This window comes from Taudactylus pleione, unplaced genomic scaffold (genome assembly GCF_031769625.1).
Source record: "Taudactylus pleione unplaced genomic scaffold, aTauple2 ptg000019l, whole genome shotgun sequence".
Classification (NCBI taxonomy): domain Eukaryota; kingdom Metazoa; phylum Chordata; class Amphibia; order Anura; family Myobatrachidae; genus Taudactylus; species Taudactylus pleione.
In genome coordinates this window covers 28,112,309-28,184,397 of record NW_028284421.1, presented here as the reverse complement: position 1 = coordinate 28,184,397, position 72,089 = coordinate 28,112,309, and the positions used below count along the sequence as shown (strand labels likewise).

The window sequence follows — 72,089 nt, the reverse complement described above, 5'->3', positions numbered from 1 at the left end:
CATGGCCATGTTTTCCATGTCTGTCCTATTTATTCATTGTACTCATATCTGCATGGCCATGTTTTCCATGTCTGTCCTATTTATTCATTGTACTCATATCTGCATGGCCATGTTTTCCATGTCTGTCCTATTTATTCATTGTACTCATATCTGCATGGCCATGTTTTCCATGTCTGTCCTATTTATTCATTGTACTCATATCTGCATGGCCATGTTTTTCATGACTGTCCTATTTATTCATTGTACTCATATCTGCATGGCCATGTTTTTCATGTCTGTCCTATTTATTCATTGTACTCATATCTGCATGGCCATGTTTTCCATGTCTGTCCTATTTATTCATTGTACTCATATCTGCATGGCCATGTTTTTCATGACTGTCCTATTTATTCATTGTACTCATATCTGCATGGCCATGTTTTCATGTCTGTCCTATTCATTGTACTCATATCTGCATGGCCATGTTTTCATGTATGTCATATTTATTCATTGTACTCATATCTGCATGGCCATGTTTTGTTTTTTTTTGGTCAGAAAATAGTGTTTTTCTCGGTTTTGGGTTGAAACTAACAACAATTTGTTTCACATCTTTTAGGGGCACAGCGAAGACTACGCCGTCATCGTCATCCCAGACGGCGCTCACGCCCACTCTCCCCAACCCCCCACAACCCCAAATTCCCCTATTTCCCACTCCTCCCCAGCCTTCCAAGACCCTTTGGCTGAAATTTCGGGGCTCCTTCCCCTCCGTCCCAATTCCCCCTCTCCTCCAACCACCCCTCTTCGAATTACCCCCTCCCCGGATTCTGAAATTACCCCGCCCAGATCGTTGGGGAATGGAGGCACCTCCGAGGAGAACGAGGGAGGGCCTTCTGGAGCGGCCGTTTTTTCTAACGGTATGTTTGTGTTTTTGTTTCTTTTTCGCCACAAACTGTATGTAATCATGTGTCGTTCCCTTTTTTTGAGTTTTTGGGTAGACTTTTGGTGATTTAGCAGATTGCCTTTACCTGTTACTGCTGATTTCAACATACACATATCACACCTGTCGGAATTTGTTTTTTGGACTTGTATTTTTGGGCTACACCATTTTGGGGGGATGGGTTTTAATGGTGTAATTATGCTTTGTTTCAAAATATTGTTATTGTTGGTTTGTTTGTATTTGCTTGTTTTTTAATGTGGTTTCATTATTGTTGTATTAATCCCCACACTTTTCTCACCCACAGAGGAACAGAGGCGTAGGGCTGAATTAGCCGCCTGTGTGGCCCGTATGCGGGACAATATAATCGGTCTGCTGGTGGTCCTTGACCATATGTCGGTCCTCCATAGGGACTAGTTTTTTTTTTTTTTTCCCTATATTTAAATAAATTAATATTTTCAAAGTTACGTTCTGTCTCATTTGTTATTTCAAAATCAGAGATTGTTTACCCTGACATAAGTAGACTCTTCCTGCAAGGATTTGCAATTTTGGACACTAAGATTGTGTGTTGTATTTTTATGTAAAACAGGCACAAGAAACACCTAACAGTAACAATCTCATTTCCCTTTTTTGGTGTAGTCACAATTATATATTACTACATTTTACAGGTTCCTAGTTGGGGTGCAAGCTGCTTAGGCCGATATTACGAAGCCAACTGATTGTACAGGATTCCTTTGGGTGTTGGTTTGGACCCTGAAAACATATTACATTTTAGCTCAACTTGCGTCATTACTGGATTACCCCTTAGGCAAATGTAACGTGTGTGAACCTGGTTACACTTGCTTGTAACGTGCAAAAAAAGGTACAAAATTTCACTCTCAAGACATTTATTCACAACATAACTCAAAAATCAAAGTGGTCACTCACAAACAAAACACACAGTGATAATCACAAATACAACACATACCAACAAAACATAAAAAAAACACAACAAATCAAGAACTGGTTGACGAAGGACCATGCCAACATGATTCCACAAATATGGCGTTGCAATATGGGTTCCATAATATATCCCCAAAATTTCCACATACAGGTTTTTTAAGGGTAGCAGGAAGTAGTCATCGTTGGAGTGCCAAAGATTATGGAAAAAAACAGAAGATGGAGAAAATAATAAAAATTAATTAGATGTTCTCAAACAAACCATACCACATTGGGTATAAACACTGTTTTTGTGACAATAATTACCTAAAATATCTGGCCACCACATTATCGCGTATGGCCCTCCCACATACTGACCTCCGACCAACCTCGGGGGGGCCATCCTCAGGTAAGGCATCCTCTGGCTGCATTGGGACACCACTCCTTATGGCGATGTTGTGAAAAATCCCACACAGGACCACAATTTTCGAAACCATATCCGGCAAATACATGAGCTCGCCACCAGAGTGGTGGAGGCATCTGAATCGGCCTTTTAAATGGCCGATACAGCGCTCCACCACTTGCCTGGTGGCTGTAACTGCGGCATTAAACTCACTTTGTGGCCCTGGTGTGGGAGCCAAATAAGGAGTGAGCAGCCAGGGCGTGCAAGGGTAGCCACTGTCTCCTGTGAAAAAGAATAGACAACATCAGGATCACTCTGTATGAAGCTTACCATTGTTATGTACTAAAGATCTCCACTTACCCAGAAGCCACGCATCACCAGCTGGTAGGTTGGTTAATTTGTGCCATATCCCTGATTGCCGGATGACGAAGGAGTCATGTGCACTTCCTGGTAATTTTGCATTCAGGGACAGGATCTGGAGGGAGGCATCACATACCACCATTACATTGAGGGAGTGATAGTGTTTCTGGCTTCTAAATATTGCCTCCAGCCGTGCTGGAGGCTGAAGTGGTATGTGAGTACCATCCACAACCCCTATGATGTGTGGGAAGCCAGCTATTTGGTAAAAATTGGCCTTGGCCACACTAAGGGCACCCATATCCAAAGGCATTTGAATAAAATGATGGAGGTGCTTGAAAAGTGCCTCCATCACTGCCCTCAGGATCCGGGAAAAGGAGGATTGTGAGCTGCCCGCCACTATTCCCACCGTTGTTTGAAACGATCCTGAGGCACAGAAATGTAACACCGCCATAAATTGCGTAAGTGGTGGTATTGCTGTAGGACTGTTAATTTGCAGCTCAAGATCACTCTCTATTAATGAGAGAGTGTCTATGATGATTTTGGGAGGAAGACGGTAGCGTCTTAAAACCTCATCATCTGGCATTCCAAAAAGGGTGACACGTGTTCTGTATATCTGGGGCCTTGCACGCCTACGATGCCTACGCCTGGGACGAGATTGAGGTTGGTCAGCTTCCGGGAGCAGGGCCAGAACAATCCGACCCAGATCAACCTGAAATGGCAAGATTTGAATGTAAGGCTTTTTAACCCCCCCAAAAAACAAAAATATAACTTAGCTTGATGATACCATCCATTGATGCTTACATGCCGGGGTATTGTCATGATACATGCAAACTGGAAATAATCACAACATAAATATACATCATTTGATGCTGGCCATTTCTGTTTTCAAATTTTGTGCAAGACAAAACATAAAAGGGGATAAACACACATTTGGCCAAAGAGCAAAACGACATTGCGCACACTACGTCAAATTGTGGCCAAATGTAAGCAACAAATGCAAAAGCGAAAACACAAACAATTTTACGGGATGAATAAGCATTTAAAAATGCGCAAATTAGTTTGCAAATCCAAGTCACAATAGAAACTACTAAAAATGCGCTAATTAGTTTGCAAATCCAAGTCACAATACAAACTAATAAAAATGCGCTAATTAGTTTGCAAAACCAAGTTAAAAAATACGCAGCTACAAAAAAAAAGCATTTTGAAAACATTTCAGAGTTAGAAAAACAAAGGTTACAAGTGTAAGGCCACCCAAAGTGGCGTAAAGACAAACATGAACATTTACAAAACAATTAAACAAATGAACTTACCAAGAGATAATATATAAGATTCCGGATCAAAAGGTCTTTGGGGCACAGCCCAAAAAAAACCTAAGAGAGATGAAATGACGACAAAAAAACGTTTGAAAATTCAAAAACAGAAGGAGACACAAATTTAAGCAAAGTTAGACTTCCAAAAACTTACCAAAACAAGAAACGCCAAAAAGAGATAAAAAAAGCAAATATTTCAAAAATAAAGTACTTCCACCCACGCCCACTCCAAAACCCGCCAACAATCAACTCCAACCAACGTAACCTCCAACAATCCAAAAACGCCACCTTGACTCGAGACGCCCCAAGCCATAAATAGTGTTTAGTTTCCCGCACAAATTAAGGAGGGATCATAGGAACGCACAATCAATGATGCGGTCGAAAAATAAGGACGCATGTATAAATACGTCACGAGCTAAACCAAACATTCTGGTGTATTTCTTGTTTGGAGCTCAGACATGGCTACAGACCAGGGAAACAATGGACAACAGTCTTGCGGTAAGTATTTCAGGCATTTTGACTCAATGATTAATTAGAAACATAATATTGTGAAAGTTGTGAAGTTGACAATTCTCCAAATTTACACAAATAGGTGAGGAGGATGACATGGAAGAGGCTGCCGGGCCCAGTATTCCGGGCAAAGCTGCCAAAAAGAAAAGGCAGCCACAATTCACAAGAAAGGAGATGGAGGTTTTGATTCAGAAGTGTGTGGACATCCTGCCACAGGCAGACAGGAATATGAGTGCAAGCCAGAAGTGGAGAATGTGGGAAGAGATAGCCATTGATGTCAATAGGGTGGGTGATTATGTCCGTCTAGCCCGGGATGTCAAACGGCGGTAAGTAAACACTTGCCCCCCCTAAAACCAAAACCCATTTTAAACAAAAGGATAATGGTTCCAATTTCACCCACAGATGGGCCGACTTCAAATATCGCCTGAAGCAAAAACTGGCGGACAGGGCTAGGCATGCAAGGGGGACAGGTGGGGGTCCCACCCCTGTGTCATTGGAGTTGAATGATTTAGAAGAGCTGGCACAGGGGTGTGTGCAGCCTGTGGAGGTGTTTGGCGTGTCCAACATGGATACGGACATGCCAGACTTTGCGGCTCCTCATGTTGTCCCAGGTAATTATTGTGATGTCACCAACTCTGAAATGTTATTGTGCCAATATATAGATTCTAATGTGAGTCTTTTCTCATTTTTCCAACAGAGACACAGGCGGATGAGTCTGCTCCAGAGGGGAGCCTTGGCCGCAGAATTTCTGCTGGCTCGGCAGGGGAGGAACCAGTACATCCGGCTGAGGACCCTGCAGAAGCCAGTCCAGGGCAATCCCCCTCGCAGACAGTGTCCCTCCTCACAGAACTCAATTTTAAATTGGATTTCCATACAGAGATTCTGCAGAGGATGGATGCCAGTCTGGTATGGGTGGCTGAGGCCCTGGAGCAAAATGCTGCGGCCAACGTGACCATTGGTCAGGCCCTGGCGGAAAATACCAGGGCCAACATCCGCATCGCCAATGCCCTGGAGCAGCTCGTTCGCCAGCACATGGTGGAGTCGACCTCCCTTCCTGCCGGAACATCAGGATCCTCCACCTCTGGCACAACATCAGCAAATCCTCCAAATGTGCCTAGCCCTGTGCCTAGTCCAGAGGCCACAACATCTGCCTCTGGACAGGCCAGCCCGATGACATCCCGGACCCGGTCTGGCGCCCTCCCTCCCCCAGCCAAACGGGCGAAAAAACGGTGACAGCATTGGCTACTTTTCCCACACTCCTTCTGTGCTTGCCTCATATTCCTTTCTGGCCAAAACTTACCTCTCCTTTCTTGTGAATTGTTTTTAATTTTTGATTTACGTTTACCAAAAATGTATTGTTTGCACAATTAATAAATATTGTGGAATGAACACTGCAAAAAATGTTTGTGTAAAATATGTGCATTATTTTTTTTTGGAATAGCAATAAATTTACATCAAATGTACGACTTTGTATTGTGACATTATTGTCAAAATGGGTTACATTTAATCCGGGCCCACAAGGCAACAACGTTTAAAAAAAACATTTTACATTTGAAAAAAAGGGCTCTTTAAGGAACGTTTAAAACATTACCTAAGGATGCAAAATCACCTTGCAAAAACAAAATGAGACAAAAAACCTAAACATGATGACATTACAACAGTCCAAAAACCACAAATTGAGGCCAAAATAAACCCCCACAAATGTACGCTAATGGATTGTGTAATCCAGACATTAGCAGCTATGATTTCCACCTGCGTTCGGTTTTGTGCTATCCAAAAAAACTGCTTTCCAAACACATACTAAGCCAGTTTTCAATCCAACACTAATTGATTTTGTGACAAGCCGTGATTAATCGATGCTACATCGTGGAGTGCCGGGACGGAGGAGAAGGCCATCGCCAATGTGGTCGAGTTATCCAGACCCTAAGCTGTGCGAGCATTTTGAAGGGAAAGTGGATCATCCAGTGACATATGAGTTGGTACGAACACATTTGACGTTCGCATTTGTTAATGTATGTACGCCCCAAAAATGCCTCGCCACGCCTGCGTTTTTCCATCTCCTCCCCCGTCAACACCCAAAAACGCCCTGTTCTATCAATCACATTTGACATGTCACTTCCTGTACGCTATTTCATGAACGACACAAAAAAAACTTGCAATCTGCCGTACGCACGTGCGCAGTGTAACACCGACACATGCGCGGTTAGTCAACATCGGAACGCAATGAGCGTACTGCTGTTAACGAACGGCTCTGAATCAGGGCCTTAATTCAAAGGTGGACGCAAATAAAACATTGGGCACAATCTACCGATGTTTCATCTGTGTATATGCATCCTGATGTTTCCCACCATCAGATGCAGATCAGAACTACATGGAGATGCATATGGGGGGGGGGTGCCTGGAGTCGACTGGTGTGTCGGCGGCATGCCGGTATAAGGGACTGCATCATAAGATGCAGCTCCACTGACACCAGCAGCCTAATAGCGTTGAACATTCTGAGGACCACAGGGTTGCTCAGAAGTCCGGTGTTGCCGCCAATGTTCGATTGATGGTGCACCTTTGTGCGCACCACTGCGCATTAGAGCTGCAGCTGGTGGGTGTCTCAAGAGAAATATAGGCATTAGCATAATTTTGCTGTAGCGGACCCAGATGACTAAGACACGTGCGCAGTACAAAAATAATCGCTCAACTCCACAAACATCAGCATTGGGTACACCTCAGAATCAGGTCCAGAGAGAGGGCGAACCCCAAGCACCATCAGAATAACAATAAATAATTAAATGTGACAGTTGCCTAATGCAAACCTGGCACATATTATATGCTGCTGGTGCAGACCCACATGCATCTTGCGACCATGGTGACGTATATGCACGCAGCTGTGGCTTTTTAAGTGAATGCATTTTACTGCTCTGCTTTGAGATGTACATTGTGGTCAGCTCTGTATCAGTCCCTATGTGTTCACATGATTTAGCATTGTATGTTCTTATCTGGTCTTTCCGCTCACATGTAAATGTGACCTTGTTTCTCTGCTTTTATGTTAGAAAAGATTTTAGGGAACGGATAGAAAAGAGATATGTGCTGGAGGAGGTCACACAGAATGGAATTTCAATAATGTGTTTAATTGAAGTTACAGAGCCAAGAGGAGGAGCTATACAGGGTCACAGATAGTCAGTGTCAGGGCTGAGGTACCAGGGGAAAGACATTCTGGCTATTGCTTATGAAATTGCTCCAATTTTCATGTAAATGTACAGTAAGAGCCTATTTAAATAAACTAGTCTGATTCTTAAGGCTCAGAATACACATCTTTATTTTACAGTACTTGGTAGCAAATGTATTAAATAGAAAATGAACATAGGGACAAATGTTTGCATTATGGCCTGATTCAGCAGGGATCGCTGTTTCTAAAGCTTACGCAGATGGGCGTGTGTACTGCGCATGCATCGCAGAGCGCAAAGGCACCACTGAGATCACACTGCGATCACGGAGACCACACAGAGCCATTGCAGAGTGGTTGACAGGCAGAGAGCGTTTGGGGGTGGTGATGGGGGGTGCTCGGAGAAACACAGGCATGCCTGACTATTTGAACGCCGCTGCATGGGCGTGCATAAATTAGCTATTGCTATTGCATACGCAGCTTGAGTACGCACTGTGTGCAAGAAAGTTAGCAATATCTAAGTAAGATCAGGGCTGCTGTAATTCTGCGTGAGGAACCGATGGTACTCGATGTTACCGATGTCTGTGATGGTTTGCAAGGTATTACAGATGTGAGATAGGAATAGTGGGAGGCAGTGGGTGTCTATGTGCTGGCAGTGCGACGACATTGCGATTGCATTCATTAGCATATTTTTGCAGCAGACCTGCGTGCGATTACGGAGCTGTGATCGCAATAGCGATCCTTAATGAATCAGGCCCTTGCCATCCAATTAAGTTGCTTTTTGTTTAAAAGGGTTTTGTTGAAATTCTTACCCAAAAAAAGGTACAGCTCACGCAAGAAGGAGTTGCAGTAACATCTGTATTATGAGCCAGGAGTATAGCATCTGCATTTTTGCAGACATGTTTCCTTTTGGGCTCTTCTGAACGAATGGCTTCATGCTTCTTTCTGTAATTATCAAAATAGTTTTTCTCACATTTACATGGAAGCACATGTCTTATCTATACTTGCCTACTCTCCCAGTACGTACGGGTGAGTCCCTAAGCTCCAGAGGCTCTCATGGATGCCCGGAAAAGTAGGCAAATCTCCCTGAGCCCAATAGTGGCCATCGGGTGCCACCCATTTCCCGAGTGAAATGTACGGTCTGGGCGGCTTGATTTGCACTGAATCGCCTCATCATGGTCCCATCCCCCGCTTTACAATGCCAGTAATCATGGCAATGATGAAAGATACTGTATATACGGAAACAGTCGGGAAGCCGATGGACGGAATACTGACTGTCGGCTTCCTGACTGTCTAATCCCGGCAAGGGTTAATGACAGGCGTCGAAATCCCGACGCCTGTCATTTTACCTACCCTGGGAGCCCGACACCCGGCTTACCGATCGAAGGTAAGCCGGGCGCCGGGCGCGGACAGCCGCTGGGGGGAGGGTTAGGTTTAGGGTTCCTGAGGGGGACTTAGGGTTAGGCACCCCCCTGAGAGTTTAGGGTTAGGCTAGGGGAAGGGGGGGTTAGGTTTAGGCACTTAGAGGGGGGATTAGGGTTAGGCACTTGGGGGGGTTAGGCACTCCTAAGGGAGGGTTAGGGGGGAGAATAGGTTAGTCAATACTTACCTCTCGACGATCGGGATTTTCACTGCTGCCGGGATGCCGCTGCCTGCAGTAAATCATACTGAATCCATATACAGAAGATAGTGAGTAGACTGCAGAAAGCTAAATTTTGTAGCATGACATTTACCCACTGGAAAAACATTGGGCCTGATTTAGACCCGCTCACGAGAGCTGAGCGCTCGCAAGCGGGTCGATGGTGCCCTAGTGCGCATGCGCACGACAGAGGGAGCTCCATCGAGCGCATGCACGAGACCCGAATAGCGACGGCCAAGCCGTCGCTATGGGTCTCGCACCAAAGGAGGCGTGCTGTCGATGTTGAGTGACAGCACGCCCCCTTTGGTGGGCGTGCCGGGGGTGTTGCTGCCGAGACGGAGGCGTTCCCATGGGAACGCTTACCGTCTGGGGACGGCCCCACTGACATCACTAGTGATGTCAGTGGGAGTACTTATGGCTCTGATAGAGCCAAAAGCACTCCTGGGCTTGCGGGAGCGAGACCCTACCGCAGGGTCTCGTCGCAAGCCCGATGGTCGCGATGGACTTGACCATCGCGACCATCTTTTTGGACGCTCGCATAAGCTGTGGGTGGTCACCCACAGCTATGCAAGCGGCCAGGAGGCCGCTCCAATAACAGGTAGGACGGCCCTGATTCAGAGCGAACGCTCTTGTCAGAGCGTCCGGCTCTGAATCAGGCCCATTGTCTGCAGTGTAACCTCCAGTATGAGACTTATAACTAGTTAGGGTTCAATAACAGAACTAAGAAAGCGAAGAGAAAGTGCAGTCTCCATTAAAAAGGATTAACTCAGAAACTAACAGCCCTATACTGGAGAACAGTTATTATTAATGCTGAAACTTAATTAACACCCGGACACACCAACTGCTAACATTTGTGCACCAACTGTTAATTTGGCCAAAGGACATAACCTTTTTTTTTGTTAGTGAGGAAAATGCAAACTAAGGGCCTGATTCAGCATGGATCGCTATTCTGCTTATACGCACGCAGCTGGGTTGCTAATATCAGCGGTGATATTTAAATGTTTGCATTCACATTGCGAACGCAGCCTGACATAAAGACACCCACTTCCCCATACTCACATCCGTATACTTGACCAACATAGTGAAATAATCGGTAACATCGAGTAACATGGGACAGATAGAGAAGCCCAGACCTTAATCAGGAATTGCTTACTTATGTGCACGCTATGATGCCTCAGGCGGCACCTGGTATCGCAGTGGATAATTTATGCACGCCCCTGCAAGGGCATTGAAGCACACTGGCACGCCTGTGTTCACCCAACCACCCCCCCCAGCGCCACCCACAAACGGCACTTCCTGTCAATCACTCTGCCAGGGGTCTGCGTAGTCACTGTGAATGCAATTCCTAACACAGCGCCTAGCACATCGACCGATTGCGTGCATATAAGCAACTGCGTTCCTTGCTGAATCAGGTCCTAAATTCTGTCATTGTTGATATTTGTTCCTGAAAGGTCTAGTAAAGTTGTAATTCTGCAGCTGTGTCATATTAGTTTATAGAGGTTACAATAATACTTTCCCATCCTGTAGTTATTATATTTGTGCTTACTACCAAAATGTATATTAATATTGAATGCAACCGATCCATAGGTATATTGCCCTCATCAATCTCTTGCTGAGATGTCTTTTCCTAAAAAATATATAATAAACATATTGGTTTACCTCATTGTGTGAACTACTGATTAAGGTGAAGAGATAACTTGTCTCTCCACTGGCAGAAAGAAGAATAAAAAATAGAGCAAATCACCTTTCATCAATGTTAAAGAACAAACACTGCGAGTGACCATATTCCTTTGATTGTTTCTGGATTATTACATTTGCAGGTGCTCACATCACCCGGAATTTCTAGCAACTTAACACAATGTTGGTGGTTGTGAGTTGCCGAAAAAATGGTCAGGACACAGCAATTTGCAGCTATCACTTCAAATTGAATGAACCCTAAAAGAATGTCAAAAGTGGAAAAAAGCCACCACGACAATTGCGTTTTGTGATGTCATTCTCCTACTTTTGATATTTCTTTTATGAAGAAACTAGGGGTGTGCACCGGCCACTTTTCGTGTTTTGTGTTTTGGTTTTGGATCTGGATCTTTCTTCGTGTTTTGGATCTGGATTGGTTTTGCCAAAACCACCCTTCCGTGTTTTGGGTTCTGGGTTTTGTGTTTTGGATCTGTATTTTTTTGAAAAAAAGCATAAAAACAGCTAAAATCACAGAATTTGTAGGTTTTTCTGCTCCTATGCTATTATTAACCTCAATAACCTTAATTTCCACTCATTTCCAGTCTATTCTGAACACCTCACACCTCACAATAGTGTTTTTATGTCCAAAAGGTTGCACCGAGGTAGCTGGATGACTATGCTAAGCGACACGAGTGGGCGGCACAAACACGTGACCCATCTAGGAGTGACACTGCAGTGGCAGGCAGGATGGCAGTTAGAAAAACTAGGCCCCAAACTGTACATAATGCAAAGAAAAAAAGAGGTGCAAGATGGAATTGTCCTTGGGACCTCCCACCCACCCTTATGTTGTATAAACAGGACATGCACACTTTAACAAATCAATCATTTCAGCGCCAGGGTCTGCCACACAACTGTGGCTGAAATGATTGGTTCGTTTGGGCCCCCACAAAACAAGCTGGCAATTAATGTGTCCCTGCACAAACTGGCTCTACGGAGGCAAGATGTCATCCTCATCCTCCTCATCCACCGATTCCTCACCCTCTTCAGTGTGTACATCCTCATCCTCACAAAGTATTAACTCGTCCCCACTTGAATCCACCACCACAGGTCCCTCTGTACCTTCTGGAGGCTGGTCTCCCTGGAAGAGCTGATAATTCATTTTGATGAACATCATCTTCTCCACATTCTGTGGAAGCAACCTCCTACGCCTTTCGCTGACAAGGTTCCCGGCTGCACTAAACACTCTTTCGGAGTACACACTGGAGGGGGGGCAACTCAGGTAAAATAGAGCCAGTTTGTACAGGGGCCTCCAAATTGCCTCTTTTTCCTGCCAGTACAGGTATGGACTGTCTGACATGCCTACTTGGATGCTGTCACCGATGTAATCCTCCACCATTCTGTCAATGGTGACAGTATCATATGCAGTGACAGTAGACATGTCAGAAATTGTTGCCAGGTCCTTCAGTCCGGACCAGATGTCCAAACTTGGTCCTGCCTGCCCTGCATCACCGCCAGCGGGTTGCTTAGGATACCTAAGTTTTTTCCTGGCAGCCCCAGTTGCGGGAGAAAATGAAGAAGGAGCCGTTGACGTGTCACGTTCCGCTTCAGCTGACAGTGTGTTCACCAGCAGGTCTTTGCACCTCTGCAGGCTTGTGTCGGCCGGAAAGAGAGACACCACATAGGCTTTAAACCTAGGATCGAGCACGGTGGCCAAAATGTAGTGGTCTGATTTCAACAGATTGACCACCCTGGAATCCTGGCAAAGCGAATGAAGGGCTTCATCCACAAGTCCCACATGCCGAGCGGAATCGCTCCGTCTTAGCTCCTCCTTCACTTTCTCCAGCTGCTTCTGCAAAAGCCTGATGAGGGGAATGACCTGACTCAAGCTGGCAGTGTCTGAACTGACTTCACGTGTGGCAAGTTCGAAGGGCTGAAGAACCTTGCACAACACGGAAATCATTCTCCACTGCGCTTGAGTCAGGTGCATACCCCCTCCTTTGCCTATGTCATAGGTGGATGTATAGGCTTGTATGGCCTTTTGCTGCTCCTCCATCCTCTGAAGCATATAGAGGGTTGAGTTCCACCGCGTCACAACCTCTTGCTTCAGGTGATGGCGGGGCAGGTTCAAGAGTGTTTGCTGGCGCTCCAGTCTTCGGCACGCAGTCGCTGAATGGCGAAAGTGGCCAGAAATTTTTCGGGCCACCCAAAGCGTCTCCTGCACGCCCCTGTCGCTTTTCAGAAAATTCTGCACCACCAAGTTTATTGTGTGAGCAAAACATGGGACGTGCTGGAATTTGCCCAGATGTAATGCCCGCACAATATTGGTGGCGTTGTCAGATATCACAAATCCCCAGGAGAGTCTAAGTGGGGTAAGCCACTGGGCGATGATTTCCCTCAGTTTCTCTAAGAGGTTGTCGGCGGTGTGCCTCTTACTGAAACCGGTGATACACAGCGTAGCCTGCCTTGTAACGAGCTGGCGTTTCTGAGATGCTGCTACTGGTGACGCTGCTGCTGTTGCTGCGTAAGGTGATACATCTACCCAGTGGGCTGTCACAGTCATATAGTCCTTAGTCTGCCCTGTTCCACTTGTCCACATGTCCGTGGTTAAGTGGACATTGTGTACAACGGCATTTTTCAGGACACTGAGGACACTTTTTCTGACGTTTCTGTACAGTCTCGGTATCGCCTGCCTAGTGAAGTGGAATCTAGACGGGATTTGGAACCGGGGACACACTACCTCCATCAATTGTCTAAATCCCACTGCACTAATGGCGGATACCGGACGCACGTCTAACACCAACATAGCAGTCAAGGCCTCAGTTATACGTTTTGCTTCAGGATGACTGCTGTCGTACTTCATCCTCCTCGCTAAGGACTGTTGGAGGGTCAATTGTTTAGTAAAAGTAGTGGTGTTCCTACTTCCTCTCTGGGATGATGAACGACTCCCAGCAGCAGCAGCAACAGCAGCAGCGGCAGCAGTAGGCGTAGCAATGCAGGATCCTCCGGAGGAATCCCGGATAGGAGAGTCAGTCATGCCAGTGATATGGCCTGCAGGACTACTTCCGATCCTGACTAAGGAGGAAATTGACGAGGAGGGAGTTGACGGTGTGGTTTGCAGGCGCTTGGATACAACAGGACAACGGGATTTAGGTGTCCCTGGACTGCTTACGGTCTGAGCCAAAGTTTCTGAACTTGACAGTAACTTTTTATGAACGCGCTGCAGGTGCCGTATAAGGGAGGATGTTCCTAGGTGGTTGACGTCCCTACCCCTACTTATTTCACCTTTACATATGGTACATATGGCAAGACAGTTGTTGTCCGGATTTGGATAGAAATATTGCCAGACCAAAGAGGTGGAATGTTTGGTCTTCTGCCCAGGCATGACCGTGATGGGCTTTTTCATCCCACGGACAACAACTGTCTCCCCCGGAGCCTGATTTAAACAAACCACATCACCATCAGAATCCTCCTCGCCAACTTCCTCCTCAGCGCCAGCTACACCAGTATCCTCATCCTGTTGTACTTCAACAGTGACATCTTCAATTTGCATATCAGCAAGTGGACTGTGGGTGCTCCTTTCAGCACTTGCAGGGGGCGTGCAAATGGTGGAAAGAGCCACCTCTTCCCGTCCAGTGCTGGGAAGGTCAGGCATCGCAACCACCACCACACTTGGACTCTCTTTGGGGATTTGTGATATCTTCTTAGAAAGCACAGTTCTTCGCTGTGCTTTTGCCAGCTTAACTCTTTTGATTTTTTTAGTGGGAGGAGTGCTTCCATCGTCATGTGAAGCTGAACCACTAGTCATGAACATACTAGGGATCGACCTTAGCCGTTCCTTGCCACTCCGTGTCGTAAATGGCATATTGGCAAGTTTACGTTTCTCTTCAGCTGATTTAAATGTCTTTTTCAAGGTCATTTTCCTGAACTTTGCCATTTGGGATTGTATGTGCCCTCTACTATGACATTGGGCATCGGCCTTGGCAGACGACGTTGATGGCATGTTATCGTCTATGTCATGACTAGTGGCAGCAGCTTCAGCACTAGGAGGAAGTGGTTCTTGATCTTTCTCTATTTTATTTTTATCGGAGAAAGTTTGGTCCTCCATTTATGTTATATCGATTTGATATATACGTGCGGCTAAACACAGAAAATAAATTTTTTTTTGGTTCGGACTTTAGTGTACTTTGTGGGTTACAGCACCCTTTAACGGTCAAGCCAGCCGGCCCTTTACTTATGACACAGGCGCACTCTTGGCACTACTTTGTTGATGCACGTGCGGCTACTGCGCACACAATTCACAAACACAGAAAATAATTTTTTTTTGGTTTGGACTGGAGTGTACTTTGGGGGTTACAGCACCCTTTAACGGTCAAGCCAGCCGGCCCTTTACTTATGACACAGGCGCACGCTTGGCACTACTTTGTTGATGCACGTGCGGCTACTGCGCACACAATTCACAAACACAGAAAATAATTTTTTTTTGGTTTGGACTGGAGTGTACTTTCGGGGCTTACAGCACCCTTTAACGGTCAAGCCAGCCGGCCCTTTACTTATGACACAGGCGCACGCTTGGCACTACTTTGTTGATGCACGTGCGGCTACTGCGCACACAATTCACAAACACAGAAAATAATTTTTTTTTAGGTTTGGACTGGAGTGTACTTTCGGGGGTTACAGCACCCTTAACGGTCAAGCCAGCCGGCCCTTTACTTATGACACAGGCGCACGCTTGGCACTACTTTGTTGATGCACGTGCGGCTACTGCGCACACAATTCACAAACACAGAAAATAATTTTTTTTTTGGTTTGGACTGGAGTGTACTTTCGGGGGTTACAGCACCCTTAACGGTCAAGCCAGCCGGCCCTTTACTTATGACACAGGCGCACGCTTGGCACTACTTTGTTGATGCACGTGCGGCTACTGCGCACACAATTCACAAACACAGAAAATAATTTTTTTTTTGGTTTGGACTGGAGTGTACTTTCGGGAGTTACAGCACCCTTAACGGTCAAGCCAGCCGGCCCTTTACTTATGACACAGGCGCACGCTTGGCACTACTTTGTTGATGCACGTGCGGCTACTGCGCACACAATTCACAAACACAGAAAATAATTTTTTTTTGGTTTGGACTGGAGTGTACTTTCAGGGGTTACAGCACCCTTTAACGGTCAAGCCAGCCGGCCCTTTACTTATGACACAGGCGCACGCTTGGCACTACTTTGTTGATGCACGTGCGGCTACTGCGCACACAATTCACAAACACAGAAAATAATTTTTTTTTGGTTTGGACTGGAGTGTACTTTCGGGGGTTACAGTACCCTTTAACGGTCAAGCCAGCCGGCCCTTTACTTATGACACAGGCGCACTCTTGGCACTACTTTGTTGATGCACGTGCGGCTACTGCGCACACAATTCACAAACACAGAAAATAATTTTTTTTTAGGTTTGGACTGGAGTGTACTTTCGGGGGTTACAGCACCCTTTAACGGTCAAGCCAGCCGGCCCTTTACTTATGACACAGGCGCACGCTTGGCACTACTTTGTTGATGCACGTGCGGCTACTGCGCACACAATTCACAAACACAGAAAATAATTTTTTTTTGGTTTGGACTGGAGTGTACTTTCGGGGGTTACAGCACCCTTTAACGGTCAAGCCAGCCGGCCCTTTACTTATGACACAGGGGCACTCTTGGCACTACTTTGTTGATGCACGTGCGGCTACTGCGCACACAATTCACAAACACAGAAAATAATTTTTTTTTAGGTTTGGACTGGAGTGTACTTTCGGGGGTTACAGCACCCTTAACGGTCAAGCCAGCCGGCCCTTTACTTATGACACAGGCGCACGCTTGGCACTACTTTGTTGATGCACGTGCGGCTACTGCGCACACAATTAACAAACACAGAAAATAATTTTTTTTTGGTTTGGACTGGAGTGTACTTTCGGGGGTTACAGCACCCTTTAACGGTCAAGCCAGCCGGCCCTTTACTTATGACACAGGCGCACGCTTGGCACTACTTTGTTGATGCACGTGCGGCTACTGCGCACACAATTCACAAACACAGAAAATAATTTTTTTTTAGGTTTGGACTGGAGTGTACTTTCGGGGGTTACAGCACCCTTAACGGTCAAGCCAGCCGGCCCTTTACTTATGACACAGGCGCACGCTTGGCACTACTTTGTTGATGCACGTGCGGCTACTGCGCACACAATTCACAAACACAGAAAATAATTTTTTTTTTGGTTTGGACTGGAGTGTACTTTCGGGGGTTACAGCACCCTTAACGGTCAAGCCAGCCGGCCCTTTACTTATGACACAGGCGCACGCTTGGCACTACTTTGTTGATGCACGTGCGGCTACTGCGCACACAATTCACAAACACAGAAAATATATTATTTTTTTAGCACTTGGGGGGAGCACCCCTGATGGACAGAGCACCCCCTGGACAACACTACAGCACCCCTTTAGGACTGGGACACTGCACAGGACTTTGGAACTGACTGCACAACACAGTCCAGCCAGCCCCTATGGACTTTGAAGTAGTGGACACAGCCCCTATTAACAACAGCAGCACAGCACAACACAGCCAGCCCCTATGGACTTTGAAGTAGTGGACAACAGCAGCACTACACTACACTACACTACACAGCACTAACTCCCACCCTCCCTCTTCACTGTCCACAGCCGAGTGAGAAAATGGCGCCGACGCGGGTACCTTATATAGGATCCAAAACCCGCGAGACTCGGAAGGCGGGATGATGACGTTTTGCCTCGATGTCAGATCCGAGTCAGGCGGGAAAAGTCGAGCCTGACTCGGATCGGACTCGGATCGGGGGGGCTCGGGGGGGTTCGGATTTCAGAAATCCGAACCCGCTCACCCCTAGAAGAAACACACAATGTGCAGGCTAAGATGGTGACTTTAGCAGGTTTCAGAATGTTTAACTGATGAGAGTAGTTGTGCATCTCTGGGTTGTTCCCTCTTAAATATGAAATAAGCACAGTGCAGTACTGATTAGCTTGCTGCATCACAGCACTGAGGTACTTGGTTTCATTCCCACCGAGGCTCTATCAGTGTGGAGTTTGTATACAGATGTGTCCTTATACATCTAGTGTCTATACACCATATGGTGAAAGACACTCAATGCGAATGAACAGCTCCAAGAGGTGTAGTGTGCCAGCTTTTTCCTTTCAAATCTCCATCGTAGACGCAGTGAAACAGCACTGAAAGTGTTCTAGAGATGCTGGGCTGGGACTGTAACTGCACCGGAATTAGTGGTAAGCATGTACAAAGTCACAGATGAAGCACAAGGGAACCTGGCGTTAGAAATAGCCGGGCTGCTGCATAGTAAACAGATTCAGACACGGGTCTGGATTGTGACGTGCACTGCTGTACGCAGATTCCTATTATCAGGAATCTGCGTGTGCGCAGGACCCATTCTGCGCATATGCAGAACGGGTTCTGCATGATCGCACGTAGGCTCCCGTATCCATTGCTTGATGGACAGGCAGCTGCGTTTATGGGGCGGTGCAGGGAAGGCCTGCATAACCGGAAACGGGGGAGTGTCCCCCTCATTTTCCGGGAGTTGTAAGGCCAGGACCTGCGTCCATGGATACAGATTCCTGGCCTCACAAGCTGGCCAGCCTGCGTAATGTGAGGCTTGCTCAGCCTGCAGGCGCCATCCAACATCGTGACTGACGGTTGCAATGGTGATCCCAGGCTGCGACCTCAGTTAGACACCTCCTGCTGCATTTACATTTTTAACAAGGATGGAATTGCAAAGCTCGTTCTGTGCGGCTCCTCAATTCTGCCCTCTGCTGAATCACCCCCTCAGTCATACACAGATATGCAAATGTCGCACATCAAATTGATCAGTGCAAGGTAGAAATGCAGTTTTATGGCCTACAGTTGTTTTATTTATGCAATTAAGATGCACATTTTGAGCAAGAAAGACGCTTGGCAAGGCCTTTTCATATGAGACCTGGCGTGCCAAAAGGGGCTGTTTGTCATGACTGAAGCCACAGTGAATGAGGACCCATCTGCATTATCCCCATGCGTGGCTTTTCTCTTGATTCTTTGGTTTCCTCCCATAAATAACTTGAGATTTTGTTCTTTAAGTTGAGATTATTTTATTGCTTGCCTGCTCATATATATAATAAACTTTCAATGGGACGCACCTTGAACTTTCCAGTTGCACTCAGCTCCAGCGAGCCCGGGTGCTGGGGGGCATGGCCACAGGGGACGTTCACTACTTACTGTGGGTGTATGGTCACGGCATTGCAGAGGGCATGGTTATTCCTGCCCTGCATTCCGTGGCTCCTACAGAGACCCCTGCCTGGGTAATACATTACATGTTATTTTGTCTAAATGCATTTTTTTCTGTAATTGTTTATTTTTAATCCTGTTGTTAGGCTTTTGATACTTTCAATAACAATTTTAAAAATGTATTTTAGACTCAAGAGAGAAAAGTCACATTTGCATGATTGCCAATACGCACCCTCTTATGGCAAATTGGACAACATTTTATAGATTTATTTTTGCCTTCCATTTGATCACCTTTGTTTTGTTTTGGATGAAAAGTTAAACATGATGGGCATATATCTTTCAAACTAAAGTACTGTAACAGATACCAAAAGTTACATTCTGTGTTATTTGGAAAACTGCCAGGAAAAACTTCCAAGGAAAATATTTAAACCATGAATTCATGGGAATGAGTAAATTACACTTAAGAAAAGAAGCAATTCTCAGCCTCCATTTCAGTCACATTCCATTACAGACATCTCATAACCAATATCACGCTAGTCTTAAACCCAACTACAAATTCTACAACTTACATTATTCTGCTAACTGCTACAGTAAGGGACAAAATGGGTCCCAAATCAACAGCTGTGGCATGAATGGGCAGCTGTCTGGAGTACTGATATTGTATAGGTTTGATGTGCCCACTAACACGCTGGTGCTGGGAGGCGAGGCTGTGCATTGTTATACAGTTGAGAGTGCAGAATTGTCTCAGAGTGATATTTTTTATATCGAGGTCACCGTGATGTACTATGTACTATATGGTGGTCACGGGTGTTGTATATTATGTCAAAATGTCGGCTTTCATTAGATAGACATGACAATATACACATGGTTGTTATATCAACATGAACACATCGACATGCTGAATGTCGACACCATCAACTCTAACCCAAATGGTAACCCTAACCCTAAGGCTAACCCTAAGTATAATGCAAATGTCATTATGACAATGGGCTTGATGCAGCAGCAATCGCAACAGCGATTGTTGCGTAGTTTGCATACGTATGCATGGCAGTGCGTGTGCGCGAACACACCACTGTCATCGGGACTGCGATTGCAGGGACTATGCAGACCCATCGCAGAGTGATTGACAGGAAGCATTGTTTGGGGGTGGCGACGGGAGGGTGGTCGGAGAAATGCAGGCGTGTCAGTGCATTTGAACGCCATTACAGGGGCGTGCAGAAATTAGCCACTAAGATGCCATACACAGCTGGGGCTTGCACTGCGTGCAATGAGGTTAGCAATTTCTGAGCAAGGTCAGACCTTGTGCAAGTGTGCGTGAGGCTGCGATTGTACGTGATGTTTTCACAGTCTTGCTAAGTATTACGGATGTGTGTAAGGTAAAGGGGGGCGTCCTTATGTTAGTCTGCGTATGGCATTGCAATTGGAGACATTAGCATACCATTGCAGTGGGACTGTGTGCATAATTGCTATTGCAATCGCAGTAGTGATCCGTACTGAATCAGGCCCAATGTCAACATTCTGTCAATGTCGACATTTTAATCATGTGAACATCATGAACGTAAGCTTTATTAATGTTGACATTATCACTCTTGACTGTATTCCAGCATGCACTATGATGTTCTCTGCATTATATGGCGATCACTGTGATGTTTTCTGCAATATATAGCGGTCACTGCAATGTACTCTGCATTGTATAGTGGTCAGTGATGCTCTCTATGTTATTAAATCGCAGTTGCTGCAATGTTCTCTGCATTATATTGCACTGAAAAGCTCTCTGTATTACATCACTGTTATGTTAGTGTGGACCGTTGGCCTCAAGGGGCCATCCATCTGCCTTATGTATTTTTTTTTAATATTATTCATGTTTATTCACTGTTTTTTAAAGATGTATGTACTGCTTGTCAGGGACCAGTGTGGGATGCATACAGTGCTTCCCTTTATACCTTCCTTTGTAGGGGCCATACAGGAGTCCGCTGTCCACAGCCACGGCAGGACCTCTATACTATGGCTGCACTGTGTGGCAACAGCAACAGGAGCAGCATTGCCACCAAATAGAAGAAATGTGGCTCAGCAACAGGTGAGAAAGGTGGGAGATGAGAAATATGTATAAATGAGGAAAGGTAATTTAAAAATCAGAGGGTTAGCTTAGTTATGGTGATAGGGTTATATTATATTCTCTATTTTAAACTATTCCTCTCTCCTTCCCCTCCTTTACCTCCTAAAGCCACCATCACTAAGCGCAACATTGAGGCTATCTACACCGTTTGTTTTCTTCCCTGCTTGACTCACTTTTCTCCCCTATCCTCTCTCTCTCCTGCCCTGAACAAGCTGCTTCCCTATACCATGCCTCCCTTACTTCTGCTCTTGACTTTGGGCCTGATTCAGAGGTGGATGCTATTGCAATTTCCACGCAGACTGAGCGATTGTTTGCCATTCCGCATGCGTATGCATTGCAGTGCGCGTGCGTGAAGGCAGATGTGCGAACCCACAGCGATCGCCGTGCGAGCTCGCAGACCATGGATTCCCATTGCAGATTGATTTACAGGAAGTGACCATTTGGGGGTGTTGACGGGGGATGGTTAAGGAAACGCAGGTGTGTCTGGGCATTTGAACGCCATTATGTGCATAAATTAGCCACTGCAAGTGCATACACAGCCCTGCGTGGCAGAAATGCTCCCTAGGCTGTGGCAGGTCTGACCTGCCGCAAGGGTAAAATGGCTGCCGATGTCCTTCGATGTTACTGATATTTATGCGTGCATGCGATCGCGCATGCAAGTACGAAGGTAGCAGTGGGCGTATTTATACTTGGGTGATCTTTGCTGACATAGCATATTTTCACAGCTGCGAGCGTGGGAAAGTGCAGCTGCGTACGCATTAGCATCTACCTCCAAATCAGGCCCTTTGTTGCTCCAGCGATCATTACTCAGATCCATACCTAAACCCTGGCATTCCAAATGCACCAGATACCTGCAAAAGTGTTCACGGACCGCCAAGCGACAGTGGAGAAGATCACGCTCTAAGGCAGATTATATAAATTTCAAATTTATCCTCTCATCCTACAGTGCTGCCCTTTCCCTCTCTAAACAGTCATATTTCAAGAACCTCATCTTCTCCCAGTCCTCAAATCCACAGCATCTCTTCACCACCTTCAACTCCCTCCTCTGCCCACCCCATCCTCGTCTCCCCTCCTCGGTCTCTGCCCTTAACTTTGCTACCTGCTTTACATCTAAAATTGATTCCATACATCAGGACACCATATCCAACCAGTTCCCAAGCTCTCCACCTCCTCCTTTCCCGGATCACCGCTCCCCATCCATTTCATCGACTCTGACATCCTTCTCCCCTGTATCTGGAGAGGAAGTCATGCCCCTCATCCGGTTCTCCCCCCCTTCCACCTCCCCCATTGATCCTCCCGCATTCTCCCCTACCTCTCTCCTTCAGCCTGCTCCCATCTTGCCCACCTTCTTAATCTCTCCCTCTCATCTGGCACTGTCCCTTCTGCATTCAAGAATGCCCTTGTGTCCCCCATTCTTAATAAACCTACCTTGATTCTAAAATTCTCTCTAACTACCGACCCATCTCTCTCCTCCCTCTTGCCTCCAAATTCCTTGAGCGTATTGTTTACAAACGCCTTACCGCCTTTCTTTCCTCTCACTCCTCCTTATCCCTTTTCAGTCTGGCTTCCATTCTATCCACTCCACTGAAACTGCCCTCACAAAAGTCAGCAACGACCCCCTTGCTTCCAAATCCAAGGGCCACTACTCTCTGCTCATTCTCCTTGACCTCTTTGCTGCTTTTGATACTGTGGACCACCCACTCCTCATGAAAATCCTTCACTCCCTTGGTCTACATGACACTGCCTTCTCCTGGCTGTCCTCCTACCTCTCTGACCGATCCTTCTCTGTTTCCTCTCATGACTTCTCTTTCCCCCCACAGCCTCTTACAGTAGGTGTTCCCCAAGGTTCTGTTCTTGGACCACTCCTATTCTCCCTCTATACATCCTCTCTAGGTGAACTCATCAGCTCTTTTGACCTCCATTATCATCTTTATGCTGATGACACTCAGATCTACATTTCCTCCCCTGATCTCTACCCCTATCTACTGTCTCATATCTGCAATGGTCTCTCTGCTATCTCTTCCTGGATGTCCCAGCGATTTTTTAAAGTTAGCATGTCCAATACTGAGCTGATCGTCTTCCCACCCTCCCACATAACCTCACTTCCCACTATTTCTTTATCAATTGATGGCACAACTATCTCATCTAGCCCCAAAGTGCGCTGTCTTGGAGCTATCCTGGACGCATCCCTCTCCTTCAAACCACATATCAAGAACCTCTCGTAGTCCTATCGTTTCCATCTCAATAATGTTTCCAAGATCAGACCCTATCTCACCCAGGATTCTACTAAAATCCTCATACACTCGCTTGTCATCTCCAGATTGGACTACTGAAACCTCCTCCTATCTTGTCTCCCCAAATCCCATCTCTTTCCTCTCCAGTCTGTCCTCAATGCTGCTACTTGGTTCATCTTCCTCTCCAAACGCTATACATCTGCCTCCCCTCTCCTACAAGCCCTCCACTGGCTCCCCTTCCCTTTCAGAACCCAATTCAAGGTTCTCACACTCGCTTACAAAGCCCTTACCCAATCTTCTCCTATTTACATCTCTGATCTCATCTCCCTTCACTCTCCTGTCAGCCTGCCTTTCATGCCCACTGATTACTTCCTCCCACTCCCGCCGCCAAGATTTTGCCTGTGCTGCTCCCCTCCTTTGGAACTTTCTCCCTCTCCTTAGTAGACTCTCCACTTCTCTACAATCATTCAAACAGGCTCTCCAGACCCACTACTTCATTAAAACCTTCCAGCTCTCATCCTAACTTGCTACTACATGTTCCTTCCTCCCTGTCTGTCCCATCTGTGTCACACCTGTTTGTCTGCCCGTCGCTTTTAGAATGTAAGCTCTTACGAGCAGGGCCCTCTACCCTATTGTGCTTCTCCTTACTTTACTTTCATCAACTTTGTACTCCCCATTAGGGAACCTAGCACTTGGTTGTTTATGCTCTGCTGCTTATGTGAGTATTATGGTCGTTAATGTAGCAATGTATATTATCCATGTCCTTGTCCTGAATTGTATTGTATTATATTGTATTGTAAGTCTCTAGTCACCTATTTGTTTATGTACTTTGTAAGGCATTGTGGAAAACTTGTGGCTCCATATAAATAAATGATAATAATAATAATTATTCAGGTGAAGGTGTTAATATATGTAATGTAGTTACTTATGCGGGAGGGATTTTTGTGAGACTAAAGGAAGTTATTAGAGGATTAATGTTAATTAACTGGCTTAAATGTCAGGGTTAACTAATAATGGGGATCAAGAACTGAATTATTATAAAGGGGTTAATTATGTTGAATGGGATTATTACTATGATGTTGCAGGAGTCAATGATGATACCATATGGCGCACACAAAAATGCTCATTATGAGGCAGTCATTAGGATATTCTTATTATATTGTGATTACTGGGAAGGTGTATATATTGTATAGAGGTCACATGGATGGTATATGTATTGTATAGCAATCATTCTGATGCTCTCTGCATTGTATGGCCATCATTGGGATGGTAACATCAGTCACTGGGGTGCTTTCTGTATTGTATGGTGGTCACTGGGATGCTCTCTGCATTGTTTGGCAGTCACTGGGATAGTGTCTGTATTTTATGCTGGTGGAGAACATTGTTTTTCTTTTTATTGTAGTCGAGTAAACCCCACCCTTTTCAAGCACCTGTGAAAGACTATTAAGTTGATCTGAGCAACCACTATTTTGTGTTACTTTTCTGAGAGGCATGGATGGGACCAGCATTGGCAGTGTGTGCTGGTTCCTGTTGCGCTGTTTGGAAGTCTCTGGGGTACCTCCAGGTGAGTTGGCTCTCAACTTAATTAATGTATGTGCTATTATCATGTAGCATTACAATATGCAATTATATGACCCAAAGTGGGTGCTATTATCAGGTAGCATTAGAGACACCAATACAGAGACACCTTGATGTGACTCAGTGCTTAAACATATCTTTGCAAATATATGCAACAAAGATCTCTGGATTTCTATTATCATATAATCTTATTACTGGACTGGGGGAATATTGTTTTCTAGTCTAGAGTAAACCTCCCTTTTCAAGCACCTGTGAAAGACTATTAAGTTGATCTAAGCAACCACTATTTTGTATTACTGTACTGTATGATGGTCATTTGGATGGTGCCTGTATTGTATGGTGGCACTAGGATGGTGTATATTGTATCCTGTATTGTATGTATGACCTGGAAAGGTGCCTGTCTTATATGGTAGCATTGGCATGGTGTCTATATTGTGTGCAGTCACTGGGATGCTGCCTCTATTGTATATATGTTCCTAAAATGACTGCCATCTACCGTTTGGTGTCGAATAGGTCTTTCCTACAGGCAATGTGGCTACATTGTGTAGCCTTGCCTACATTTGTGTCGAGCCTGCCTACAGTTGATTCGGTCCCACCTATGAGGCCACTTTCAGATTTTTTTCCAGGGCCACTTTAAATTCCCAATTCACCCCTGCCTTTGAGTCTTGAGACAGAGGAGTCTGCTTGCTCAATTGAAACTAGGGATGAGTGGTTCGGTTTCTGTGAAATTTGAACCGCTCCGAACAGCGGGGATCCAAGTCCACTCAAGCCATGGCTCGGGTGTTCCCGCCTGACTCGGATCCCACTGCGAGGCCGAACATCATCCCCCTGATGTCAGATTCTCGCGAGAATTCACCTCTACATAAGGCGCCGACACCAGGTACTCAGTGCCATTTCACTACCACACTCCGCACGCTGCGCACTGCTCTGCTGAAAGTGGCTGTGTACAGAGACTCACAAGTAGCTGTACTGGCAAAGTGACTGTGTAAGGGGGCACACTGCATGCTGATGTATGCTGTGCTATACTCTGCTGATTAAGTAGCTGTGTCCAGAGACTCACAAGTGGCTGTGCTGGCAAAGTGATGTGTAAGAGGGCACACTGCACGCTGATGCATGCTGCTATACTCTGCTGATTAAGTGGCTGTGTCCAGAGACTCACAAGTGGCTGTGCTGGTAAAGTGACTGTATAGGGGGCCCACTGCACGCTGATGTATGCTGCGCTGTACTCTGCTGATTAAAGTGACAGTGTCCAGACTTACACATGACTGTGCTTACAAAGTGACTGTGTATAGGGGGCACACTGCACGCTGATGTATGCTGCGCTATACTCTGCTGATTAAAGTGGCTGTGTCGAGATTCACAAGTGGCTGTTTGTACAAAAAAAAAGTTTAAAAAAGTAAAAAAGTTTCAAGAAAGTTAAAAGTTTAAAAGGTAAAATAAAAAACCTTTTTTGGTGCTGTGCCCCACTGTGTATACAGGTACCGTGACTACTTGGGCCTTAGCCCTCTGTGTATACAAGAACCGTGACTCCTTGGGCCCTCTTTGTATACAAGCACCGCGACTCCTTGGGAAGTAACCCTCTGTGTATAAATTAAAAGCACCGTGACTACTTGGGCCTTAGCCCTCTGTGTATACAAGCACCATGACTCTTTGGGCCTTAGCCCTCTGTGTATGCAAGCACCGTTACTACTTGGGCCTTAGCCCTCTGTGTATACAAGCACTGTGACTTCACAGTAAGTGGTGATTAGTAAATAGATAATACTACTAGTAGTAGTAGTAGTAGTAAGTAGTTTTTGTACAACTTGAGTGTCTTCATCATTATGGATCATGACAACCAACCGAGAGGAGAGCAGAAGCAGCAAGCAAATGCTAGCACTGCAGCTGCTGGAACCAGTCATGATGACGATACTAATCCTTCACTATCATATAAAGCTGATGCTCAAGGGCATAGAGGCTTGAAAAAATTAGGGTATTTGAACTGAAAAAAATTAGATTTCATGGGGGTACAGACAAAAAAACCTCTAAAGATTAGTGCAGAAAATCAGAAAATTGGCAACATACCATTCATCACACGCAGTGGCAAGGAAAGGCTCAGGCCTTGGCCTTTATTTCTGAGTGGTGGTTCTGCAACTGTCAGTGAGGCATCCTCTGCCTCTCATGACAATGAAAGACCTTTTTTTAGAAGAAGTGTAAAAAAACTGAAAACCACTAAGGCATTAGATCAAACTATGCATTCAGAAACACAAATGTCAGAAATCCCTGAAGAGAGTATAAATGTCTCCACGAGTGCTATGTGTGAGAGTGACCTTTCAGAGAAGCAGCCTTCCACAGTTTCTGCTCCCTCTGTATTTGTGGGGATGAGCAGCATAAGTATTGCTGATGACATAGAAATTGAGGATGCCAACGTGGAATTGCAAGAGGATGAGGGGGATATTTCTGTAGCTGACACTGGCACTACTATGGATATTGAGGATGAGGATGTTGTTTGTGTAAGCCAGGCACCGGGGGAAGCAGCTCTTGGCCATGATAAGAAGAAGACCATTATCATGCCAATAAATCCACCTCTTATGTCTGGAATTATTTTTACCCAAATCCTGACAAAATTTGTCAAGCCATCTGTAGCCGTTGTGGAAACACACTAAGTAGAGGTAGGGACGTTAAGCATCTAAGAACCTCCACGCTATTACATCATCTGCAGTGAGCTCTTGACAAGTATTTTATAACATAAGAAACTGGTGCTAAAAAAATATAAAAAATAACAAGAAGCAGTCCAGCATCAGCTAGCTCCCTTCTCTCTACTAGATCCCAGCATCTGCAATCTCCACAGCCAACAACTTCATCTGCAATATCCACAGTAATGATCAGAGGTAGTCCGGCATCCAGTTTGCTAGGTGACTCATCCCCTTTTCAGGACTCCTCAGAAGAATCCTTGAGCGCTTGACCTGCTGTTGCTGCTGGGGGTGGATCTTCATCCCAGAAGTGGACCATAAAGATTAATAGTAGTAGTTTAACAAAACAGTTAACTGTTAAACAATCTCTTGCAAGGGGAAGCAAGTATGACAGCTCTCACCCAGTCGCACAGTGGATCACTGATACCATGACAGCTATGCTAGTATTAGATCTGCGTCCAATATCAACAATTAATGCAGTGGGGTTTACAAAGTTACAGTAATTGAGGTCCTGTGTCTCGGTACCAAATTTCATCTCATTTTACCCGAAAAGCCATTCCTCGGCTGTACCAGGACATTAAAAAGAACCTAATTATTGCCCTACAAAATACAATTGTAACAACTGTCCACTTAACCACAGATATGCGGACAAGCGGTAGTGTACAAACTAAATATTACATGACTGTGACAGCCCACTGGGTGGGTGATAATGCCACAAATATTGTGAAAGCATTACAGCTGGGTGAATTTCAACACATCCCCAGTTTTGCTCACACAATCAACTTAGTGGTGCAGGTTTTTTAAAAAAATGACGGGCGTGCAGGAGATACAGTCTGTGGGCTGAAAAATTTTGGGACATTTTCGGCATTCAGCAACAGCATGCAGGAGATTGCAGCACCTGCAAGAACAGTTTAATTTGCCCTGCCATCAACTGAAGCAAGAGGTGGTAACAAGGTGGAACTCCATCCTTTATATGCTTCAGCGGATGGAGGAACAGCAAAGAGCCATCCATAGCTATACAACAAGCCATGACATTGGGAGAGGAGGGGGAATGTACCTTAGCCCAACACAGTGGAGAATACTTTATATCTTGTGCAAGGTGCTCAAACCATTTGAAGTAGCCACATGTGAAGTGAGTGCTGAAACTGCTAGCCTGAGTAAGGTGATTCCTCTAATTAGGCTTTTGGAAAATCAGCTGGAGAAATTGAAGTAGGAGATTACACAAAGCGAATCCGCAAAGTATGCCAGACTTGTAGATCAAGTCCTTTATTTGCTTCACTAGGATCCACGGGTGGCCATGATCTTGAAATCTGATCGCTTTATTTTAGCAACCGTGCTTGATCCTAGGTTTAAGTTGTATGCTGTGTCTTTCTTTCCAACTGACCCAGATCTTAAAAGATGCAAAGAGCTACTGGTGAGCAAGTTGGCAAGAGTCACAAGCACTACAACGTCTCCTCCTTCAGTTTCTTCAGCAGAAGCCAGAAAAAAAACAGCTTTCCCAAAAGACCCAGTGGTGATGCAGATAAGTCACCCCAACATTTTGACATCTGGTCGGGTCTAAAAGAATTGCCTAACAATAGTGACACCTCTACCATAACTCCATCTGATACGATCACCATCCAAAGAATGGTGGAGGATTATTTTCATGACACCGTACAAATAGACATGTCACAGAGTCCCTTCGAGTACTGGAAGAAAAAAAAGACAATTTGGAGGCCCTTGTATGAATTGGCTTTGCATTACTTAAGCTGCTCACCCTCCAGTGTGTACTCAGAGAGAGTTTTCAGCACAGCCGGGAACCTTGTGACAGAACGGCGTATGAGGCTACTTCCTCAAAATGTTGAAAAGATTATGTTCATCAAAATGAACTGGAAATTCTATGTGGAAGACCATTCCTAGCAATTACGTCACAGTACAGAGTCTTCTGTAATGGTGGATTCCAGCGGGGATGAATTAATATTGTGTGAGGATGCTGTACACACTAATGAGAGTGAGGATGGCAATGATGGTGACATCTTGCCACTGTAGAGCTGTTGCCTTAAGCCGATTGGTCGCTTGTTTTGTGGGGGCCCAAACAAGCCAAGCACTACAGCCACAAAAGTGGCAGTCCCTGTCGCTGAAATGCTTGTTTTGTTAAAGTGTACATGTCCTTTTTAATATCCAACATAAGGGTGGGTGGGAGGGCCCAAGGACAATTCCATCTTGCACTACCTTTCATTTCTGCCACTGCTGTGTGGCAATGTTTCATAAATGTGCCTTAAACTGTGGTGTCTATGCCGCTGCCCTGTCGCTTAGTAACCAGCCAGCTCACTGCAGCCTTTGGCAAAAAATGGTGAAACAATATTGTAAGCAGTAAGGTGGTCTAAATTGACTGTAAATTACTGGAAATTAATGTTATTGAGGTTAATAATACAACAAATTATGTGATTTTAGCTTTTTTTGGCAATTTTTGTAAAAAATCCAAATCCTAATCCAAATCCAAAACCAGTCACGACAGGTTTGGCAAATCCAAGTCCAAAATCGGATAACGAATCAGAGCCAAATCAAAATCCAGTAAAAAATTTGTCCGGCACACATCCCTAATTGAAACACGAGGACACCCCAGAACCACAGAATAACTGCAGCAGGTGCCGTCATCTTAATGTAATAGGTTTTGCCCTCTGCCTACAAACATTTCAGTCTTTACAATTTTAACATCTGTATTCAAGCAAGCCAAGGCTGAGTCTATTTACTAATGAAACGAGCTGAGTCTTTGCCCTTGGCGACATAAACCTAGCTTCACCTAACAATACTCATGTGCTCTGGCCCTAGACTGTTCTACCTGTGCAAAGGTAAAGCATGATCTACAGGCATGCTTTTAAGTAATCTTTTGAACTATGTAATAGCTATTTAAAATACATGGGAATATAAATTAATTGCTTTGTTATATATCTGAACTAAGGTAAAGCTCTTCAGGTTTCTTCCTGTTCAAAAAAAAATAAATCTAGTTTTATAAGCCAGAATGCTTTTATTGTTATTGTAAATGCATTTTTAGACATAGAACTTTCATTCACAATCCCTCCTAGAAAAAGCTCTCCCCCTTCTCTGTATACAGCTATAACCCTGAAATCTCCCCCAGCTCAGGGACATGTCCCTCACTCTCCTCCTTGTGTCCTTCACGTTTTCTGCAGCTCTATAAGTGAGACCCCAGCACACTCCAACTGACAGTCAACATGTTACTTATCCGTAGGCTGTGTGTTCGTCCTTCTACCTCTGGGCTATCAAAGTATCATTCACTGATCAGTGAGGGCTCTGCAGGGGTCAGCAACAAAACTGGAGCAACTCCCTTGCCCTATGACCAGCTGCCTGGTGACTGGAAGAAAGGATGGAGAGGTTTGTATCACTTCTGGAGAAAGGACGGATTCCACAATATTCATCATCTCATGGTGGAAAATTATCAGCGTTTTGGACCTATATACAGGTATTGGAACCCTTTCTCCTGTGCGGTAGGGGTCAGCCTACGATTTATAAGCCACTACCAGAAGAATTAATTAATATTATAATTGGAGTACAGCCGGTAATCAGAAATAGAAGAGAACAAAAGTGATAGCTGGATGGATGAACGGATGTCAGTCGATTGGTCAACTATCTAAAAAAGGTCGGCATTCAGTAGGTCGACACATTCTGAATGTCGACAGTAAAAAGGGCGCATTTTGACTGCTCGCACTGGGAGCCTCAGACCCTAGAAACTGCCCTGTGTAGCAGCCACCCTATGGTTTTTTTTCATGTGTGTGTGCACGTGCGCGCTGTGGGAAAGGGTCTCCTAAACTTCTTGTACAAGGTGCGATCTCTCCTGGTAAATTATGCGATATGTAGTCTATTGGCTACAATGGCTAACACCACCTTAAGATGGCGTTAATTAACAAGTTAAAGCTCCTAAATGCTTCACATTCCGGAGCTTGGCAAATATAGCAGTCCCCATAGAAACCTATGAGGGCTGCTATTACGATCAGAAATGGGGGAACCTCAGCAGATATCTCAGATATATGCTGCAGAACCCCTGTAATACATCCAGGGGATATGTACATTTTGCAGGATTTTATGCAAAATCTGTTTCATAACTATGCCCCATAGAGAGATGAGCAGAGTGAGAGACAGTTATGTATTTTATATAGAGAGATGAGCACAGTAAGAGACTGCTATGTATTTTATAAAGAGAGATGAGCACAGTAAGAGACTGCTATGTATTTTATATAGAGAGATGAGCAGCATGAGAGACAGCTGTGTATTTTATATAGGGGCCTATTCATCATCACTTAATTGTCACAAAAGCAGGTGAAAAAGCACAGGAGCAGGTGAAAAGGAGCAGTGAAGCCGCTCGCGGGGGCAGCTGATTTCACATCAGCTGCCACCGCGCCGGAGCAATGCTGAATTGCTCCCGTGGCCGTGGCGAATTAGAATGTTAATTATCGGGGTCTGTTCGGACCCCAATAACTAACATCATGAATAGGCCCCATAGAGAGATAAACAGAGTGAGAGACAGCTATGTAATTTATATCATACCTGCCTACTTTTGAAAAAGCATTTCAGGGAGATTGTGAAAGCAACACCTATGAGCACGGCTGTAAAGTGGGCATGTACTGCTACATCTGATAGGGGTGTCACAAACCTGACTTACATCCAAATGTAAATGAGCCCAAAAGCAGTTAGTAAGATCTATTTGTTGATGAAAACACACTGATACTTTTCAGAAAATGCATGTAACCATAGGGATCATTGTGCCTTACAGGTTACAACCAATGCAGGGAAATGGTACTAATCATACCTTTTAAATGTATAGATTTTTTTATATACCAGATTCATTATGGGGATAAGGTGCAATCAGGGAGATTACTAGACTCTTCAGGGAGACAGGGAGATTGCTTCTATTTCAGGGAGTCTCCCTGACAATCAGGGAGAGTTGGCAAGTATGATTTATATAGACTAGAGAGATAAACAGAGTGAGAGACAGCTGTGTGTTGTATATAGAGAGATGAACAGAGAGAGTGAGAGACAGCTATGTATTTTATATACAGAGATGAGCAGAATGAGAGATAGCTATGTATTTTATATACAGAGATGAGCAGAGTGAGAGATAGCTGTGTATTTTATATAGAGAGATGAGCAGAATGAGAGATAGCTGTGTATTTTATATAGAGAGATGAGCAGAGTGAGAGATAGCTATGTATTTTATATAGAGAGATGAGCAGAATGAGAGATAGCTATGTATTTTATATAGAGAGATGAGCAGAATGAGAGACAGCTATGTATTTTATATAGAGAGATGAGCAGAGTGAGAGACAGCTGTGTATTTTATATAGAGAGATGAGCAGAATGAGAGACAGCTGTGTATTTTATATACAGAGATGAGCAGAATGAGAGACAGCTGTGTATTTTATATAGAGAGATGAGCAGAGTGAGAGACAGCTGTGTATTTTATATAGAGAGATGAGCAGAGTGAGAGACAGCTGTGTGTTGTATATAGAGAGATGAACAGAGTGAGAGACAGCTATGTATTTTATATAGAGAGATGAGCAGAGTGAGAGACAGCTGTGTGTTGTATATAGAGAGATGAGCAGAGTGAGAGACAGCTGTGTATTTTATATGGAGAGATGAGCAGAATGAGAGACAGCTATTTATTTTATATAAAGAGATGAGCAGAATGAGAGACAGCTGTGTATTTTATATAGAGAGATGAGCAGAGTGAGAGACAGGTATATATTTTATATAGAGACATAAGCAGAGTGAGAGACAGCTGTGTGTTGTATGTAGAGGGATGAGCAGAATGGGCTCTATTTACTACAATCCGCATTAGTAATGTGTAGTGTCGTGTGATATTACCGACTGAATTCGCATCCCTGGCAAGGACAGAGCTTGCGAGAAAACTCTGTCCCTGCGAATCCCCTCCGCACACTAGTCACGGTATTTTTGCAAAATAATACTGTGACCAGTGCCCCGCGCATGCGCCGACCAGCCACCGCTGCTACACCCCCGGCGCTAAGCCCCGCACCCATCATTAAGCCCCACCCTCTGCGATCGCGGCCCCCCCGCGACCCCCCCCTCCCTTAATTACACTTACCTGCATGATCCGGCCTCCAGTGATGTCTTCCATGTCCTCCGGTCAGCTGATCTCCCATCCTGCACCATGACCCAGTCAGCTGATGAGCGGGCCACAGTGCAGCATGGGAGACCAGCTGTCCGGAGAGGGAGTCATCACCGGAGCACCAACCACCGGTCAATGGAGTCAGGTATGTGAATTTTTTTTTTTTACTATTTTTTTTTTTTGCAGTGATCAGCTTGTGGTCTGTTTAGACCACACAGCTGATCACTGGGGCCGGTTCCCGGCTCTGCTCTGCCTTTTAGAGCAGAGTAGGAGCCCGGCAACCGGTGGAGACCCTGGATAACGCCACCTTCAGGTGGCGTTATTATCACAGGGCTTTCCCCGGTATTTTTTTACAGTTTATTTTTAGTAACTTTGATCGGATCACATTTCCCATTACAATTACGGGAAATGCAATCTGATTACTAAAAATAAGTGATACTTAGGGGTTGGAGTAGAATTTTAGGAAATTCTACTCCAATTGCCCTATAGTAACTGCCTTTTTCACTTTACTTTAGTAAATATAATGTTAATAAATAGAGCCCAATGAGAGATAGCTATGTATTTTATATAGCGAGATGAGCAGAATGAGAGACAGCTGTGTATTTTATATGGAGAGATTAGCAGAGTGAGAGACAGGTATATATTTTATATGGAGAGATGAGCAGAATGAGAGACAGCTGTGTATTTTATATGGAGAGATGAGCAGAATGAGAGACAGCTATGTATTTTATATAGAGAGATGAGCAGAGTGAGTGACAGCTGTGTGTTGTATATAGAGAGATGAACAGAGTGAGAGATAGCTATGTATTTTATATAGAGAGATGAGCAGAGTGAGAGACAGCTGTGTATTTTATATAGAGATGAGCAGAGTGAGAGACAGCTGTGTATTGTATGTAGACGAATTAGCAAAATGAGAGATAGCTATGTATTTTATATACAGAGATGAGCAGAATGAGAGACAGCTGTGTATTTTATATAGAGAGATTAGCAGAGTGAGAGACAGGTATGTATTTTATATAGAGAGATGAGCAGAGTGAGAGACAGCTGTGTGTTGTATATAGAGAGATGAGCAGAGTGAGAGACAGCTATGTATTTTATATAGAGAGAGGAATAGAATGAGAGACAGCTGTGTATTTTATATGGAGAGATGAGCAGAATGAGAGACAGCTATTTATTTTATATAGAGAGATGAGCAGAATGAGAGACAGGTATGTATTTTATATAGAGACATAAGCAGAGTGAGAGACAGCTGTGTGTTGTATGTAGAGGGATGAGCAGAATGGGCTCTATTTACTACAATCCGCATTAGTAATGTGTAGTGTCGTGTGATATTACCGACTGAATTCGCATTGCGAATTCAGGCAATATCACAGGGATGTACTACAAATCCCTTGCAGGGACATAGCTTGCGAGAAAGTTCTGTCCCTGCGAATCCCCTCCGCACACTAGTCACGGTATTTTTGCAAAATAATACTGTGACCAGTGCCCCGCGCATGCGCCGACCAGCCACCGCTGCTACACCCCCGGCGCTAAGCCCCGCACCCATCATTAAGCCCCACCCTCTGCGATCGCGAACCCCCCTCCCTTAATTACACTTACCTGCATGATCCGGCCTCCAGTGATGTCTTCCATGTCCTCCGGTCAGCTGATCTCCCATCCTGCACCATGACCCAGTCAGCTGATGAGCGGGCCACAGTGCAGCATGGGAGACCAGCTGTCCGGAGGGGAGTCATCACCGGAGCACCAACCACCGGTCAATGGAGTCAGGTATGTGAATTTTTTTTTTTTACTATTTTTTTTTTTTTGCAGTGATCAGCTTGCGGTCTGTTTAGACCACACAGCTGATCACTGGAGCCGGTTCCCGGCTCTGCTCTGCCTTTTAGAGCAGAGTAGGAGCTCGGCAACTGGGGGAGACCCTGGATAATGGCGTTATTATCACAGGGCTTTCCCCGGTATTTTTTTACAGTTTATTTTTAGTAACTTTGATCGGATCACATTTCCCATTACAATTATGGGAAATGCAATCTGATTACTAAAAATAAGTGATACTTAGGGGTTGGAGTAGAATTTTAGGAAATTCTACTCCAATTGCCCTATAGTAACTGCCTTTTTCACTTTACTTTAGTAAATATAATGTTAATAAATAGAGCCCAATGAGAGATAGCTATGTATTTTATATAGCGAGATGAGCAGAATGAGAGACAGCTGTGTATTTTATATAGAGAGATTAGCAGAGTGAGAGATAGCTATGTATTTTATATAGAGAGATGAACAGAGTGAGAGACAGGTATATATTTTATATGGAGAGATGAGCAGAATGAGAGACAGCTATGTATTTTATATAGAGAGATGAGCAGAGTGAGTGACAGCTGTGTGTTGTATATAGAGAGATGAACAGAGTGAGAGATAGCTATGTATTTTATAGAGAGAGATGAGCAGAGTGAGAGACAGCTGTGTATTTTATATAGAGAGATTAGCAGAGTGAGAGACAGCTGTGTATTTTATATAGAGAGATGAGCAGAGTGAGAGACAGCTGTGTGTTGTATGTAGAGAGATGAGCAGAATGAGAGACAGCTGTGTATTTTATATAGAGAGATTAGCAGAGTGAGAGACAGCTGTGTATGTAGAGGGATGTGCAGAATGCGAGATAGCTGTGTGTTGTATGTAGAAGGATGTGCAGAATAAGAGACAGCTGCGTGTTGTATGTAGAGGAATGTGCAGAATGAGAGATAGCTGTGCATCTTAATAGAGGCCTATTTATTAATGCAAATATTGCTTTCAATCTTCCGTAATGCATTTTATGGCATTGGGACTAGATGGGTTAGAGTGATATCTGTTTTTTTATGACGGAAAGAGAAGAATGAAAGAGATTTATGATATCATAGAGACACTTGTGAAGGTTATAAGACAATGTTTGTTTTCTTTACACAGGGAGTCTCTGGGAACATATGACAGCGTCTGCATCCAACATCCAGAGGACGCTGCCACCTTATTCCAGGTTGAAGGCATACATCCTGAGCGTCTCAGGGTCCAGCCATGGTTTGAATACCGTGATTATCGCAATAAAAAATATGGAGTGCTACTAAAGTGAGTTTTCAACACATATGGAATTGTGACTATCATTTTTAATTGTGTGCTTCTGACTATGGGCCTGATTCAGCAATGGGCACAAATGCCGCTGTGACTGCGCCTTTGTACACAGCTGATGTGTGAAAATATGCGAATGTCACAACCGCCAGGATTCATATTGAGAAGCTTACCGACGGCTTTGCAAATCCGCGCTTATGTACAATGAGGCAACCATCGGACGCACATCAGTCGATTATGGGCAATGGAACGAAGATGTCGGAGTCTTAAAAACTGAGTCTGGTATCGCAGTCGTAGGCTGGGACAAGCCCCTAGAAAAGTTGTGACATGCCTGCGTTTGAGCCCCCCACCCTGCCCCCTAGAAAAAAGCACGGTGATGGGACCATGGGGGTTCGGCCACAAGACCATGTCCCTTCCCACGTGACCACACCCCCGGTCCATGAGGCCTCGCCCACTTTTCGGCGACTCCCTCCCCGCACCGGGTGTCACTGCAGGTAGGTCACCACTGCATATTACAAGGGGCATAGTATTTATTAGGAGCACTGCAAAAATGTAAACAACATGGCTCCAGCCTCTCACTTCCCACGGCAGTGGCGGAACTCCCGGAGACAATGGAGTCATTTGCCGCCGGGCACCAGCCCTGAAGGGGGCACCTGGCTCCATTGTCCCCCGGCCGTTCCGGGCACTGCATGGAGAAGGAGCGCCGCTGGTCAGCGCTCCACCTCCATTGGCGTAACTACGGGCGGTGCAGGGGGACCCTCCATATGCCGGGCGCCCGTTGACCTCCATATGCCGGGCGCCTGCTGAGTGTGTTACAAGCAGGCGCCCGGCTCCTTTTCCCCCCCCCCCCCCCAGGCGCCAGCGGCAGCCTGAGCTCACTCCTAAGCTCTGGCTGCCGAGTCCCACAATGCACTATGGGAGTGACATCATGACGTCACTCCCATAGTTCCGAGGAGCGGGCGCCGGGGACGGACGGCAGCAGCACTGGAGCGGGGTTCAAGGTAAGTATTGTTTTTTTTTTTGTGTGTGTGTGTGTGCGCGCGCAGGGGTGCTCACTACAGGGGGCATTACTGCGGCTTACTACAGGGGGCATTACTGGGGGCACTACTGGGGCTTGCTACAGGGGGCACTACTGGGGCTTACTACAGGGGGCACTACTGGGTCTTACTAAGGGGGCATTACTGGGGCTTACTACAGGGGGCATTACCGGGGCTTACTACAGGGGGCATTACTGGGGGCACTACTGGGGCTTACTACAGGGGGCATTACTTGGAGCAACACTGGAGCTTACTACAGGGGGGCATTACTAAAGGGGGCACTACTGGGGGGCATTACTGGCATTCGGGCATTACTACAGGGGGCACTACTGTGGCTTACTACAGGGGGCATTACTGGGGGCACTACTGGGGCTTACTACTGGGGTCACTACAGGGGCTTACTACTTGGGGTACTACAGGGGGCTTACTACTGTGGGCATTACAGGGGGCTTACTACTGGGGGCACTATTGGGAGCACTGCAACTGGGGGCACTACAGGGGCCCTTACTACTGGGGCACTTCAAGGGGCATTACTATTGGGGCACTGCAGGGAGCATTATTACTGGGGGCACTACAAGGGCATTACAACTGGGGGCACTACAGGGGCCCTTGCTACCAGGGGCACTGCATAGGGGCACAACTACTGGAGGTACTGCATAGGGGGACCATTACTGGGGGGCACTACATAGGCGGGAACTGCATAGGGGGACCACTACTGGGGGAACTGATTAGGGGGCGACGGCAGCTGGGGTTGGCATAAGTGCTGGGGGGGGGGCACCAATATTTATCTTGCCTCCGGGCACCTGGGATGAAGTTCCGCCACTGTCCCACGGCAATTCTGCAGGACTGCAAGAATTGAGTGCTCTGCGACTTATGCTGCGTCTTTGTACACAGATGCTGCAACATTTTACTCAGGTGCTTGGATTTGCAAAGCCGCAGGTGGGCGTCTCAATACAGGTGGGCGGCTGTGACATTTGCTTATTTTTGCATGGCAGCTGTGTAGACATATGCAGCAGCTGTGGCATTAGCATATAACTCTGACTCAGACCCATTGGAGGCAGTAATTTTCTGTGTTGAACTAAAATTCAGTCAGTCAATTAATTCAGCCTATCTTCAGATGGAGTTAGCTGCTGTAGCTTGCCGACTAGAGTATCGCTGGAGAGGACAGATTGCTGCACATGCACAGCAGCGTAGTACAAGCAGCTTCACCACTGCATTAAGCAAGTGGTGAAAGAGCTGTCAAATGGGGCAAAGTCACTACCTGAACAGCACTGTCCTGGCATGACTTTAATGCCCAATTATGACATCTGCTATCCTTGTGAATAGTGGGGATGATGGATGTTAATTAAACTAATAATGGCTACTTTCTGACATGAGATGTGAAGTGGATTAATTTCTAATATGTATAAATAATGTTTATTATTTTTTTTGTATTGAGGATTCAAGGAAAAATTGGGGAAAGAAGGGAGGGAGGAAGTGTGGGGGGTTGGGGAGAATTGTACAATTGCTTTATTATGGAACGTACAGATCTAGGAATAACAGTTCTCAGTTCCAGTTCAAAATTGGATAATATTTATGCAGGGGCATCGGAACGATTTTATGGGGGGCGGGGCATATATAATTCTCCCTACCCCACCTACTCCCTTCCTCCCTCCAACTTACCTGTTGCTGGGCCGCAGCAGAAGACAGGACTGGAGCGGCGAGCGATCAGGGGGTGTGCTTTATAGCGATAGGCTGCACAACCCCAGCACTGCAAGGAGGAGGAGGTGTAATGTGCAGTCTTTTAACTTAAAGACTTCATATTACACATTCTCTGTGCAGCCTATTGCTATAAAGCACAGCCCCTGACCGTCCGCTACCCCCTTGCCCCCCCCCCGTTCCAATGCCTATATATGTAGGGAAGAATATTAACCAAGTAACCAAAAAACTATAAATGTAATTGTTTTTGTTAAACATTTAAAAAAAAAAAATACAATTTAAGTTGTAGCTAAAATTGAGATCAATCATACATGGGGGAGAAGTGGCATCAGCGCACATAACGTGCGCTGATGCCGCTTCGGTGGTTAATACATCTGCCCCTGTATGTGGGAATGCCCTCTTATTCGTTATTTTTGCGAATGGGTTGCTTGTTTTGCTCTCACATGCTTATTCAGTTATCACCCTCTCTCTGCAGAATGGGCAGTAGTAGGGATCACTCCGGCTAACAATCAGTTGCTGGGCGAGAGTAACATGTTGCTGTTATTAGTGTCTGCGGTAGCTCATAAACGCATATTACACATGTACATTAAAAAAAATCCTCCATCTCTACAAATTATTTTATGCACTGCGTATGGACTAGCTGGGGACTATTTTACATAAAGGGGTCAATTCAATTAAATGCGAGTGGGGCGAGTTGCTGTTGTAACAGTGTGGAAACACTGCCTACAGAAGCGCAACTAGCCACCCTTGCTGCCCAATAACACCCCCATACTCGTGGCATGTAGCTGCACTTACTCATGGATGTGAGAAAGTCACATGTAATTGAATAGAGCCTAAAGAGCCTAGGACGGCATCTTTTCTTGGCTCATGGGAAGGATGCATTGATTCCCTGCCTCTAGATTGTAAATGACAAATACGGAATCAGTATGATTTACCGCCGGCCGCATGGCCGGCAGTTCAAATCCCGACAGCAGCAGCCTGGCAGGGGTGAAAATCCAGATTGTCCAAAAGGTAAGTATTTACTAACCCTATTCTACCCCCTAACCCTCCCTTAGGGGTGCCTAACCCTAACCTCCCCCCCCCAAGTGTCTAACCCTAATCCCCCTTCTTAGTGCCTAAACCTAACCCCCCCTTCCCGCTGCCTAAATCTAAGTCCCCCGGGGGATCAGTCAGAGTTGGGGCTGTTAGGAAATGCTTTTTATGGTTCATTTTCATCTGTGCATTTGTTTGGTTCAGACATTGTTTAATGTGTTGTTATGTTTCTTTCTTTTCACTGGACGACTGACTATGTTCTCTGTATACTCTATGCTCCCATTTTATTATGTTATATACTTTCCAGTATGTGTTTGATACGTTGTATTCTTACTATTATATTGTATAAAGAAAAACGATGGGATTGCTACTTCATGTGGGAAAAGTGGGCCGATTCATAGATGTATGCTAACCCGATGGCTAGTGTACATCTCCAATGGTGAATGGTCCCACTCGCAGACCCCCCTCAAGCTGCAGCATGATTGACATACTGTGGTGTTTGGGGGGCAGAGCAGGGGTATGGTTGGCCACCTTTCTCAGAACTGGAAGCGCATGTTGCCCTGTTTTCCGGAAGGGATGATGCCAGGGTCTGCATCGGTGGATGAAGATTTCCTGGCCTCGCAGCTGCCAGGACCTGGTCAAGCTGCAGTAAGCTTCAGCTACCACAGCCTGGCCAAAAAAGCAACCATCGTGACCATCGGTCACAATGATTGCAATGGTGATCCCAGGCTGTGACCTCAGTCACAGCGCTGGGATAGTAGATGCAGCAAGGAGGTGTATGTTTCCTACAGACACCTCCTGCTGCATTGCATTTGAGATGGACAGAATTGCACAGTCGCTTGTGTGCTGCTCTGCAATTCCATCCATCTCAGAATCAGGCCCAGTGTACGCAGCACAGATTATAAATTATATTATATACAATAAAAAATACATTTTGCGCTACTATGTGGGGGAAACTAAAGGTAGGTACACACCTATACAATCGTCTGACAGATCTTCCGATTCCCGACCCATTAATGAGATATCTTAAGAGTTTGTATGCATGTTTTATTGGAAGAAAACAGATTGAATCTGAAGATCTGGTTTTATGAGCATCCTAATATTCATCAGATGTGATGGTACAATGTCAGACAAACCTGGAAGTTTGTACACTATTGACCGGTCTGTCCAATACTTCTGCTGCTGCTGCTCCTGCCGACACGACCATTTCAGCAGATGGTTTCAAAAGATGAGGATCACAGACAGAATGGTATATTCAATGTAATAGTGTGTACAAATGAATCTGCATGTTCATCTGGACTTTTAATCGTAAGTGTAATTGTGAAAAGAATCAGATCTCAAGTATGATTGTACAAGTGTGCACCTAGCTTAAGTCCTATGTGAGCCTATTTATCTATAACATTATGTTGCATTTTTCTACTGTGCATATACTGTATATTAGGTTGAGCTGGTGCAATCAAGACAGCATTCCCTTATCTCACCACTAAGTGTCGCTGCTACCTAACACTACATTTTTCTGGTTGTTCACTATAAAATAGAATGCATGGCTTTTTAAAAATATCTATCAAAACATAAACTATCAACAAGGAGATGTATTGAGGGGTATGCTGAAGCTGAAGAATATATTTTTTTGTGTTTGAATGAATGTATTCTATTTTTATTTTCATCCCCTGTGGTTTCAGGCATTGGATAGGCCAGTAGTGCTTTCATGAAGAGGTTTTTTTTATAAAGGCTTTAATAAATGTCTTTAGTGTAAGATATTACTGTATCATCTTTCCATGCATATTTTAGAACATGTTGTTTATATTAAAATTGTGGTATAATATGTTGCTATATTTCAATGTTAATAATATTGTTGACTTGTAGAGAGTATTTTTACATTTCTTTTTTTTAATTTATTATTCTATATATAACATGACACCTTTCAAAGCTTATAATCTAAAAGGGTAGTTTATAATATAATGACGTATCTTACATATAGATATCATACTTTGTACTCTGGTGTTTCAGGAGTGGAGAGGAGTGGCGCTGTCAGCGACTGATACTAAATCGCGAGGTCCTTACTGTGGCAGGGATGAATCGCTTCCTGCCACTTCTGGACAGTGTGGGACAGGATTTTGTTCGTAGAGCTTACACTCAGGTGGAAAGGAGTGATCGGGGAAAGTGGACTGCTGACTTGACCAATGAGCTCTTTCGATTCGCACTAGAGTGTAAGTACAACAAGGAAGGACACACTTATACTAGGACAGTTATTCATTAATATCAACATAACCGCACCCATCCCAGGCTTTCCCAAGTGTTTGGCTGTATGGATACAAAGGCGGGGACACTGGCGGATCTAGACTGTTCTTGTAGGGGTGGGGGGGGGGGGCGATTTAATGATTAATTATGACTCCTCCTCTTTCCTCTATTGGCACCTCCCCTTTCTTGTCCCAGCACCTCCCCTTTACAGTTTTTTATTTGTGGCCACATTGATTATAACAATGTGTATACTATGTGACTGTGAATACACAGTTTTAGTACCAGCAGCCATCTCCCTGCTCTCCCCTCCCCCAGCCATCTCCCTGCTCCCCTCTCCCCCAGCCATCTCCCTGCTCCCCCCTCCCCCAGCCATCTCCCTGCAACCCCCCTTCCTGTCCTAGCCATCCTCCCCTTTGTGCAGGGGCAGAAGCAGCCATCTCCCTGCTCCCCCAACCATCTCCCTGATCCCCCCTTCCCCAGCCATCTTCCTGCTTCCCTTCTTCCTCTGCCCGAAGACAGCAGGAGCCATCCCCCCTCCCCTCTGTGCGGCGGGCAGTATAGCAGCGGTGTAGGACGGAGGCTGTAACGTCTCTCTGCACAGTGTCAGTAGCGCACAGACAGTGCCACTGTGCAGGGATGACAGTGTACTCTCCAGTCTCTCCGGTCAGTCCTTCAGCAGCAGCAGGGTGCAGGGAGCCGGCTGTGCTCTCTCCCTCCTCAGCCTGTCACTGACACCCCCCCCCCCGGATCATGCACTGAGCTGAGCAGGCTGCCCGCGCATGACACAGACTCCGATCACAGCACAGGCTGAACACAAACACAGCTTGCTTAGCTCAGTGCATGATCCAGACTGTGCTAGGGGGACGATCGCTACAATCACCCCTCCCCCTGGATCCGCCACTGGGCAGGGAGTGGCTGTTTAGATACTGAACTACAACTCCCAACATCAAGCTGTAAGATGCCAATCCATGCATTAGGGTTGAGGCTGGATCTCTCCTCACAGATGCAAACGCTAAGTTTCTGCATACAGCGCATGTGCAGAAGCCTCTTTATTCATTTTCTCGTATGCCCATCCTATGCTGAGCCGGACGCATCTTAGACAGATCTGTCTTTCCTCCTGTCTTGTGTTTCAAGTTGTCTTTCAGACAAGTCATCCTGGATGTCCCATTGCTTTCTGAAACACAATATGTCTAAAATTGTAATCACTGTGCCCCTCCCAGGTCACCTCCCCCTTCTTCCTGCCCATTGAAGTCAATACCTTCTCCTCTGACTCTCAAGTCCACTGCCTCCCTCTCCTTCTCTCCCCATATTGAGTCCCTCTCACATTCCTGCTGATTTCAGTTCTGCAACATCTCCAAGATCCAGCCCTTTCTCTCCTTGGTATCAACTAAAACTATCATTCACTACTTCTTCTCTACTTCATTCAGTACTTCATCTCTCTCCTCAATTACAGTAACCTCCTTTCATTGTCCTTCCCAAGCCCCACCTCAATGTATACTACATCACTGCCAGCCTTCTTTCCTCTCTTGCAGCTATAACTCTGCCAATAGCTACATTGGTTCCATGTTGAAGCCATGTAAGGCCCAACAGCTTGGGCATGAGGAATTTACCAATTTTTCTTTTTTGCACTATACGGTGGAGGAGCCATCCAGGCTGGAGGTGCATTTTTTAGTTTTTGATAGTTTGCTTAATTCTTTGGGGAATCTCTCTTGTTTAATCATTTGTTTTGGGCAGAGGATCGTGTTAGGGAATTGAATTTAAAAATGCTTTGATTTTTAAATATCAGGTAAGGGGCTAGCTATATGTGAAGGCTGGGTTTTAAAGTGAAGCGTAATAGTGCTGAAAGGAGTTTATGGTATCTTTTTGGGATTGTAAATTAAGTTACCCTTGCTACAGTATTCTTAACGGAAGTTATATGATCATTTGTGGATCATCTGTCCCTCAAATTCTGTTTCCAGGTATTGAATTGCCCTTTCCTAAGTTTAGTACTGAATATTGTGCACGGGTAGTGCAGGAAGGAGGGCCTGCAGGGAGGAGAGATCTCACAGACTTATATCGCATATACACAGCACGATGTGGGTATGCGGCGATATCGTACTCGGCGGGCTCGGCGCGGGTGTCTGCGGGTGTCTGCATCGACAAGTGTATTCAGCAGCATGGCATCGCTCTCGATAACCCCAGATTGGGCTGCATGTACAGCCGACTGAGGTTATCGTAAACGACCAGCGGGAGCGTGCATCGCTGGTCATTTTTTGCATACACTCTGGCCGATAGTGTGAACGATTGAACGATAACGATTTTGTATATCGACAAGTGTGTATGCAGCATAAGGGATACCTGTCTAACTGGGAGGTGATCTGGAATTAATGAGGCAGGAGGGCCGATTGTTGAGAGCTAAGCACAGGCATGTCAAACTCAAAATACCAACCGGGCCGAATATTCAAGGTCTAAGAGTGTGTGGGCCGCAAGAAAAAAAAAAGCCTTATATGCAATTTTGAAAAGATTATTATTAATAAAAACAATGCAGTGCCCCCTGTAGTAGTGCCCCTTATGCAATGCCCTCTGTATTAGAGCCCTTATGCAATGCCACTGTAGTTGTGCCCATTATGCAGTGCCCCCTGTATAAGAGCCCCTTATGCAATGCCCCCTTTATAAGACCTCCTTATGCAATACCCCCTGTATTAGAGCTCCTTACACAGTGCCCCCAGTAGTGTCCATTATGCAGTGCCCCCAGTAGTGCCCCTTATGCAATGCCCCCTTTATAAGACCTCCTTATGCAATGCCCCCTGTATTGGAGCTCCTTACAGAGTGCCCCCAGTAGTGTCCATTATGCAGTGCCCCTTATGCAATGCCCTCAGTAATGCCCCTTATGCAGTGCCCCCAGTAATGCCCCATATTCAATGCTCCCTGTATTAGAGCCCCTTACCCAGTGCCCCTGTAGTGTGCATTATGCAGTGCCCCCATTAATGCCTCTAGTAGTGCCCCTTATGCTGTGCCCCCTCCCAGTATAGAACAGGCCCCACTCCCCTGTGCAGTACTTACCTCTCTCTTACTTACCTCTCTTCATGCTGGCCGCTGGGTATCGCTCCCGCGTAGACGCTGCCGCTGACTGGATCTAACTAAATCCAGCAGGGCAGGCCGCTCACATTGCGGGTGACGCGGGTGACATCATGACGTCACCATCGCACCAGCAAACTGCATCACTGGGAACGCTGGCCTCTGAAGCAATCAGAGGCTTCTTTAGTCTCTGATCGCTTCAGAGACCTGCGTTCCAAGTTTAAACAGAAATATTTTGTGGCCCAGTCACCCCTGCTCAGCTCCGATCGCGGCAGGAGTGATGGGCCACATAATATATGTATTTGGGCCCACACTGTTGGACCGCATAAAATGTTTCTTTGGGCCGCATTTGACATGCCTGGCAAAGCAGATGAAGAAAGCTGATAGGCTTTGGGGACAGTTGCTTTCAAAGCTAGCAGGTAGACAGTATGACAGAGTGGGGGAGTGAGTACCATAGGAGGGGTGCAGCCCAGGAGAAATCTTGGTTGCAGGAATGGGAGGGATTTACTATGTATACTTGAACTACTTTTTAGAAGTTACATAGACCTCTTTTAAACAAATTATTTATATTTAGCTCGCATTGTTAATGTAGACCATCTTTAGATGTTTATGTGTGCACGACACAACATATCATATCACAATTGAATTAGTTTGTGTGGCAGCTATATTATATCTGTTTTAATTAATTTGATCAAATAATGTTCTCACAGCTGTTTGCTATGTGCTATATGGACAGCGGCTCGGTCTCCTGCAGGATTATATCAACCCTGAATCTCAGAAGTTTATAGACTCAGTAACAGTAATGTTCCACACTACCAGCCCAATGCTTTATATTCCTCCCAGGCTGTTGAGAGTAATGAACTCATCTGTTTGGACAGACCATGTGAAGGCATGGGATTCTATCTTTAACCATGGTAAGTGTGTGCATAACTACACGTGTAAGTGCAAACCAGCTTATGACTTCAAGGGATGTTCTATTCAAGTAGTGGTCGATATGAAGACTATTTTTGTATCTATCCCTTCTATCCTAAGTCTCATATTATGTAATTCTATATTGGGGTTTTAGCATAGAATTAGTCTATAATACTATGTTTCATTTTTTGGGATTCTGTACACCTGTGTCACCTGTGTGATATTTGACTATTGGAAAACAGGGCATTTTTACCACTGTGTCTGCAATGGTGATGCCATTTGGAGGTGTATCTCTATGTTACATCAATCTGGTGCAGTTCAGTAGACAGATCTTGTATGTTTTGCTACCCAGTCTCATAAGAAATGCTCTGTAGTGGCTACAGATTGGTGGATTTGGGAATTGCCAAAAAATGCATAATTAACCTACAATGCTTAACAATCTGAACAAGTTATATACTCAGGGCCGTAGAGAGCGGGGTCGGGCCCAGGTACTGTAAGGGGCGTGGCCTAATTATGGAGGTGTGGCTATGCACCTACAAAAAATCTGAAAAATCAATATGTGCGCACAGAGCTGCACAGAGGGGGGTGCTGTGCGCCCCTCAGCCAGGGCAGTTTCAGGGGGGTCAATCAGTGCATCATGCAGGCTCCCTCCCTGGACAGCCCAGTACAAAGCAGCATGCCCTGGACTGAGCAGAGAGGCTGCTGCCGCTGACAGGTAAGCAGGAGGGTAGACCCAGACCCCTGCTCTGGGCCCCTCCAACCCCCCCCTTCCCCCCATCCTTGCGTCCCTGTATATAATATATAAACATTTTGAGTCAAGGCAAAGTTTTTGGGATGAAGTGTTAAAGTATACTTAATTAAATGTTATTACAACTGTTATTATATTCTTGAGCACAAGTATACTGTCTTTTACATAGCAGTGGGTTATACTGAGCTGATTTCTCCTAATGTAAAGAGCTTATTCTACCCTCATTAAATATTAAATAAGTCGTGACTGCAAACAGACATTGGGCCTGTGTTTTATTGATTTGTGTTTGGTTTCACTGTGCTTGATGTAACTACAAAGAAAGTTTCAATGAACTAACTGAATACTTACAAACCAAGGCCTTTTATGAAAAACTTCTGTATGCCTTGAAAATAAGTGACCTCTTTCACTTTTTGCAGCTGTTAAATTTTGCAAAGATAAAGAACTCTAACATTAGTGATCTTCGTAAGCAACAGTACAAAAATGTAAACTAGACTATGTAGGCTAATTAATAAATAGCTCTGAAAAGACATATTATCTGTCACTTCTCATCGCAGTAATTAAAAATATTATTAGAGCCTATGGGGTAAATTTACTAAAGTGAGAGTTTTTAGAAGTGAGTTTTAGAGGAGATGTGAACCATGGGCATTGCACATGGAGTCTGGTCTCGGGTATTGCTGGGTCACACATGGGCATTGCACCTGGAGTCTGGTCTTGAACATTGCTGGGTCGCACATGGGCATTGCATCTGGAGTGTGGTCTCGGGCATTGCTGGGTCGCACATGGGCACTGTACCTGGAGTCTGGTCTGGGGCATTGCTGGGTCGCACATGGGCATTGCATTTGGAGTGTGGTCTCGGGCATTGCTGGGTCACACATGGGCACTGTACCTGAAGTCTGGTCTCGGGCATTGCTGGGTCGCACATGGGCATTGCATTTGGAGTGTGGTCTCGGGCATTGCTGGGTCGCACATGGGCACTGTACATGGAGTCTGGTCTCAGGCTTTCAGGTGCAGATTCTGCAAATATTATAAAGGAAAAATAAATGTTAGATAGATATAGAAAAAATATTTTAATATAACTGTAACTAGAAAAAAAAATACTATTTTTGAATAATAAAGTATTTTTTCTCTGTACTGCATCTTTAATGACCATCCCAATAATGGCTATAACATAGAAGGCCAGCCAGCATACTGCTGCTGCTGTTCTTCTTATGCATGCAATAACAAGGTATGCATGGGGTAGCTATTGCATCAGATCCGCTGCAATGGCCACTGGATTTAGGGATCTTTCCCTTTGATAAATCGGCCCCTATATACTGAAGATATGTACTGAACCTGGCAATCAAAACATGTTGCCTCTTGAAATCCTTCTGTCTGAGGTCCCTTATCTTCTATAACATGACTGATAATTTTAATTTACTATAAATAGTGAACAATAATTATTTTATAAATATCCATATCTCTTCTACAGCTGATCGCTGTATACAAGGTATATACAGTTCCCTAAAGCAACGGTCAAATAATACATACTCTGGAGTCCTTTCTAGTCTTCTCCTTCAGGATCAGATGCCACTAGAGGACATTAAAGCTAGCATTACGGAACTGATGGCTGGAGGTGTGGATACAGTAAGTGATGGGAAAATACTAAATGTGTGTATATATATATATATATATAATATATATTTCCATTTGGGTGCATAATAAAATAAACCATTATTTCCTTCTTTAGGGAAAACAAGTATGGCTGCCAGACAAAGATGGGAGGTTACAGGTTCTCAGCGTGTTATGTGATGGCAGAGGGGGGAGAACTAGGGGTAGATGTCACAGTGTAGTCAGAGCTCACTACATCATGTGACCAGTATGGTATCCTATGACACTCCATAGAATAATAAATAAGAAAAAAAACATTCTTAGCCTGCCACAGTGATTTAAGTTAAAAAATAATTCATAAAGCTGCATACACACACAACAATTTTTTTAATGAACGATTTGAGTAAACGATTTTTTCCCTTGAAAAAATTTACTAAAATCGTTTACTAAAGTTGTTCATTTACTAAATGTCATGAACGATTTTTATGAACTACAAACGATTTTTGCATATTCCCTTAATGTAAATCGTTGAGTTGACAAGTCTGACTGAACGACAAACTACAAACGACAAACTACAAACGTGAACGCGCATGAACGATGATCGTTCATCGTTTGACTCAGAAAGTGAACGATTTTTGCCATCAATTATCGTTAAACGATATCGTTTAACGATAATCATTAAAAAAATCGTTGTGTGTGTATGCAGCTAAAGAATTATTTTCATTATTATTATAAAATTGAATTCTCACTACTGTATGAACTAAAATATATATTTTGTTTCTTAACCTATTTCTATATAATGGCATTGACCCAGCACAATGTGTCAGTTACTATGGAAGCCGTCCTGAGAATACAGAAAATCTGCTTCATTTGCTCTATCATTACTGCTCCCGCTGCTTGTCAATAGGCCCAGCTGCACACTGGGATAAATTAGTCTAATGCAAGTAGGTGAAAGGAAATGTGAAATAGTGCCAGCTCATTCCACATAGCTTGTGTTGTGCATGTATAGACATTAAGTGATAATATATTCCATTGCTATCCCATTCCTGTATTGCTGTCCTAGACATCCATGACTCTGCAGTGGGCCATGTATGAGCTAGCGCGTGCCCCAGGTGTGCAGGAGAAGCTCAGGTCAGAGGTTCTGGCTGCCAGAGCAGCTTCTGGAAGTGACCTCACAGCACTGTTAAAGATGATCCCATTGGTCAAAGCAGCTGTAAAGGAAACACTCAGGTACAACGGTAACAACTAACAATACCATTACATATTACATGTTACAGTATATACTGTGCACTGTGCAAACCATGCCATGTGTCACTGACCCTTCTTTGTGGCAGGCTGCATCCAGTGGCTATCACATTGCAACGGTACACCCAGAGGGATACAGTTCTCCGCAACTACATGATACCAAGGGGGGTAAGTACTAATAGGGCACATGGGCACATTATAGCCTCAGGAGCTAAAGAAATTATCACTGCTATTTTGCAGATAGAATATGACCCGTATGTATGTGTCCTAAGATAAATATTAAGAGACCTATTTTAGATCTTAAAATACTTATGTAGTAGATATTACGTTTCTGAATCCAGACATAGGCATTTTAAACAGTCAAAGTTTTGAACATGTTGCAAGGGATGTATTAGGATGAATCCAAAGGGTACTTCGTGCAATTTTGTGTAATTTAGTATCATTTTGCAACAACAACTCACCGTGTACTGTATGTAGGATGAGAGCAAAACCCTTCCTATGAATTACTTCTATACATCATTTTTCTCTCCCTCCCTTCAGACATTGGTACAGGTTGGGCTGTACGCAATGGGTCGCAATCCAGATGTGTTTCCTTCCCCTGAGCGATTTTCCCCTGAGCGCTGGTTAGGCGGCGAATCAACACATTTTAGAAGTCTAGGCTTTGGATTTGGCCCTCGACAGTGCATTGGTAGAAGGATAGCAGAAATGGAGATGCAGCTCTTCCTCGTACACGTATGTAGAAACATTAAGGCCAATAACTACAGAGATACTATTGTAACAAGAAAGGATGTTCCTCATGTAAATAATATTCTGCGGCATTCACAAACAATATAAACACAAACAATATAAACACAAACATATTTGCAGGTATTTTCAATTAAATGTATCCTGTAGGGCAGGGATGGGGAACCTCAGGCCCAGGGGCCTTATAAGACCCTCTGTATCATTTGGTCTGGCCCTCTGAGCTTTTTTTCTGCTAGCCTCATCTGGATAGCAGGGTTCCTACAATGGCACCCTGCAGCCAGAATCTATGCAACAGTGCCGCCTGAAGTGTCCTTAGGATGCTTCAGACGGTCACAACGCTGCCCTTACAGCTCCCCGGGGCATCTTCGGGATACTCCAGGGCAATAGATGGCAATAATCAATAATAATAATCAATATGTTTAATGCTGTTTTAATTGTAAATTAAATGCTTTTCCTTTTCAGATTTTGGAGAATTTTAAGATAGAAATAAACCGCATGGCTGATGTGGGAACTACCTTCAATCTCATTCTCTTCCCTTCCAAACCCATTCACTTAACTCTGCGCCCTCTCTCGCTGGGTCACTCTGAGCACCTTTCCTAAAGCTTCCATGCCTTATGGACTTACTGATGTAGCGTATTTTATATAGTCTCCATAGACGGGGATATCAATTTGAGAAGTGATATCATTACAGTTATAGAAACAGAAAGATAAGTGCTGTGACCACCATGTGATCTGGAGAATGTGGCTGAACTGATCATTGAATTTTCAAATGACTAATTAGCAGAAAGTGGAGCCTTTGGGTCTAATTTATGAAGTGCCTTAATTTGAGCTGCTGTGCCTGGATTTCCACCAAAGTACATTGGCTACGAATTATTACAGCATTTGCGGAGGACCAGAAGTTTGCAGCAGCCGTTGGGAAGAGATGGGCAGAACTAGTTTTATGGAACACTGAAAAAAACTATATTCATTTTGTGGTACAGAATTATTAAAAGGAGATAAAAGTTGGAAAAGACAAATTTTTAGGTCTATTCCTTCATTTGTGGAGAGTCATATAGATAAATATCCTTCACCAAAATAATTGAATGTCGCATAAACTCTGAAGCAGCTGAGATGAGTCCTGTCCTACACTTCTAATGGGACACACTTTGCACCAATGCAGCAATTCACTAGGAAACTGTGATACCACTAAGAGACAGAAGTGACTATGAGGAGGTTTAGGGGACTGGTGCAGAGTTGAATGTGAGCCTGTTTGTCTAGTGTATCTAGTGAAAATTAGTGTATGCAAGTGCTAGAATGCAGAGACACTGCGGGGTGTGACAGAGGTTATTCTCTCATAGTTCTGTAAGGACATGTTCAAGCAAATGCATCCCATGCAAACAAGCACAGAGGTACTATATACACCAGTTAGGAGGTGTATTTTTTTGTTTTGCATCTAATATATGGCAGGTGCAAGTACACATTGAGGATGATGATTAGTAGTATAACAGGAGCGTATGCAGCCGATGCAGAGATGTACGGATCACGAGATGCGAAATTACGCTACTTTTCTACTCGTTTCCCGTATTAGTAATGTACACTTGATTTACTTGCAACTCTACATCAGCCTCCTACTCGGTACCTAGAACGTCTCGAGATAATAATTAACGTATTTTGAAGTGTTACTTATATAATAATTTTTTTTTTATTACATTTTTTTGTTGTATTCAATAGAAATGCACATACAGTACCTACAAAAGTTATCGTACAACAACAGAAATTCAGAGCTTTTCTTTCTCACCATTGTGTAAGGGTTTAACAATGAAAGATACATATTAGAAAATGAATATTTGAGTTTTTAATGCAAGTTTAAACAAGATAAACAAGAAAAGAATGAAACCAAATGAAGACATGTGAGCCCATGTAGTTATAGCTAGTTATATCAACTCTCACAAGGAGAAATTACTTTGGGCCTATTTATTATCCTTTAATTTCCGCAAAAGTAGGGGAAATTAATATTTTCACCTAATTTTGTAGAAATTAGGTAACTTGACCATTTATTATAAAGTTAATGTAGAACAATAACGTGGGTATCTCCTGCTTACCTACCAGTCATTATGTGGCATGCCATTCCCATTCAATCGTAATTCATCAAGCTACAAAAATACATTTTCAGAACTTGATTATGAAACTGACGCCATCTTCAGATGTACTACAAATAGTAACTTGAATAACAATAAACCTCTACTGTACTACAAGTCTTTACCCGAACGCAGAATAATAACACAGATACAGTACAAAAACGTGTTTGTGAAGCAGCCATTGGCCCCAACAGGGTAAAAAAAAAACTATATTCAGCATAATATAATATTGATAACCGAATAGAATTATAAATAGTTTTTGCAAAAGTGTACTTCTCTGTGCTTAACAGGAATCGAATCCCACTTGAAGGCTACTGTATGTTAAGTATTGACCATACAAGTAGCCCAAAGGTAGCCACCTAGTGAGGTGATGTATACCTGCTGTGACAAAAAGTGATGTCACTGATCGTAGTGAATACATACTGTACTGTAAAGATCATTGGTTCCCCCTTCCATATTTGAAGCAGGGAGAGCACAAAACTTCTGCCTGAGCCAAAAAAACAAAGGTGTGGTCTCGCTGGAAAGGGGCGTGACCACACAATAGTACCCTCAATTAAAATGATGCCACGCAGTAATGCCCATTACCCCACAGTAGTGTCCCTTATTCATGTTACATCATAGTAGTGTATCTTATTCACGTTACGTCACAAAGTAGTGTACCTTAATCATGTTACGTCACAGTAGTGTACCTTATTCATGTTATGTCACACAGTAGTGCCCCTTATTCACGTTACATCACAGTAGTGCCTTTTATTCACATTATGTCACACAGTAGTGTATTTTGTATACTGTATACGCACATTAGGACACAGTAAACTGGATGTTAACACAGCAGAGCGTGCGCAGGCACAGGCTCTGCATTTACTTATTAGTGTCAATTACTGTGTGTGTGTGAATTTCAGTTTCTTATTGCCACAAGGTTATTGTAGAAAATGCAGTCAGTGTGTAATCCAAACAGACCTCTTTCTCTGCTGAGACTTGTAGTTGAGTGATTTCATAGAGCGCCCCTCAACCCCACTCTTCATTTCTAAGGCATGTCATCGCTGTGAGAGTGCCACACATCACTGCCAAAATTGCTAGGCACTTGCAGAACTATATGCATGGCATGGCACTTTTTAGCAGTTTACAGTAGGTTGCTGCAGAAAATGCACAGTCATCACTCTGTGAGTGCCATGGACATGCACTGAATTTAATAAACTGAATTATTATCATGTTATATCCAGCATAATATAATATAATATAGGTAACAGAATACAATTAGAAATTGTATACTGTAAAACTAAAAACCCTAGACGGGAGTAAAAAAGGGGAGTACTGTAAATGAGCATCCAAAACTTCACGCATATACAATGAAATTTTTCAGAAATGACACCTTGTGTAGGAACATAAGTATTGCAGTCTCTGGTCTCTCAGTACACTAAGCTGCGACTCAATACGCCACCCTGCGACCAGCTGCAGGCATATCAAATGCAAATACAACGGCGTAAGATGAAAGAGACACATCTGTATATTGATTAAACAGATAATATTCATATTATATCATGTGTACAAAAAATGCCATTATTTTATTTTACTAAGTGGAGAGTATCCTCCAATCTCAGGGTCTGTACAGAAGGGATCTGTAATAAACAATTTGTTGTCAGGATCAAGGGCATGCTCCAGATCCTGACAACTGTAATCAACATAACCTGCAGAGCTGAAATTAGATGAGGGTACAGGGTATGTGATTCCGGTCCCCCGTCTCCTACGGAGCTTCACTATAGACCACCTCTACCTCATCCTATTCTTCTCCCCCTTCTTCCAATGTAATGGAAACACTTCCTCTACCTTTACAGTAATAGTGGAATGGAGAAAATTTCCATGTGTACCTCTGCCCACCTCCCCATTTGTTACGCTGACCTCTCCTCCCCATGTGTGCCGCTGACCTCTCCTCCCCATGTTTGCCGCTGACCTCTCCTCCCCATGTGTGCCGCTGACCTCTCCTCCCCATGTGTGCCGCTGACCTCTCCTCCCCATGTGTGCCGCTGACCTCTCCTCTCCATGTGTGCCGCTGACCTCTCCTCCCCATGTTTGCCGCTGACCTCTCCTCCCCATGTGTGCCGCTGACCTCTCCTCCCCATGTGTGCCGCTGACCTCTCCTCCCCATGTGTGCCGCTGACCTCTCCTCCCCATGTTTACCGCTGACCTCTCCTCCCCATGTGTGCCGCTGACCTCTCCTCCCCATGTGTGCCGCTGACCTCTCCTCCCCATGTGTGCCGATGACCTCTCCTTCCCATGTGTGCCGCTGACCTCTCCTCCCGATGTGTGCCGCTGACCTCTCCTCCCCATGTGTGCCGCTTATACACAAAGAGGGCTATTACCCAAGGAGTCACGGTGCTTATACACAAAGAGGGCTATTACCCAAGGAGTCACGGTGCTTATACACAAAGAGGGCTATTGCCCAATTGAGTTACGGTGCCTGTATACACACAGTGGGGTACAGCACCAAAAAATAAGTTTTTGTTTTTTTTCTCTTTTTAAACTTTTAACTTTCTTGAAAGTTTTTTTACTTTCTTAAACTTTTTTTTTTGTTCACACAGCCACTTGTAAGTCTTGACACTTTAATCAGCAGAGTATAGCGCAGCATTCATCAGTGTGCAGTGTGCTCCCTATACACAGTCACCTTGCCAGCACAGCCATTTATGAAGGTGCCTACACACTACGCGATGTGCTAACAATGCATATTGTGAGCAAGTTCCCTTGAACTCTCCTCGGCAACTCCAGGACACGATGTGCAGCAAAGCTGCACAATGTGTCACAAGATCTATCGTGCACGATCTAAAGATTTGCCGACCTTTAGATCGTGCAGGATAGCAGACAGATGCTTGCACAGATCAGGGATATCTGTGATGCATGCATCTGTCTGTAAATAAATAAACACAAGTGCACAGAAGGGATCAGTGAGACCCCTTTTGGGGGAGGGGTCACGCCATTTTATTTTATTTTTTTACATAGGTTTATTCATTCATAGAGCTGAACTCTCACGAGAATCCAACGTCAGGAGGATGACGTTCGGCCTCGCAGTGGGATCCGAGTCAGGCAGGAACACCCGAGCCGCGTGGCTCGGGTGGACTCGGATCCCCGATGTTCGGAGCGGTTTGGAATCCACAGAATCCAAACCGCTCATCCCCCTAACCAATACAAGTTTTCATGCAGTTTGTGCTCAGGACCCGGCAAATAATGGGTCCAAAATACTAATGCATGTATGAAATATGAGCAATATTATAACAATATATTTTTTCCAATAACTTATCTTATGATGTGTAATATTTGTTTTCACAATATAGTAAGTAAAAACATACAAAATTGGTTGATCATGCCACAAACAATATGAATCGATTTGGTAACAGTGTCCCAATATACAATTTGGGTCTTTATTCTATAGTGTCTTGTTATTTTCTCCTTCACCTCCATCTTATATTGCACTTACTTCATATAGGTAGAATAAGGCTTCAAAGTCTACATGATGTTGCCCTACTTTTCTCCTCCTCATCAGTCACACAGGACTCTTAGCTCGGATGCAGGAAGTGAAATGTAGGAAGAAGCAGAAGTAAAAGCCAGCATAAGTGTCTCACGTAGCAAAGTGTAGTAGTGTGCCTACCGAAAAAAGCGGTCAACAGCAGCCAGGGGCGGATTGGGTCAAAAAACCAGCCCGGGAAATTTCTGGAAGCAGCCCTAATGGGAGTGGAGTCTATTGAGGGGCGGAGCCTGGTGACGGGGCAGGATGCTGGCCTTTCCGAATCAAGAGCTTTGCCAGAAAAGTAACTGCCGTCAGTTATATGCACATATATATATATATATATATATATATAAGCAGTAGTAAGGTGCGGCACTTGGTGTGCAATAACAGGAGAGTTGGAGTGCCGGACCTTAAACATATATATATATATAATATATATACATATATATATATATATATGACACTGCAATACTGTACTGTATATATTAATATTATATAAAGTAAATATGTGCATATAAAGTAAATATACATAACCACCATATACATAATACATATGTATATATGAAAAGCAATATATATATATATATATATATATATATATCACACATATGTATCATATATTTATATATATATATATATGCACATACACACACACACACACACACACACACACACATATATATATATATATATATATGCACATATACACACACACACACACACACACACACATATATATATATATATATATATATATATATATATATATATATATATATGATTGTCCGTCACTCAATAAAGATTATTTTAAATTACCCCGGTGTCCACTCCAATGCGGTGTCCCCGCAACAATAGTTTGACAAATAAAGATGGCACTCAGAGGATTTCCAAAAAGACGTATAAACTTGTATTAATGATACATGTTAATCCATAACGTTTCAGTGCACTCATGCATAAACAGCGTGCTACACCAACATAATGACATCTACAGCTGTACATGTCATTATGTTGGTGTAGCACGCTGTTTATGCATGTATCATCTTGAAGACGGTGCTGAGTGCACTGAAACGTTATGGATTAACATGTATCATTAATACAAGTTTATACGTCTTTTTGGAAATCCTCTGAGTGCCATCTTTATTTGTGAAACTATATATATATATATATATATATATATATAAAGCATATATACTGTATATACACACACACAGCTGGATGGGGGATGGAGGCCTCGGGGAGGGTGAGTCACTGAACGGCTGGCTGGGCGGCCACCGACCACTAAAGGGACTGGCCCATACTATGTATACAGGCTAACTCACATGAAGCTGGTCTTGGCAGAATGGAAGGATAGCAGTTCAGCACCGGGTCCTGCGTGTCATGTGTGCACTACAGGGAAGGAGCCGGAGAGGGGGCGGGCCGCTGACGAGCTGTAGGCGGAGCCATCTGTAGTAACTGACGGGCTCCGCAAGGCTTATGGGAGGAGCTGCTGCTGTGCATGCGCAGCAGCTTTCCCGTCAGACAGTTTATTTGTTTACATCAGTGCGCTGCCTGATGGGAGCTGTGCTCCGATCGCGGCAGCCCGGCCAGCTGTAGTGGAATAGGGGTGAATGAACGGTGGACTAGGTGGCAGCCCCTAAAGGGAACAATGTGGCCGGCCCAGCGGGAAACGGCCCAGCAGCCCAATCCGCTCCTGACAGCAGCATTCTCATTTGAATGGAATAAATTAATCCCTGGGCTAGATCACCACTGTCTTTGTTGCTGGATCGGTAATGAATGAATAGTGGTTCCAACTTCTTACCCCAACACTTTTTTGACCCAATGGGGTCTTTTTCAAGACAGGCCATATTGCTCAGTATAGATATATATCAGTCTTCTTACGATTTCTTATTAACATGCAAATTCTTCTAATCATTAATTGTTATTAAATTAGAAGTCTATGGGCCTGATTCAGACTCGCTCGCAAGCGCACAGCGCTCACAAGCGGGTCGATGTTTGCCCCCTGTGCATGCGCCAGCGAGCGACTGAAGTTCAGTCGCTCCAGGGCTCGCTACAAGACGGGGTGGCTGTCGATGGTGAGTAACAGCTTGCCCCATTTTGTAGGCGGGGAGGGGGGGTGGTTAGGCAAACGTAGGTGTTCCGTTAAGAATGCCTAGCGTTTGTGGGCGGACCTACTGACATCACCAGTGATGTTAGTAGTGGACTTCCTGCTCTATTAGAGCAGGAAGTCCACTCGGGTTTGCGGGAACCGAGACCCTACCACAGGGTCTCGTCGCAAGCCCACACCTTTGCGAGCGGGCTGGAGGCAGAAAAAAATAAAATATGCCCATCAGACCTGTGAGCTGCCTCCGGCAGCGAGCGGGTCTGAATCAGGCCCTATGTACTAAGCCTTGGAGAGAGATAATGTGGAGAGAAAAGTACCAATCATACAGCTCCTAACTGTCACTTTACAGGCTGTTTTTGAAAAATGACAGCTAGCAGCTGTATGAGTGGTACTTTTCTCCCCACATCATCTCTCCCCAAGGCTTCGTACATAGACTCTTTAGTTCTTTGCGGGTAATGGTGGAGAGTTCTATAGGAACATGATGATGTTTTTTTTTGGGGGGGGGCATATTTGAGTGACACCATGGGGTATATTTACTGAAGTGCAGGTTTTTAGAATTGGAGATGTTGTCCATAGCAACCGATCAGATTCTAGCTATTTTGTTGGGTGTTAGATAAATGTTAAGTAGAATCTGATTGGTTGCTATAGGCAACATCTCCCATACATCTCTTGGCAGCACAGACGGTGTGATTGTTAGCATTACTGCCTCACAGCACTGAGGTCATGGGTTTGAATCCCACCACGGCCCTACCTGTGAGTTTGTATATTCTGTGCTTGCATGGGTTTCCTCTGGGTACTCCGGTTTCCTCCCACACTCCAAAAATATACTGGTAGGTTAATTGGCTCCCAACACAAATTAACCCTAGTGTGTGTGAGCGTGTGTTAGGGAATATAGATTGTAAGCTCCACAGGGGCAGGGACAGATGTGAATGGTAAGATATTCTCTGTAAAGCACTGCGGAATATGTGTGCGCTATATAAATAACTGGTAATAATTTATAAATAAGGAATAAATCTCCACTTCTAAAAACCTGCAGTTTAGTAAATATACTCCCATATGTGGACTGTATAATGCAAGAGAGTTTGAGGGAACGCCATGGGGAAGGCACTGTGACAGACATATCAAGAAGTAGCTTTGTGTCAAATACGGGGCCATGTGCAACTGCATACACACTGTGGGACTCATGAGCAGTTGAAGAACATCGACCATTTGTGTGAATATCAGCATTGCGCGGAACTCAGAATCAGGCCCTTATTGCTTATTTTATTTATAGCATCACTTGTACATTTTATCTGACAGCAATTACATTCATTACAAATGTTTTACTTTGCAAATGTTGGGTTACAAATAACACAAATGAGTGTCCAGGTGTACCCACTGCCCAGGTGAAAAAAAAAAGGTTGAGAACCACTGGTCTACTAAATACTATTTTTCTATTAGACCATCATGGAAGCATTTATTAAAAGTGAGTTTGATCCATGAGCCTGGCAGAGATGCCAGTGCAAGCATCCTGCCTAATATCACTAGTAAGTCAGGACACCAGTTTTAGCCAATCACATTTAAGCTATCTTATTTTTTTTTTTGATTGCCAGACAAGCTGGTTTCACACACAATAGACATCAAGGACACACTATTCATTAATATACGGATGTGAGGGGAAGTGGGCGTCCTTATGTATACTGCGTTCGCAATATGAATGCACACATTTAAATATCATGGCTGATATTAGCAACTGCGGTGCATGCGTAAATGCAGAATTGCGATCCTTGCTGAATCAGGCCCTCGGTGTGCTTTATTAGATACAACAGTACACCTGCTTGCTAGTCCAAATATCTAATCGCCCATTTATGGGGCAGCAACTAAATACATACAAACATGCAGAAAGTGCAGTTGCTGTTTTGACGTAACATCATACTTGCCGACTCTCCCGCAATAGCCGAGAGTTCACGAAAATTGGGTGGTGCTCCTGGCCTCCAACAAGAGAGGGCAAGTCTCCAGAGTTGAAAGCCACCCCCCTGCAAAATCTTCCCCCGCACCTTTTACTTCACCCCACACCCTCCCACTTACCTGGTGTAATTGTAGCCCCACCACCTGCTTTACAACGCCATAAATCTTAGCATTGTATACTGGAGAGTGGGGCCGCAATGACACGATCGCGCCGCCACGCCCCCGCACCGCCCCCACCATTGTTGCCACACCCCCTGCAGTGCTGACCTGGCTGCCTCCTCACGGCGTATGCCTAACTAAAACAATGGGGAATTAATGTGATTCAAGTGACTTTGACAGTGCAACGATTACAGTGGTGGTTTAAGCATCTCAGTAACTGCAGATCTCTTGTAATTTTCAAGCACAATAGTCTGTAAAATTTATAGAGGCACTTCTCTGGGCAAAATGTCTTGTTAAAAAGAGGTATCAGGGAAGAATGATCAGACTGGCTCAAGCTGACAGAAAGGGAACAGGAATGCAAATAACCATGTAATATGCAGAACAACATCACTGAATGCACAGCACTTTGAACCGTATTGGATTGGTTACAGCAGCAGCAGAAACCACACAAGTTACTTTCCTGTCAGCTAAGAAAAGGAAACTGAGGCTAAAGTAGACACAGGCTCTTCTAAACTGGGCCCTGAAAACTGGAAAGATGTCACCTGGTCTGCCAAATCTCAATTTCTGCTGCAACATGTAGGTGGTCAAAATTTGGTGTAAAGTAAACAGCATGAATCCATGAATCCATCCTGCCTTGTGTCAACAGTTTAGATGTAATAGTATGGTGTAATAGTGTAAGGAATGTTTTCTACACTGCTATGTGCTTTCTCACTTCTGTACTAAGCTAATTTTTTTCAAATAATTGTGCCCGTCACATTCCAACATCACTATTACTCATATTTTTAGTACCCACAGGAATTATACATTGCATCTTCAGAAAATACTCTTATGTTGCATACACACGTAGCGATCGGACAGCGATAACTATATCGCTGTCTGATCGTCCTGCACCCTCCCTGGTCTGCTGGATGATTGATATCATGCATGCAATGATATCATTTGAAGCTAATTTTGTTTTGTTTTTCTTAATTCCCTCTATCGCTGTGGAGGACAGGTAGGACTCAATCTCCAAAATCTTAAGGGGATAAATGCCATTGGCTACCTGATGACTATGATGACTATGGGCCTGATTCAGAATTAAGCCAGAAGGGGGAAGAGAGAGAAAGACAGAGAAAGGTAAATAGAGAGAAAGAAAAATGGAGGAGAGACGGGATAAGACAGGAGGGGGAAGAGAGAGAAAGACAGAGAAAGGTTAATGGAGAGAAGGAAAAATGGAGGAGGAGAAACGGGATAAGACAGGAGGGGGAAGAGAGAGAAAGACAGAGAAAGGTAAATAGAAAGAAAAGAGGAGGAGAGAAAGGATAAGACAGGAGGGCGAAGAGAACGAAAGACAGAGATAGGTAAATAGAGAGAAAGAAAAAAGTAGGAGGAGAGATGGGATAAGACAGGAGGGGGAAGAGAGAGAAAGACAGAAAGGTAAATAGAGAGAAAGAAAAATGGATGAGAGACGGGATAAGACAGGAGGGGGAAGAGAGAGAAAGACAGTGAAAGGTAAATAGAAAGAAAAGAGGAGAGACAGGATAAGACAGGAGGGGGAAGAGAGAGAAAGACAGAGAAAGGTAAATAGAGAGAAAGGAAAATGGAGGAGATACGGGATAAGACAGGAGGGGGAAGAGAGAGAAAGAGAGAGAAAGGTAAATAGAGAGAAAGAAAAATGGAGGAGGAGAGACGGGATAAGACAGGAGGGGGAAGAGAGAGAAAGACAGAGATAGGTAAATGGAGAAAAAGAAAAATGGAGGAGAGATGGGATAAGACAGGAGGGGGAAGAGAGAGAAAGACAGAGAAAGGTAAATAGAAAGAAAAGAGGAGGAGAGACGGGATAAGACAGGAGGGGGAAGAGAGAGAAAGACAGAGATAGGTAAATAGAGAGAGAGAAAAAAGGAGGAGAGATAGGATAAGACAGGAGGGGGAAGAGAGAGAAAGACAGAGGAAGGTAAATAGAGAGAAAGAAAAAAGGAGGAGAGATGGGATAAGACAGGAGGGGGAAGAGGGAGAAAGACAGAGAAAGGTAAATAGAGAGAAAGAAAAAAGGAGGAGAGATGGGATAAGACAGGAGGGGGAAGAGAGAGAAAGACAGAGATAGGTAAATGGAGAATAAGAAAAATGGAGGAGAGACAGGAGAAGACAGGAGGGGGAAGAAGGAGAAAGACAGAGAAAGGTAAATGGAGAGAAAGAAAAATGGAGGAGAGACAGGATAAGACAGGAGGGGGAAGAGAGAGAAAGACAGAGATTGGTAAATGTAGAGAAAGAAAAAAGGAGGAGAGATGGGATAAGACTGGAGGGGGAAAAGGGAGAGACAGAGAAAGGTAAATAGAAAGAAAGAAAAATGGAAGAGGAGAGACAGGATAAGACAGGAGGGGGAAGAGAGAGAAAGACAGAGAAAGGTAAATAGAGAGAAAGAAAAATGGAGGAGGAGAGACGGGATAAGACAGGAGGGGGAAGAGAGAGAAAGACAGATATAGGTAAATGGAGAAAAAGAAAAAACGGAAGAGGAGAGACGGGATAAGACAGGAGGGGTAAGAGAGAGAAAGACAGAGATAGGTAAATAGAAAGAAAAGAGGAGGAGAGACGGGATAAGACAGGAGGGGTAAGAGAGAGAAAGACAGAGATAGGTAAATAGAGAGAAAGAAAAAAGGAGGAGAGATGGGATAAGACAGGAGGGGGAAAAGGGAGAGACAGAGAAAGGTAAATAGAAAGAAAGAAAAATGGAGGAGGAGAGACAGGATAAGACAGGAGGGGGAAGAGAGAGAAAGACAGAGAAAGGTAAATAGAAAGAAAAGAGGAGGAGAGAAAGGATAAGACAGGAGGGCGAAGAGAACGAAAGACAGAGATAGGTAAATAGAGAGAAAGAAAAAAGTAGGAGGAGAGATGGCATAAGACAGGAGGGGGAAGAGAGAGAAAGACAGAAAGGTAAATAGAGAGAAAGAAAAATGGATGAGAGACGGGATAAGACAGGAGGGGGAAGAGAGAGAAAGACAGTGAAAGGTAAATAGAAAGAAAAGAGGAGAGACAGGATAAGACAGGAGGGCGAAGAGAAAGAAAGACATAGATAGGTAAATAGAGAGAAAGAAAAAAGGAGGAGGAGAGAGAGGATAAGACAGGAGGGGGAAGAGAGAGAAAGACAGAGAAAGGTAAATAGAGAGAAAGGAAAATGGAGGAGATACGGGATAAGACAGGAGGGGTAAGAGAGAGAAAGAGAGAGAAAGGTAAATAGAGAGAAAGAAAAATGGAGGAGGAGAGACGGGATAAGACAGGAGGGGGAAGAGAGAGAAAGACAGAGATAGGTAAATGGAGAAAAAGAAAAATGGAGGAGAGACGGGATAAGACAGGAGGGGGAAGAGAGAGAAAGACAGAGAAAGGTAAATAGAAAGAAAAGAGGAGGAGAGACTGGATAAGACAGGAGGGGGAAGAGAGAGAAAGACAGAGATAGGTAAATAGAGAGAGAGAAAAAAGGAGGAGAGATAGGATAAGACAGGAGGGGGAAGAGAGAGAAAGACAGAGGAAGGTAAATGGAGAATAAGAAAAATGGAGGAGAGACGGGAGAAGACAGGAGGGGGAAGAAGGAGAAAGACAGAGAAAGGTAAATGGAGAGAAAGAAAAATGGAGGAGAGATGGGATAAGACAGGAGGGGGAAGAGAGAGAAAGACAGAGATTGGTAAATGTAGAGAAAGAAAAAAGGAGGAGAGACGGGATAAGACTGGAGGGGGAAAAGGGAGAGACAGAGAAAGGTAAATAGAAAGAAAGAAAAATGGAAGAGGAGAGACAGGATAAGACAGGAGGGGGAAGAGAGAGAAAGACAGAGAAAGGTAAATAGAGAGAAAGAAAAATGGAGGAGGAGAGATGGGATAAGACAGGAGGGGGAAGAGAGAGAAAGACAGAGATAGGTAAATGGAGAAAAAGAAAAAACGGAAGAGGAGAGACGGGATAAGACAGGAGGGATAAGAGAGAGAAAGACAGAGATAGGTAAATAGAAAGAAAAGAGGAGGAGAGACGGGATAAGACAGGAGGGGTAAGAGAGAGAAAGACAGATATAGGTAAATGGAGAAAAAGAAAAAACGGAAGAGGAGAGACGGGATAAGACAGGAGGGGTAAGAGAGAGAAAGACAGAGATAGGTAAATAGAAAGAAAAAAGGAAGAGAGATGGGATAAGACAGGAGGGGGAAAAGGGAGAGACAGAGAAAGGTAAATAGAAAGAAAGAAAAATGGAGGAGGAGAGACAGGATAAGACAGGAGGGGGAAGAGAGAGAAAGACAGAGAAAGGTAAATGGAGAGAAAGAAAAATGGAGGAGAGACGGGATAAGACAGAAGGGGGAAGAGGGAGAAAGACAGAGAAAGGTAAATGGAGAGAAAGAAAAATGGAGGAGAGACAGGATAAGACAGGAGGGGGAAGAGAGAGAAAGACAGAGATTGGTAAATGGTGAGAAAGAAAAAAGGAGGAGAGATGGGATAAGACAGGAGGGGGAAAAGGGAGAGACAGAGAAAGGTAAATAGAAAGAAAGAAAAATGGAGGAGGAGAGACAGGATAAGACAGGAGGGGGAAGAGAGAGAAAGACAGAGAAAGATAAATAGAGAGAAAGAAAAATGGAGGAGAGACGGGATAAGACAGGAGGGGGAAGAGAGAGAAAGACAGAGATATGCAAATGGGGAAAAAGAAAAAATGGAAGAGGAGAGACGGGATAAGACAGGAGGGGGAAGAGAGAGAAAGACAGAGATAGGTAAATAGAAAGAAAAGAGGAGGAGAGACGGGAAAGACAGGAGGGGGAAGAGAGAGAAAGACAGAGATAGGTAAATAGAGAGAAAGAAAAATGGAGGAGGAGTGACAGGATAAGAAAGGAGGGGGAAGAGAGAGAAAGACAGAGAAAGGTAAATGGAGAGAAAGAAAAATGGAGGAGAGACAGGATAAGACAGGAGGGGGAAGAGAGAGAAAGACAGAGATTGGTAAATGGAGAGAAAGAAAAAAGGAGGAGAGACGGGATAAGACAGGAGGGGGAAAAGGGAGAGACAGAGAAAGGTAAATGGAGAGAAAGAAAAATTGAGGAGAGACAGGATAAGACAGGAGGGGGAAGAGAGAGAAAGACAGAGATTGGTAAATGGAGAGAAAGAAAAATGGAGGAGACACGTGATAAGACAGAAGGGGGAAGAGGGAAAAAGACAGAGAAAGGTAAATGGAGAGAAAGAAAAATGGAGGAGAGACAGAATAAGACAGGAGGGGGAAGAGAGAGAAAGACAGAGATTGGTAAATAGAAAGAAAAGAGGAGGAGAGACGGGATAAGACAGGAGGGGGAAGAGAGAGAAAGACAGAGATAGGTAAATGGAGAGAAAGAAAAATGGAGGAGAAACAGGATAAGACTGGAGGGGGAAGAGAGAGAAAGACATAGAAAGGTAAATGGAGAGAAAGAAAAATAGAGGAGGAGAGACGGGATAAGACAGAAGGGGGAAGAGGGAGAAAGACAGAGAAAGGTAAATGGAGAGAATGAAAAATGGAGGAGAGACAGGATAAGACAATAGGGGGAAAAGGGAGAGACAGAGAAAGGTAAATAGAAAGAAAGAAAAATGGAGGAGGAGAGACAGGTTAAGACAGGAGGGGGAAGAGAGAGAAAGACAGAGAAAGGTAAATAGAGAGAAAGAAAAATGGTGGAGGAGAGACGGGATAAGACAGGAGGGGGAAGAGAGTGAAAGACAGAGATAGGTAAATGGAGAAAAAGAAAAAACAGAAGAGGAGAGACGGGATAAGACAGGAGGGGGAAGAGAGAGAAAGACAGAGATAGGTAAATAGAAAGAAAAGAGGAGGAGAGACGGGATAAGACAGGAGGGGGAAGAGAGAGAAAGACAGAGATAGGTAAATAGAGAGAAAGAAAAAAGGAGGAGAGATGGGATAAGACAGGAGGGGGAAGAGAGAGAAAGACAGAGAAAGGTAAATGGAGAGAAAGAAAAATGGAGCAGAGACAGGATAAGACAGGAGGGGGAAGAGAGAGAAAGACAGAGATTGGTAAATGGAGAGAAAGAAAATAGGAGGAGAGACGGGATAAGACAGGAGGGGGAAAGGGAGAGACAGAGAAAGGTAAATAGAAAGAAAGAAAAAAGGAGGAGGAGAGACAGGATAAGACAGAAGGGGGAAGAGACAGAAAGACAGAGAAAGGTAAATGAAGAGAAAGAAAAATGTAGGAGAGACGGGATAAGACAGGAGGGGGAAGAGAGAGAAAGAAAGAGATAGGTAAATGGAGAGAAAGAAAATTGGAGGAGGAGAGACGGCATAAGACAGAAGGGGAAGAGGGAGAAAGACAGAAATAGGTAAATAGAGAGAAAGAAAAAAGGAGGAGGAGAGACGGGATAAGACAGGAGGGGGAAGAGAGAGAAAGACAGAGAAAGGTAAATAGAAAGAAAGAAAAATGGAGGAGAGATGGGATAAGACAGGAGGGGGAAGAGAGAGAAAGACAGTGAAAGGTAAATGGAGAGAAAGAAAAATGGAGGAGAGACAGGACAAGACAGGAGGGGGAAGAGGGAGAAAGACAGAGAAAGGTAAATAGAGAGAAAAAAAATGGAGGAGAGACGGGATAAGACAGGAGGGGGAAGAGAGAGAAAGACAGTGAAAGGTAAATGGAGAGAAAGAAAAATGGAGGAGGAGAGACAGGATAAGACAGGAGGGGGAAGAGTGAGAAAGACAGAGAAAGGTAAATAGAGAGAAAGAAAATGGAGGAGAGACAGGATAAGACAGGAGGGGGAAGAGAGAGAAAGGTAAATGGAGAGAAAGAAAAATGGAGGAGGAGAGGGGCATAAGATAGGAGGGGGAAGAGAGAGAAAGACAGAGATATGTAAATAGAGAGAAAGAAAAAAGGAGGAGGAGAGATAGGATAAGACAGGAGGGGGAAGAGAGAGAAAGACAGAGAAAAGTAAATAGAGAGAAAGAAAAATGGAGGAGATATGGGATAAGACAGGAGGGGGAAGAGAGAGAAAGACAGAGAAAGGTAAATAGAGTGAAAGAAAAATGGAGGAGGAGAGACAGGATAAGACAGGAGGGGGAAGAGTGAGAAAGACAGAGAAAGGTAAATAGAGAGAAAGAAAATGGAGGAGAGACAGGATAAGACAGGAGGGGGAAGAGAGAGAAAGGTAAATGGAGAGAAAGAAAAATGGAGGAGGAGAGGGGCATAAGATAGGAGGGGGAAGAGAGAGAAAGACAGAGATATGTAAATAGAGAGAAAGAAAAATGGAGGAGGAGAGACGGGATAAGACAGGAGGGGGAAGAGAGAGAAAGATAAAGATAGGTAAATGGAGAAAAAGAAAAATGGAGGAGAAGAGACGGGATAAGACAGGAGGGGGAAGAGAGAGAAAGACAGAGAAAGGTAAATAGAGAGAAAGAAAAATGCAGGAGGAGAGAAAGGATAAGACAGAAGGGGGAAGAGGGAGAAAGAATAGAAAGGTAAATAGAAAGAAATGAGGAGGAGAGACGGTATAAGACAGGAGGGGTAAGAGAGAGAAAGACAGAGATAGGTAAATAGAAAGAAAAGAGGAGGAGAGACGGGATAAGACAGGAGGGGTAAGAGAGAGAAAGACAGAGATAGGTAAATAGAGAGAAAGAAAAAAGGAGGAGAGATGGGATAAGACAGGAGGGGGAAAAGGGAGAGACAGAGAAAGGTAAATAGAAAGAAAGAAAAAAGGAGGAGGAGAGACAGGATAAGACAGGAGGGGGAAGAGAGAGAAAGACAGAGAAAGGTAAATGGAGAGAAAGAAAAATGGAGGAGAGACGGGATAATACAGAAGGGGGAAGAGGGAGAAAGACAGAGAAAGGTAAATGGAGAGAAAGAAAAATGGAGGAGAGACAGGATAAGACAGGAGGGGGAAGAGAGAGAAAGACAGAGATTGGTAAATGGTGAGAAAGAAAAAAGGAGGAGAGATGGGATAAGACAGGAGGGGGAAAAGGGAGAGACAGAGAAAGGTAAATAGAAAGAAAGAAAAATGGAGGAGGAGAGACAGGATAAGACAGGAGGGGGAAGAGAGAGAAAGACAGAGAAAGGTAAATAGAGAGAAAGAAAAATGGAGGAGGAGAGACGGGATAAGACAGGAGGGGGAAGAGAGAGAAAGACAGAGATATGCAAATGGGGAAAAAGAAAAAACGGAAGAGGAGAGACGGGATAAGACAGGAGGGGGAAGAGAGAGAAAGACAGAGATAGGTAAATAGAAAGAAAAGAGGAGGAGAGACGGGAAAGACAGGAGGGGGAAGAGAGAGAAAGACAGAGATAGGTAAATAGAGAGAAAGAAAAATGGAGGAGGAGTGACAGGATAAGAAAGGAGGGGGAAGAGAGAGAAAGACAGAGAAAGGTAAATGGAGAGAAAGAAAAATGGAGGAGAGACGGGATAAGACAGGAGGGGGAAGAGAGAGAATGAAAGAGATAGGTAAATGGAGAGAAAGAAAATTGGAGGAGGAGAGACGGAATAAGACAGAAGGGGGAAGAGGGAGAAAGACAGAGAAAGGTAAATGGAGAGAAAGAAAAATGGAGGAGAGACAGGATAAGACAGGAGGGGGAAGAGAGAGAAAGACAGAGATAGGTAAATAGAGAGAAAGAAAAATGGAGGAGGAGAGACGGGATATGATAGGAGGGGGAAGAGAGAGAAAGACAGAGATAGGTAAATGGAGAAAAAGAAAAAACGGAAGAGGAGAGACGGGATAAGACAGGAGGGGTAAGAGAGAGAAAGACAGAGATAGGTAAATAGAAAGAAAAGAGGAGGAGAGACGGGATAAGACAGGAGGGGTAAGAGAGAGAAAGACAGAGATAGGTAAATAGAGAGAAAGAAAAAAGGAGGAAAGATGGGATAAGACAGGAGGGGGAAAAGGGAGAGACAGAGAAAGGTAAATAGAAAGAAAGAAAAATGGAGGAGGAGAGACAGGATAAGACAGGAGGGGGAAGAGAGAGAAAGACAGAGAAAGGTAAATAGAAAGAAAAGAGGAGGAGAGAAAGGATAAGACAGGAGGGCGAAGAGAACGAAAGACAGAGATAGGTAAATAGAGAGAAAGAAAAAAGTAGGAGGAGAGATGGGATAAGACAGGAGGGGGAAGAGAGAGAAAGACAGAAAGGTAAATAGAGAGAAAGAAAAATGGATGAGAGACGGGATAAGACAGGAGGGGGAAGAGAGAGAAAGACAGTGAAAGGTAAATAGAAAGAAAAGAGGAGAGACAGGATAAGACAGGAGGGCGAAGAGAAAGAAAGACATAGATAGGTAAATAGAGAGAAAGAAAAAAGGAGGAGGAGAGAGAGGATAAGACAGGAGGGGGAAGAGAGAGAAAGACAGAGAAAGGTAAATAGAGAGAAAGGAAAATGGAGGAGATACGGGATAAGAAAGGAGGGGGAAGAGAGAGAAAGAGAGAGAAAGGTAAATAGAGAGAAAGAAAAATGGAGGAGGAGAGACGGGATAAGACAGGAGGGGGAAGAGAGAGAAAGACAGAGATAGGTAAATGGAGAAAAAGAAAAATGGAGGAGAGACGGGATAAGACAGGAGGGGGAAGAGAGAGAAAGACAGAGAAAGGTAAATAGAAAGAAAAGAGGAGGAGAGACTGGATAAGACAGGAGGGGGAAGAGAGAGAAAGACAGAGATAGGTAAATAGAGAGAGAGAAAAAAGGAGGAGAGATAGGATAAGACAGGAGGGGGAAGAGAGAGAAAGACAGAGGAAGGTAAATGGAGAATAAGAAAAATGGAGGAGAGACGGGAGAAGACAGGAGGGGGAAGAAGGAGAAAGACAGAGAAAGGTAAATGGAGAGAAAGAAAAATGGAGGAGAGATGGGATAAGACAGGAGGGGGAAGAGAGAGAAAGACAGAGATTGGTAAATGTAGAGAAAGAAAAAAGGAGGAGAGACGGGATAAGACTGGAGGGGGAAAAGGGAGAGACAGAGAAAGGTAAATAGAAAGAAAGAAAAATGGAAGAGGAGAGACAGGATAAGACAGGAGGGGGAAGAGAGAGAAAGACAGAGAAAGGTAAATAGAGAGAAAGAAAAATGGAGGAGGAGAGACGGGATAAGACAGGAGGGGGAAGAGAGAGAAAGACAGAGATAGGTAAATGGAGAAAAAGAAAAAACGGAAGAGGAGAGACGGGATAAGACAGGAGGGGTAAGAGAGAGAAAGACAGAGATAGGTAAATAGAAAGAAAAGAGGAGGAGAGACGGGATAAGACAGGCGGGGTAAGAGAGAGAAAGACAGAGATAGGTAAATGGAGAAAAAGAAAAAACGGAAGAGGAGAGACGGGATAAGACAGGAGGGGTAAGAGAGAGAAAGACAGAGATAGGTAAATAGAAAGAAAAAAGGAAGAGAGATGGGATAAGACAGGAGGGGGAAAAGGGAGAGACAGAGAAAGGTAAATAGAAAGAAAGAAAAATGGAGGAGGAGAGACAGGATAAGACAGGAGGGGGAAGAGAGAGAAAGACAGAGAAAGGTAAATGGAGAGAAAGAAAAATGGAGGAGAGACGGGATAAGACAGAAGGGGGAAGAGGGAGAAAAACAGAGAAAGGTAAATGGAGAGAAAGAAAAATGGAGGAGAGACAGGATAAGACAGGAGGGGGAAGAGAGAGAAAGACAGAGATTGGTAAATGGTGAGAAAGAAAAAAGGAGGAGAGATGGGATAAGACAGGAGGGGGAAAAGGGAGAGACAGAGAAAGGTAAATAGAAAGAAAGAAAAATGGAGGAGGAGAGACAGGATAAGACAGGAGGGGGAAGAGAGAGAAAGACAGAGAAAGATAAATAGAGAGAAAGAAAAATGGAGGAGAGACGGGATAAGACAGGAGGGGGAAGAGAGAGAAAGACAGAGATATGCAAATGGGGAAAAAGAAAAAATGGAAGAGGAGAGACGGGATAATACAGGAGGGGGAAGAGAGAGAAAGACAGAGATAGGTAAATAGAAAGAAAAGAGGAGGAGAGACGGGAAAGACAGGAGGGGGAAGAGAGAGAAAGACAGAGATAGGTAAATAGAGAGAAAGAAAAATGGAGGAGGAGTGACAGGATAAGAAAGGAGGGGGAAGAGAGAGAAAG

The 72,089-nt window shown here is 44.3% G+C and overlaps 1 protein-coding gene across 1 annotated transcript; it reads left to right on the top strand.

Moving 5' to 3' along the window:
- Positions 1-30,956: 30,956 nt before the first annotated feature.
- On the top strand, positions 30,957-52,066 carry CYP11A1 (cytochrome P450 family 11 subfamily A member 1). Its single transcript, XM_088443968.1, has 9 exons — positions 30,957-31,204; positions 36,797-36,952; positions 42,730-42,929; positions 46,728-46,931; positions 49,146-49,300; positions 50,328-50,494; positions 50,599-50,677; positions 51,050-51,241; positions 51,716-52,066. The coding sequence occupies exons 1-9, from the start codon at positions 30,957-30,959 to the stop codon at positions 51,851-51,853; spliced, it is 1,539 nt and encodes a 512-aa protein (XP_088300094.1). The 3' UTR covers positions 51,854-52,066.
- The last annotated feature ends 20,023 nt before the right edge of the window (positions 52,067-72,089 follow it).

What these genes read in the sequence shown, in the direction of transcription:
- CYP11A1 (XM_088443968.1), top strand. Translation starts at nt 30,957, where the DNA reads ATGTTACTTATCCGTAGGCTGTGTGTTCGTCCTTCTACCTCTGGGCTA. An exon ending in GGATTCTATCTTTAACCATG is followed by an intron (nt 46,932 to 49,145) that starts GTAAGTGTGTGC and finishes TCTCTTCTACAG; the next exon opens with CTGATCGCTGTATACAAGGT. An exon ending in GCTGTAAAGGAAACACTCAG is followed by an intron (nt 50,495 to 50,598) that starts GTACAACGGTAA and finishes TCTTTGTGGCAG; the next exon opens with GCTGCATCCAGTGGCTATCA.